At 38.7% G+C, this 72,089-nt stretch overlaps 1 non-coding gene and 1 pseudogene across 1 annotated transcript; one reads left to right on the top strand and one right to left on the bottom strand.

Moving 5' to 3' along the window:
• Positions 1–50,167: 50,167 nt before the first annotated feature.
• LOC112061983 (U6 spliceosomal RNA) lies at positions 50,168–50,270 on the top strand. Its single transcript, XR_002890478.1, has one exon. It is a non-coding gene; the product is annotated as a U6 spliceosomal RNA (small nuclear RNA).
• Positions 50,271–69,498: 19,228 nt separating this feature from the next.
• On the bottom strand, positions 69,499–70,239 carry LOC112061972 (nucleoside diphosphate kinase, mitochondrial-like; annotated as a pseudogene).
• Positions 70,240–72,089: the final 1,850 nt, after the last annotated feature.

The raw sequence follows: 72,089 nt of genomic DNA, 5'->3' as shown, positions 1-72,089 counted from the left end.
AGATGACAGCACTAAGACACTAGAGACAAGAGAGGGGCAATTTCATGGTGGTCAGCATGGCCAGTATGACCCAGAGGGCTTGACCTGCTGCAATATGTGACAATGGCATATAGAATATGGTGTACAGAGGGGTGAGAGAGCTGGGTAGCCAGTGAGAGCATTGTTTGTCTAATACAACCACAAAAGATTAAAAGTGAGTGAGCAAGAAGACTGATCAGAACCATAAGGGGAGACTGGGATTGACACATGTACACTATTGATACTATGTATAAAATAGACAACGAATAAGAACATACTGTATAGCACAGGGAACTCAGTGCACTGTGGTGACTTAAATGGGAAGGAAATCCAAAAAGGAGGGGATATATGCATATGTATAGCTGATTCATTTTTCTGTACAGTAGAACCTAACACAACATTGTAAAACAACTATACTCTGATAAAAATTAATTAAAATAAAAAGAACCATAAAAATGGAAAATCACAATTCTTCACCTAGCTTCCAGACATGAGCCAGTACTCCGACAAAGGCATGAGACAGTTCTTCTCTTTAATGGAAGGACATTTCAAGTGTCTCTGAAAAATAATCTTGAAATGACACAGCAAGGGTAGTTAGCAGCAGTTTCCTCAATTCTTTTCTGAAGGACTTTACAGTTATTTGTCACAGTAACTTTGGAAATAAGAACACTGAGATCTTTCAGTGGCTGTTAGATATAGAATCTTGGATGACATTGAAACCAGAGGGCTCAAAAATGGCAACATACTCCCTTTGATAGAGGAGGAGCTTGCAAAGGCCAGGTGATAAAGACTCCTGGTACAATTAAGATCTTGGATAAATTGCAACAATAAGGACAGTAGCTTGTTCCACTAAACCTACTATGTAAGTACCCCCCGCTGCCCCGCCCTGGTTGCAACTAGATACCACCTTGAAGAAGCATTAACTTAACAGAGTGAACTTAGATTGTGGCACAAATATGGAGCTGAATGGGGCAAGGGATTAAGTGTATAGCTATTGATGGTGCCCTGTCCATATCCCCTGAGCTTTTACTATTCATGAGCACAGTGACCCCAAAGCTTCCGGTTACAAATTCCTACAACTCTTTGCCTGGAGCAGCTCAGCCCACAAGCTAGAGGCGGCAGGGAGTAACCACCTCTCCCCAACAGCCCTTGAACAATAGTTAACAGGAATTGGTAGATAAATACTTCAGCTACCTTGCTGGGGCTTGTATCTGGGCATGTTGGGATAACTCTGAGGCATGTTACTCCAATTCCCTGAGCCTCGGTTGCCCACTGTTGGTTACCTGGACAATGACCCACCCTTCCTTTGCTTTCTTCCTTTTCCTGTCTCACTTCCTCACATCTCTACGGGTGTTTTCTAGAATCACTTCCCAAATAAACTACTTGTACCATATTTTTGTCCCAAGGTCTGGTCTGCCTTGGAGAAACCCAAACTAAGATACATCTACCCCCAATTCAGTATCTCTAATTTTTCTGTTTACCCTTTAGGAAATAAGAAAGAAACATTGAGGGAAAGAGGGTTGAAAAAACAAAAAAGAATAACTGAAATAAGGGAAGGGTAAGTGGGGAAAACAAAGGGTGATCTCCAGTGGTATTGTGGGTCCACCTGTTCAGAAGGGAGGAATCAGAAAGAAGAACATGCTCCTGATCATTTTACTCCATAAAGCACTTACCCAACCTCCAAAGCAACCCACAAAGAACACATATGGTTACCTGAAATTATTACTGCAGTGTAAGGTATGTGTGACGGTTAATTTTATATGTTAATTTGACTGGGTCACATGTTGCCCAGATATTTTGTTAAACGTTTCTGGGTATGTCTATGAAGGTGTTTATGGATGAGATTAATATTTGAATTGGTAGACTGACTAAAGCAGATTGCCCTCCCAAATGTAGGTAGGCATCATTTGATCCATCGAGGGACTGATTCAAAGAAAAAAAAGCAGAGGAAGGAAGAATTTACCCTCTGTCTTACTGCTTGACTTGGAACATTGGTCTTCTCCTGCCCTTGGGCTAGGACCTACACCATCGGCTTCTCTGGTTCTCAGGACCTTGGACTCAGACTAGAACTACACCAACAGCTCTCAGGGTCTCCATATTGCAGATGGTAGATTGCGGGACTTCTCAGCCTCCCCAGTCATACGAATCAATTACTTATAATATATCTCTATTTGTTCTGTTTCTCTGGAGAACACTGACTAATACTGTATGTTAACTGCAGAAAGAGTCAGCTACAAATAATAGCAAAATGACTACTGTCACTTAAGCACATAAGGTTAATTTGACCAAATAATAAAAAAATGCAGAGGTAGTGAGTCCAAGTCTCTTCTAACTGATTAACAATAACTCAAGAACCTAGACATTTTCTTTTTTCATGCTCCAATATTCTTCTATAATCATGCTGGCCACCTCTTGGTTACAATATAGCTGCCACACCTTCATCTCACTTCCATTGCAAGAAGAAAGAAGGTCAAACAGGAAGGAATGGTACCTATCAAGAAATCTAAGCTTTTCCAGTTATCCCAGCCATTTTTATTGGCTAGAATTGTGTCCCAAGGCCATCTCTACCTACCATTGACTATTTTTAGCTGGGTACATTGCCATCCTGAACAAGGAAGAGATTGAAGAACCAATATTAGGTTGACAATTATCACCATCTTCTACATAAAGTGTGCACAAGTAAAACTGAAATTATTTCACAGCAGGGTATGTCCCTCTATGGTCATTTTATAAAATCAATTTCTGAAGAATGGACCCTAGAGATAGGTCTGTACTATTCTACTGGTCTCATGCAATTAGAGGCCCACCTATGCTGTGGTGTGTGGTGGGCATTTGGGGAAGATACTATCTAACATCTAAAAATAAGATGGATTAAAAATCTAGGGTAGCATTATAAAGAAGAGAAGGGACCAGAAACAGAGACAGAAGAAGTGGTAGCACTTACTCAACAATCCAAGTGATGGAACAGGAAATACTTTTCACCCAACTGCATAGCTGGCTAAACTTAACAGCAAATGGAACAACTTTCAGGGGGACCTCCTGAACATAATTTTCTGTCTGGGGTCTAAGTGTAAGGTTGAATGACTTCATAAACTGGAAAATGAATTTCCCAATTTAAGAACTTGACTGCAGGAAGATTATCTTAGCTACTGCATTTGATTGGTGCATATATTCTCTGTGTGTGTGTGTGTGTGTGTGTGTGTGTGTGTGTATGTATGTGTGTGTGTATGTGTATGTGCATGTCAGGGTGACCATACACCCTCACATAAATGACATTTTCCAGGGCAGCCATTTCAGAGTCAGTTTTTGATTTCTCAGGGGTTTCTTGGAGGAGTGCTGGGAAACCTTTCTCTTGTGCTCACCGGCACAATTCACTTGTTTTCAGTAATGAAATTCCCAGGAAGCTATAACATCATTATGCTTCTGTTCTTTTCTTACTTCCTGAAAATTGTGCAGTGACACTTTTGATCTCTCTGGAGACACCAAAAAATGTCTACGGATGGAGAGGTGATTCTTCCAAGAGTCATAATTTGTATTTTCTCTGTATGTCTCTGTATCTCTTACTATCTGTACAGCACACACATGACAAAGCTGAAAATATAAACACAACTTTTTTCATTTAGAATTAAAAGTATTCTGGAAATTCATTGGAATGGCAGTAAGAAATTCATGGTCATGCATTATTAATCTCTGCTATAAAAAATGGAATTTACAGTAACAGGATATTTATTGCTTGTACTCCCGAGATGCAGAGACATGCTCCTTTTTTGCCAGGCACTTTAAAGGCAGAGCTGTTCCACTTCATGCTGATGGCCCTGCAGTATCAAACAAGCACCAATGACATTGCTCAGGGTCTTCCAAATGCATTTCCAGATTTCATTATCAAGACAAATTTTCTGCGCATTTGTACTACCCGTCTTAGTCCAAACCAACAGCATGAGCCGGAGCAACTCTGAATCTGTTTTACAGGGATATCTCAGATTATGATGGGAGTCATAGAAGTGCATTACAGAGTTCCATTACATTACCACACTGTCGTTCCAAAAAAAAAAAAAATCCTAGGAAGAAGATTTGTTGTTGTTGTTTCATTTTGTTTGTTTTTCAAGAGGTCTGGCAGATTTGTGTTTAAAATTTCCTGCTAAAAAGGATGAGCATCGTTACGCCAAGCTTTCTGAAGTCCTGGGCGTGGAGACAAAAATTCTAGGTTTCCAGGTGTATCACCTGTGCTCTGATCTCGAGAATGACTCAGATTTCCACAGATGAGTACAGTTTGCATATTCACCTCTCCAGCATGTATTCAAGGTTGCTGTAGGTTTGATGTAGGTTAGTTTGTTTGGGCTAGATATTTCAGACTAGACTTGTTACAAACTTACCTTCTAATCAAACATGCTTTTTCCTAGGAATCCCATAAAGTAGGGCTTTATATTAGACTGATCTTATGAAATTGTCATTTTTCTAATTCAAAAGTGGTTGAATATAGACAAGTTCATTTGGCTCAAGCTGATATTTCACCCCAACTAGAAAAATATCTCTGAATAAAATAAGACTGCCTCCTTTCCTTAAGAATTTAATCCAGAGTCCTGTCCTCTGAATGGTCGCAGAGAGAGTGCTCTGAGTCCTTTCCTAATTCTAGCTGCAGGAGAAACAGTACTGCACAGAGAGTTGATGCTCAAAGTGGTTCTTCCATTTCCATAGCTTTAAGTTACTTATTACTAGTAGCCGCCATGTTATTCATAGTGATAGTCATGGGTTTCCATGATGCTTTAAAATATGTCTTCAAATACTCTGGGGAAAGAGGAGCATATGTTTATCCTACAGACAGGGAAACTGAGGCCAGACATGAGTAGAATGCTTTTCCTATAATTATCATTTAGGCAGTGATAATGTCAGTCTCCTCCTGTTAACCTCACGTCCTTTTTTGTTCTCACCAGCTCCCTCCTCACTCCAGTAGGACGATCAGTTCTGTAACTGCTCACCGTCAACCACAAAGCTTCAGTCCCCATAGTTAGAGTTATTTAACTTCACCTCTCATCTCTAAAACGGGAATAACAATAGTATCTATTTCATAGGATTGTTATGAGGATGAAGATGGTCACTACATGTGAAATATTTAGAAGAGTGCTTGTATTGGAAAAGTGCTCTGTGTGTTACCTCTTATCACTAGACTTTCTATTCAAAACCTCTGCTCTGGGAAGCTGAAATTTGAAGGAAAAACCTGCACTTGAATTTTATAATAACGAGTTTTCATATTCGTGAAATGAACAACGTGAAAAACACAACCAAAGATTGCTGATGAGAGGTTATATTGCATTCTGCTCTAAGAGGGGTCTTATGTTTCACTATTCAGGGAGCTCATCCATATTCCTGTTTGTTTAAAGTCTTATGTTGGGCTGAGGAATAATTTTAGAGAGTCGTAAAAAAGGTAAGGTGTTTGTCATAGCACCTGGAAGCAAGCACACTGTGGGCAGGTGCTGAGAAACCATTCTCCATCCGTCGTGCCAAAACACCTCAGCCCTTTCCCTGCCACGGCCCTGGGCTTGGACACACTGAGGCAGACCTTGCCAACCCAGCAGGCTGTTTGATGGCTCTGTGTTCTAGGAAACGAGATCATGAGATGAATGCTCTGGCTGCATCTCACAACTGGCAATTTCCCCAAGGCCTGTGGGATGGGAACCATTGATCTCTGGGCTCATTGCATAATGGTCAGGTATGAAATGCTCAAAAAACCTCCATGGGAGCAAACTGGAAGCTTTTGGGTTATTACCAGTAGACTACTTCTTCCAAAGACCAAAAACAGTACATGAGTAAGACTGTATTATCGGTCTGCTAACAGATAAGTCATTGTCTTGTAGAACAAGTTATCTGTACTTTACCATCCACGGGACAGTTGTTGCTGTTGCTCTGCATATGTATTACCAACAATGCTGGACTCTCTAGTTACCAACAATTTGCTTCTGGGATATTAAAAATGTCTGGATCAAACTTTTGAAGTTGGGATAGATCAGGCGGGGCTGATAGATCTGTTGGGGCTCTAGGAAGCGGGGGAGTCAAGCGGATGCTGGATGGACCATGAAATGTCCAGCCAGGAAGGGATGTGGCTTGGTTCATACGTTCTGTTCAGATGCTTATAGAAATGCTGTTTATAGACAGGTGTTCATGGGGATGGGGAGCCTCTCTGGGGAAGAGGTACATTTTGAGGACAAAACAGATGAAAGTGTGGATTATGCTTATACTGTGACGAGGAAGTGATGGCCTAGGAGGAGAGAGCAGGGAGGGCAGAAGCTGATGGAATTTGAGAGGATGTGCTGAGGAAGAAGCCTCAATGGGTGCGGACAATCCAGGATCGATATTCACAGAAGCTGGGAACGTAGCATGTTTGTTTCATGAGGCAAAGGATCAGTGCATTTTCTTGGTTGTAGATATAACAGCTCCTTCAAGAAATGGATCCAGTCAGACAACAAACTTTTAAACTTAAAAGTTGCACAAGAAAAGTTGCTCAGTAAGAAAATGAATTGGTACATTTAAAATTTTTAAAAACTTTTTTATTGATGTATAGTTGATTTATAATGTGTTAATTTCTGCTGTACAGAAAGTGATTCTGTTATACATAAATATACATTCTTTTTTATATTCTTTTCCATTATGGTTTATCGCAGGATACTGAATATATTTTCCTGTGCTATACAGTAGGACCTTGCTGTTTATCCATCCTATATATAATAGTTTGCATCTGCTAACTGCAAACTCCCATTCCATCCCTCCCCCACTCTGCCTCCCCCTTGGCAACCATATGTCTGTTCTCTATGTCTGTGAGTCTGTTTCTGTTTTGTGGATAAGTTCATTTGTGTCATATTTTAGATCCCACATATAAGTGATATCATAATGGTATTTGTCTGACTTACTTCACTTTGTATGATAATCTCTAGGTCCATCCATGTTGCTGCAAATGGCATTATTTCATTCTTTTTTATGGCTGAGTAGTATTCCATTGTATGTATGTAATTTGGTACATTTTTAATAAGTGACACTTCCTCCAAATTCCTTTTCATGAATTAAAACTGGATGTTAAAAAGAAATCAGCGAAAAAGTAAGGTAACAATGTTAAGATCAACATAAGTGGGAAATACATCCTCCACTAAACAAATATCAATGAATTTGCTTTCCTTTTTGATGCAAGAAGAAAGATTTGCCTGAGGCTGGAATTCCTGTTGATGCCCCATAAAAGGTTACCAGATTCTTAAGCTTGGAAAACTCAGTGTTGAACAAAGCTAAACAGATTTCTTAGTTGCAAAGATTCTCAGAGTCTTTAAAAAAATGAGTGTTTTACCAATTTCTAATAGGTTCCTATAGAATGCATTCTCCAAACTTATTTGATAATAGAATCCCTTTATAAGACCCATCTGTAAGAACTCATGTGTTCCCAACACATTTTGGGCAATGTTATCTAAGAAATCTTAGCAATTCTTCTTTATGAGCTTCAGGACCTCTTAATAGACCTCATTAAATGGTAGGTATTATTATGTGTCAAGGACTTTACAAGTATTATTTTTAATTCTTACAACTGTCATGTATGTGAGACATTATTATTGCATATCACTATTAAGGAAAGAGACTCAGAGAGATTAATGGATCCACCTAAAATCACAAAGCTAGTAAATGATATAGCTGGGTTTTAAACATAAATCTGCCTCATTCTACAGCCTTTTTTTTCCAGAATAAATACATTTCTTTCTGTATAAATATGATTGAATGTCAGTGTTCCTCACTCTGTGTTTGCTAAAGAAGGTATTCTTCTATCTCTTAGAATTAATTATAATAAAGAATGCCCTTTTGATCAATTTAATGCTGACTTAAAAGTTTATTGTAGAAGGTGGGCTGATTAGGAAAACAAAGGAATGAAATCATTCCATATGAAGTGGGATATAACCAAATTTTGTTGTTGAGTAAGACTTGAAAATTATTTTCAGGGCTGCATTAATGCATCATCTACTGGCTTTCCCCTAGCTCGTGCTGTTACTTTGCCAGATTCAGATTTGATTTAATAAGCAACAGCTTAAGAAAAGCCATTTATAAAATATCCTTACAATGCCCAGAAAAAGGTTCAACTGGAAAGCATCTTGGAGCCTTTCTTGAACCAGAAGGACCATATCCTATGCCGTTCTTATTTTACCTCAAAATAAAAGCCTCTACTTTTCTTGTCCTTTCACTCTTCTTTGTAAAGCCTGGCCTATAAGTTTCAATCTGTTTTCCTATAGGAACAATCCTCTACTTTACCTTTGCTTCACCTACATTAAATGTTTGACAAAGCACAACTGCCAAATTCAATGACCTTTGCCTCTCTAGTCACACCTCTCTTTATAACAGGGGTCTTCATAGTCCAAATAGATGATTTCTAAAGAGAACCTGTTCAAGGAGCAAACCTACTTTCCTAACTCTATCAAGTGCTGTCAAGTTGCAAAAAACCCAAACTCTCATTTCAAGGGCACTGTGAAAGAGTTTTCACTGTATTTCCTGACTTCAGAATGCCTGATTCTCAGAAGCTGTTTAAATTTTCTTTCTTATGTGACACAAATAGTCTCTTAACCTAAACTTTAATTCCTTATCTTGACTCTTTATTTCTACCATAAATGTGGAATCCTGAAGCTGTTCGATTGTACCTCTTGAGGCCATTTTCCTGTTTTTCAGGCAGCTCCCAGCCTGGGAGCACAGGTTGAGAAATCCATCAGAGATTTGGAGGTATTCAACCAAAGTGCCTTTCTCTGAAGATTCTTTCACATTTACTGCAATGGCTCTTTCAATGGAGCAATTTTCTTGTGAGGGGAGATTGGAGAGTTTGGTAAAAAAAGAAGAAGGTAGTGACCTGGGGATAGGAGTAGGGTTGCCAGATAAAATGCAGACAACTCTGTTAACTTTGAAATTCAGATAAACAACAAAGACATAGTATAATTTTGTCCAAAATATTGCATGGGGCATACTTATACTAAAGAAGTCGGCATTGTTATCAGAAATTTGGAGTTCACTGGGTGTTCTGTACTTTTATCTGCTAAGTCTACCACTCTAGATAGGGGAGCAGTCTAGACACAGAGGGCAAGGTGTGGTCATAAGTGAGAGAGACTGCATATGGACCTGAGTCCATCTTGAAGGCCTTGGAATAGAAGGACCAAGAGGGGAGGATGACAGTGTGGGTGGGCGTTAAAAGGGAGGAAAGAAAATGTGCTTTCTCATTTCAGGAGTTATGCTTCAAAACCATATTTAAGAAACCATGAAAATAACAATCATTTCTATCAACAAATGCACTTAGATAAAACATCCAATGTTAATGTTTTACCATGTCGTCATCTAGAATATCAAATCTGAGCCTTTGTACATTCTGAATTCAAACTAGTTAATTTAATTTTTATAAACTGTTTCTGCCTTTTGACGTGAAGTCTTGACAGTAGAACTCTGTTTTGTAAAGTTTGTGTTCCAAGATCATAAGGCTTGCCCTGTCTATTCCTCTCACCTGTATTCTTAGCACATAGTCGATGCTTTTGCAAATAGAGCTCTGAGCTGTTTTAACCTGGCAGAATCTTCAGTTCCCTGGAACTAGTCTTCCCCACTAGGAAAAGCCTGAAAAGATAGTGCTAAGAGCACTTCTGAGGGCAACGAGAGAAGGGGGGGCGGTGGGTGATACATGGCCATTAAAGCAATAGACGCGAAGGAGGGAAATATTTCCTAGAGAAGAAAAAAAAAAAGGAAATGGAAGCAGAGAATAGGAGAGTGGGAGTGGGCTTATTTCCTGGTGGTGCTGTTCCATCTGTAGATGGATGAGGGAATGCGTTTCCAAAGGGTGGCTGGTGAGGTGCATCTTTGGAGTGGACACAAGAGATGCCCAGCCTTCCAAAACAGGGCAAATGGCTGGAGCACAGACACAGCAAAGTCAGACACGAATGGACCCCCAGAGCCAGGCCCACGGTGCCTCAGTGGTAAGGGTGATGCACTGGTGACTGATGGACCAGGGCTTTCCTCATTTCTAGAAGTTACCAAAGACCCTGGAACTTTTGTGTGACACCAGGCAGGGGTGGGGGAGGGACACGTCACATCATAACTGGGATTAAATTTCCCAGCAGCACAGCAAGATGAGTCAGAACTAAGTTGATTCGAGGGAAAAAAAGTAAAATTTCCTGCACACCCGTGGCCCGAGATTCATACCCACGCCACATATTTGCTTCATCTGAATTCCATGTTTATGCATTACTAGGAGGAAACCTTTTTAATTGTTTCCTCATAATTATGCCTAAGGTATCATGGTGTGGCATACCAATTTCATAAATTTGTTTCTAAGATATTGTGGGTTCCAGAGAAAGTCCCAAATTGCTTGATTTCGCTTCAATGAAGGCAGACTTTAATTGTGTCACCTCTAAGATTTGGAAATAATTGAATCTCTGTTTCTGTCTTTTGATCCAAGTCCTAGAGAGTAGTTCTCAATATAATAATATTTTCCTAGCATCACTTCAGTAGTCAAACAAGAATGTAATCCAAAAAGCCCCCTGTATTCACAGAGACAATGCTCTTATGATGAAACCACAGAAAGAAGTTGTAATTAATGCAAGAAATAAGGCGAACAATCTATTAACATAATCTGAATGAAATCCTTGCCCTGTTAAATGCAGACACTAAGTGCTCGTATAATGCTTTATTAATTAACAAAGTATTTATCCACAGGGAAATGAGGATAAGAGACCATACACTTTGTCAGACTACAGGAAAATGTATTAGTGCTTCATAAGAAATGCATACAATTCAAACAATAGTGTGATTATCTTTTTAAAGCAATTACATTTAATCTCAGAAGAAAGAATAAATACATTAATTCTTCTACATTCCCTGATAAGCCACCAAGATACATAAATGATCATTTTTTTCCCCACAGCTCTGGAGGCTGGTGGCAATCCAGTGAGTGCCACTCAGGCACCTTCTACAGTGAAATACCACTTAGCACAGGAAAACACATTAAGAGATTAACTGACTTTGGGCTGAATAGAATCCTCTTCCTTGGGAAGCCATGGTTTGTACTTGACTTTGCACATTCCTTTCATCTTTCGAAAGTTGAATGATGGGATGTTGCATCGCCCATACATAATAATGGGGGGAGGGATAAATTGGGAGTTTGGGATTGACATATGGACACTACTATATTTAAGATAGATAACCGACTACACCTACTGTATAGCACAGGGAACTCTATACACTATTCTCTAATAACCTAAATGGTATGTATAGATAGATAGATGTATATGTGTAACTGACTTACTTTGCTGTACACCTGAAGCTAACACAACATTATAAATCAACTATACATCAATAGAAAATAAAAATAAAAAAAAATGGTGTTCGGAACTGGATTTCCAGTCTTTTTCCTAGCTTCCTAAGCTGGGCTGAACCAAGTATGATCAATAAGTATGCCTTTTACCTTTAAAAATCCAAATGCAATGAAAACAAAGGAGATAGTGCCATGATTTATTTCTCTGGGATGCATTCAGGATCTTCTTGGCTTTCCAGAACTGGAAGCATATCCCTCATCTACTTTAGCTGTTTGTGACAACTATGCAAGGTCATGCAAGCCACCAGCTAATAAGAGAGAACTATGGTCACTGTGGTTCTCATTCATCACCTCCTAAACAATGACCAGACCTCCATAGCTCCAGCTTCCAGCCCATTTCACTCCCTTGTCCATCAACCTCAAAAGGCTGCTCCATCTTCACTAGCAATTGCTCCATGGACGCTGCCTCTCTTGGCTGCCGGCTCTTCAGGAAGCGCTCTTCCCAGTTTATGCCTGGACCCAAGCCCCAGGGTACTATGTTCCTTCAGGTCTTGTCACCCCTCACTGGGGTGGCAGCAAATAGGAATAAAATACTGTTTGAGGCAGCCCTTTGTAATGTTTTTCTTAAACCATATCTGCCATATGCCCTGTGAGGGAAAATGCTGTAAATGTTATGTGGTCAAGTATCAATACATTTGGCAAAAAATGGCCTATAGTATCTCCTTCTAGGGGATGGACAGTGCTTGTTGACCATTAGAAACTCTGAAAAGTTTCATCAGAAAGATGCTTGTTAATTTTGGTTTACTAATGATTACCTTGCTTCTTTGATCATTGAATTTTTTTAAGTGTTTTCAAATATGATATTAGGCATTAAAACTCCATGGGTGAGGGTGGGGTAGGTATAAAGATACAAACAAACCGAAACAAATATTCCATGGAGCTAGTTTTCAATAGAACATAATTTAGGAAGCCAGGTCTGAACCATTTAAAATGTGACACTGAAACAAAATGTAAAGGCATTGTAGCTTTCAAAAGAGAAGTTGCTTATTTTTGTACACGTGTTTCTAGGATAAGTTTGGGATGATTTTAATATGAAATAGAAGTGTACCCCGTCTCTTTCACCTAGTTTATGCAGGACTTTCATCAACTCTTTGAATGTCATGGACATTATACTTATACCGAGGATTCTGGAGAAAAGGCAATGAGACAGCTGGTCCCCCTTACATTTCTTGCTGCTGCTATGGCCTTCCTTCCTTCCTGACCACCTCTGACGAAAAGCACCAGTGCCGGAGAAAAAGGAGTGGAGGAGAAGAGCAACCAAATCATTTTAACAGATCACGTGCCTTTAGGGGCTAAATAATTTGTCTTAGGCTGCTGGGGCCGCTATAACAGAACACCGTTGGGTGAGTGGCTTGTAAACAACCAACATTTATCTCTCTCGGTTCTGGAGCCTTGAAGTCCAAGATAAAGGTGCTGGCAGATTTAGTGTCTGGCGAGGGTTCCCTTCCTCCTTCATTGGTGGCCGTCGCTTTGCTCTAAACAAAACATGTCCTCACATGGCAGAAGTCGGGAGGGAGCTCTCTGGGGTCCCTTTTATTGGGGGACTAATCTCATTCATGAGGACTCCAGCCTCATGACCTAATCACCTCCCAGGGAACCCACCACCTGATACTGTTACATTGGGGGGGGTTAGGTTTTCAGCATATGGGTTTCTGGGGGACACAAACAATTAGGCATCCTTCTAGTTCTTCTCTGCTACTACATCCTCTTATCTAAGTGCACATGACAAGATCACTATCATTCTCAAGATCAAGCAACTAGACTGCAGTGAGGGGCCAGGTGTTGAGTTTGCCTTCTGTATATCTTCCCACTTTCTCTCCATTTTCTTTAGCGATTTTTCTCATTGTATTTCTTCCTTTGTTTTCCCTTAATTACTGTCTTTTGTTGATTTTTAGATACTATTAATTGTAAGATATACCATGGATTTAATAAAAGCTTGGGGGATGGGAAGAAGTTACAAAGACTTGACACATCAATTCTAGGAGGCATACTGATTTTATAAAGTTATTTATATAACAATTACAAAGGCTTGTTATGCACCAAACACAATTCTAAGCACTTTTCACCTATTGACTCATTTAATCCTCATAATAACTCTGTCATGTAGATACTGTTATTGTTCCTATTTTAGAGGTGAGGAAACAAGCACAGAGAAATAAGGAACTTCCCCAACATCACACAGCTAGTAAGTGACAGGGACTAGGTTCAAACACAGCAATTCTTACCACCACCTATTCTGCCTCAAAAAGATTCTGAACCCCAAGAAATTTTTATCTTTGTTTCCCAAGTCATACAGTGCAATAAAGATCAGAAACAGATAATCATTAAACCACTACCAACATTTTAGTCCTTTATCTCACAGGTATTTATTGAGCTCCTATTTACATTCTGGTGTGGAGGGCTCACCTTAGAAGCGAAGAGAGGTTCTACCTTTCTACCTTGAGGTAGTCACGGCTGCGTTGGGGAAAAAGATGCACACATGTAAATCGAAGTGCATGAAAGAAGACAGCCCTTTGGACTGTGGCCACAGATTGTTTTTTATGTTACTCTGTATGTTTCACCCTCCTTCCTGAGATCACACAGCAGTGATCAGTGGAGCTAGGACTCAAACTCTGATCACCTGACCTCAGAGTGAATGCTTCACATACTACTGTGTCCTGTCTGCTGCTTTTTAGGGATCTCTGAAAACTGCTGTGCAGAAGGGTCATCCTGATCCTGTGGCATGAGTTCCATTTAGCTGGACTGGTGGATATAACCTTTATTTTTGATAGTTTTGTTTTGAAATAATATTCAGAATGTCACTGCTTGATGAGAAGTAATGCTGAAGTGAAAGTTCGAGAAACTAGAGATGGTGTCCAAGAATCATCAAAAATTAGAGCCAGGAAATTGAGAACAGGTCAGGTTTTCTGCCCATGGACTGCTTCTGTTGTTCTATTGCTGTTGTGTAAGCCCACCAGTCACCTGAAGCACGCCCAGCTCTGTTTATTCAGTTTCTTTATTTCTCATTTGAGACTTGGCAATTTAGAATTATTTTTTAAATATAATGTTTAAAATCTAGGTTAGATTTATTCGGTTCAGAACACATGAGAAGTTTTAAGGAAGAACAAGTGTCTGCCTTATAGAGTCTTCATTGCAACCTGTTTTTTCAACTCCCTGATTCTTAAAATGAATTTCAAAGATGGCTTTGGGGCACTCTGCTCTGGTAGAGAACCTCTATTAGTGATCTTTTGACTTTGTAAGCAGCAATGATATAATTTCTAAGCAGAAATAGTAGGGACATGATCACAATCCATTACTGGGAACATGAGGCCAGTAATAATGAACTTTATTGAAAAGCTGGAGAAAGGTTTATTCTCTAGCATGGAAAAAGCTTCATGGTGTATTTTCCTGAATGGACAGCTGGCAGTCAAGTGACAGAGTTCAGTGGGGCTTTAAGGAACATTCTGCCTGTCGTTATAAGTAATTTTGTTCTTGTTTATCCTGGAAACTAGCTTTGCTCAGGAAAGACCTTGAGATTCATGGAGTCAAAACTGTGTGTCCTTACACTACATCTGAAGTGCTCCAGAGTCATCGCCATGCCTTTGCGTTGGATAGCTGTGTCAGGGAGAATCAATTCTCCAACTAGATAACACCTTATGCAGAATTGATTTATGGGAACAATTTATCCCCAGGGTAGAAAAGAAGCATTCAAGCATTCAAGCCTGGCACGTTTTGAGGATAGACTAGTTTCATAGGAGGAGGAAAAGCCTGTAAAAGACTGCTTGAAGTAGCTAAAATCAGAATTATAATGATTCTAACACTAGTTTCAAAGTTTTTTTTAGAGTTACTGAAAATCACTATAAATGTACTCTTTAGGAGTCACTACTTTATGTCAGTGATGTTTTGGATCTAATCAGCCCAGAAGATCTCAGATCCAACATGACCGGGACTCATGTCCTCAAGAAGATCTCTAGGGACACATTTAGATGGACTGCCCTGTTATATGCTCTCAGGGAGCCCTGTGTTTCTTAGCAGCACTTACAACAATTATAATCGGCACCATCAGGATCTCTGTTTCCCAATCTTCAGCAGTTACCCTTTTCTCTACCATTCAGATAGTACATATGACTTCCCTCTCTTGGGGGAAAGATAACAACTTGTGCTGCATCACTCAGGATGCCCAGCAAAGTACTTTAATTCTCTTGATATCTGTTACCTCCTGGTTGCAAAACTGCTCCCAGCTCAATTTTGATCAGCTTTCACCATCTAATTACCACTCTCGCACACAGATCCTGCCCTCTGGCCTTCATTCTCTGAGGTGGGTGACCTACCACCCTGGTTTGCCTGCATCCTGGATGTGGGACTTTCTGAGCTAAAACTGGGGAAGTCTTGAGCAAATCTGAATGAGTTGTTCACCTTATTCTCTAGGACAGCAGTATACAACTCTGTTATGTACAATAAATGTCCTGAAGGATTGTGGACAACAAAGATGAAATAAAAGCACAAAAGAAAACAACAACCACTTAGAGATCAGAAAACAATGTAGCTAACGGCCTGGTCTTCGCTCCTCTTATCCTTGGTCTGTAAAATGCAACAAACTCTAGCAGTTCTAAAACTATAATTCATCTTCCAGGGATTGAAAGTATGATGGACTAAGGGTTTACACTCTCCCCCAAAATTCTTATGTTGAAATCTTAACCCCCACTGTGAATTAAGAGGTGGAGCCTTTGGGAGGTGGTGAGGTCATGAGGGTGGAGCTGTCGTGAATGAGATTAGTGACCTTATAAGAGGGACCTCAGAGAGATCTCTCCTCCTCTCTGTGCCACGTGAAGATACAATGAGAAAATGGCCATCTGCAACCTGGAAGAGGCCTCTCACCAGACACTGAATCTACCGGCATTTTGCTCTTGAACTTCTCAGCCTCTAGAACTGTGAGAAATACATTTCTGTTGTTTATAACCCACCCAGTTTATGGCATTCTGATAGAACAGCCCAAACTGACTGATAGAAAGTTTCCAGGTAAAATATTCAGGCAGGTTTCAGCATGAGAGAGCACGTATTTGCATTTTAGAAATAGGGCTCTGGCATCATTCTAGGTAAAAAGGGGAGCCAATCTCGGGGTACATGGAAAGTGCCTTTCTGTGGCTAACACTATACCTTGTGCCAATCAAACCATAAATACCCTAAAAATATGTAAAGAGTAAACTGAAAAAGATTTTATTAAGAAAAAATTATATTATCTCATACAAGAAGAGCTCCAATGTTAGTACATTCTGGAGTTCATTCATTGGCTCCTTGCTATTATCAAGAACAATGTTCTTTCCATCTTTTGGCTCTACCATCATCTGGACCTTTGCTATGTCTCCTCTCATTGCCATTAGATGGGCAGTACTAATTCCAGGAGTCATAGACCATATGACCACATCAAGAGAGAAAATGGCGGAACTTAATCCTGTTCTCTTTTAATTGGGGGCTGAGTTGTGCAGGGAGAATCTACAGGAGCTCACCCCAGATTTCTCTTTCAGACTCCCAAGTTTAATAAAGGGTGGTAAGGAAAATTAATATCTAGGAGAGGGGTGCACAGTCTCCCAACCAGAAGTGGGAAGGCTATTAGTTGGACAGCAAACAGAGACTTCTGCTCATAGGAAAAGTGGGCTGTTGTCGGTAATTTGGGGTTGTGAGATTTCCCATAAAATTAACGTAGATGTAGAATCTCTAATAATTTTTTAGCCACACTGTGGTAGAGACTGACTAGAGGTTCATCTGAATAATTTCTTCTTACATGACCTAGAAAGACAACCTCTCCCATCTTCCCTTGCAATTAAGATTGGGCTGTGTGACCAAGTTCTGGCCAGTGGAAAGTGGGTAGAAGTACCTTATGGGAGACCAACCAAGAGAGCCACATCTTCCATGCAAGACTGAAATTCAAATGAAAAATTAACCTGTACTGATTTCTATCACTACAAGTTCTAGGCCTACTTGTTACTGTGGCATAATCTTTCTTGCCTTGCTTCATATTCTCTAAGTAGAAAAATCTTAAACTCCTAGTAGCTCTTTCATTGATGGCATGCAAGGTCAAAACTGAAAACTTCATTCATTCTTTATGATATATACCTGTGGTTCCAGAAGTCAACTTATATTTAAGAGCTGACTAGATTCAAACCTTGAACACCCCTATCCTTGCAGAATTTATTTGTGCAAAAAAACCCAAAAAAACAAAAAAACAAAAAAGGACTGAGCCCATCGATTTATTTTCATCAGGTCCACAGAAATAACTGCAAATTCAAGATGATGTTGGATTCAACTTCATTCTGTAAGACACTATGAAAAGGAAGCATTATAGAGTCAGTTATACAAGTCCTTACTTTTCATGTAAGGACTTGTGGGACTTCACTGGCGGTCCAGTGGTTAGGACTCTGTACTTCCGATGCAGGGGGTGCGGGTTCTTTCCCTGGTCAGGGAACTAAGATCCCACATGACCCTGGCATGGCCAAAAGAAAAACGAAAGCTTTGTATCATATGAGCTATAATAGAAGTGTGGGCATGGTGCAATTAGCACATAAGAGAATGTTACTAAATCTGCCTGGAGGATTATTCTACTCTATGTATCATACTGTCTCAGTCTGTTCAGACTGCTGTACCAAATTACCATAGACTGGGTGGCTTATAAACAACAGAAATGTATTTCTGAAACTTCTAGAGGCTGAGAAGTCCAAGATCAAGGTGCCAGTAGATCCAGTATCTGGTGAGGGCCCACTTCCTGGTTCATAGGTGGCCATCTGTTTGCTGAATCATCATATGGTAAAGGGGTAAGGGAGCTCTCAGGGCTCTCTTTTATAAGGGCATTGATCCTACTCATGAGGGTTCTACTCCCGTGACCTAGTTATCTCCCAAAGGCCCCATTAGGATACCATCACACTGGGCATTAGCTTTCAACATATGAATTTTGGGGGGACATAAACATTCAATCTATAGTACATACATAAAGTCCAATTTAGTGATAAGGATGATGTCAATATTCATTAATGTAACCCTTTATCCTTACTGAAAAACTCTGTTCTCGCCTATAGGAAGGCACTTTTGTTTGTGCTAGAATCTTGGGAAAAATTACTGAGTATTTAATAATTGCCTCTTATGAGTCTGTACAAGTCAGCTCCAGAATACCACTGGCATAATCTGATAAGATTCTCTTCATCAATATATCTCAAGATAAGAATACTTTAAAAAGACCTTTTACATTTAGAATTTTGTGAAGATTTATTCATTCATTCCTTCAACAAATATTATTTTTGCACCTACTCTGTGCTCAGCCCTATTATAGATGCCGGGGATATAATCGTGGAGTTTCTGTTCTAGTGGCAAGTGATGAGTGTAATGAAGAAAAATAAAGTGGGGTAAGGGGGAATCCTGAGATCTTATGGGAAATACTACTTTGTATATGATGGTCAGGAACTCTTTCACTGATCAGATCCCATTTGAACAAGGTTTGAAGGAAGTGATGGAGAAAGCTATGCAGGTAAAGAAGAGGACACTCAGGATGCAAAGACCCTGAGGGGGAGTGTGCTTGGTATGTTTGAGGGAAAGCAAGAAAGCTGCTGTGTCCTGATTGGAATGATTAGGGGTTAAAGTGATAGGGAGTCAGGAAATAGAGGTATGGAGGCAAGGGGGGGTACTACGGATAATTATAATATATTGAATGCCTACTCTGCGGTAATAGCAGTGGTAAGAATTATATAGATATTGTCTAATTTAATATTTACAAAGCGATGAGGGAATTAATATCCTCCCCCCACTAGCAATGATTGATTTGAGGCTTAGAGTAGTGTTTTAGTTTGGGTTACTTTAAAGGTAAATCCTGAAACAAGGATCTGAGTGCAAGTAGTTTATTTGAGAGGTGATTCCTGAAGATGCCAACAGGAAATTTGGGAAGTAAGTCAGAGAAGGGAAGTCATCTACCAGTATGGGCAACTGAAGCTCAATCCCATGGGGTGGGGGGTGGACTCTAAAAGCCAGTGTAGAACATATGCCCCTCAGAGTTGTCATACCCGAAGGGCAATATTTATAACCCAAACTGGAGTATTTATACCCCATCCAGCATAGGTTGGGGCTGTTCCCCAAAGGGCACTAATTCTCTGAGCTATTGCCCTGTCATACTTTTGGAACATGCTTTGGGCCACTGGAGAAATCCTTTAGACAAAGATTTTCAGGGGTTAGCAGTTGGAAGTTGGCCCAAGGTGCACAAAGCACATAGGGGTGCAGGCATGAGTAGGACACTGACAGTATCTGCTCCAGACTGTTAAGTAACTAGTGTTTTGCAGAATCTGGATTTGCTCATGAGCCCATGAGGTGCTGGAAGAAGAACTTAAAATATCAGTAGGACCTCAGCAAGGCTTATCTCTGTGTCACATGGAAGGTAAACATGCTTTAGTTAATAGGGGTCAATATCTTCCCTGGTTTTGAACACTAGTAAAGGTTCATAGTGACTATTCCAATTTGTTTTCTTTTTTTCTTACCTTCTTTTATCAACCTTTTTATTGAAGTATGGTTGATTTACAATGTTGTGTTAATTTCTGCTGTACAGCAAAGTGATTCAGTTATACATATATATACATTCTTTTTTTTAATAGTCTTTTGCATTATGGTTTATCACAGGATATTGAATAGAGTTCCCTGTACCATGCAGTAGGATTTTGTTGTTTATCCATTCCATATAAAATAGCTTACATCTGCTAACCCCAACTTTCCACTCCATCCCTCCCCCAACACCCTCCTCCTTGGCCACCACCAGTCTGTTCTCTGTATCTGTGATTCTGTTTCTGTTTCATAGATAGGTTCATTTGTGTCATATTTTAGATTCCACATATAAGTGATAGCATATGGTATTGGTCTTTCTCTTTCTGATTTACTTCACTTGGTATGATAATCTCTTGTTTCATCCGTGTTGCTGCAAATGGAATTATTTCATTCTTTTTGATGGCTGAGTAGTATTCCATTGTATATATGTACCTCATCTTTATTCATTCCTCTGTCGATGGACATTTAGGTTGTTACCATGTCTTGGCTATTGGGAATAGTGCTGCTATAAACATAGGGGTGTATATATTTTTTTGAATTATAGTCTTGCCTGGATATTTGCCCAGGAATGGGATTGATGGATCATATGGTAATTCTATTTTTAGTTTTCTGAGGAACCTCCATACTGTTTTTCACACTGGCTGCACCAACTTACATTCCCACCAACACTGTAGGAGGGTTCCCTTTTCTCCACACCTTCTCCAGCGTTCATTATTTGTAATTATTTCATTCTTTTTGATGGCTGAGTAGTTTTCCATTGTATATATGTACCTCATCTTTATTCATTCCTCTGTCAATGGACATTTAGGTTGTTACCATGTCTTGGCTATTGGGAATAGTGCTGCTATAAACATAGGGGTGTATATATTTTTTTGAATTATAGTCTTGCCTGGATATTTGCCCAGGAATGGGATTGATGGATCATATGGTAATTCTATTTTTAGTTTTCTGAGGAACCTCCATACTGTTTTTCACACTGGCTGCACCAACTTACATTCCCACCAACACTGTAGGAGGGTTCCCTTTTCTCCACACCTTCTCCAGCGTTCATTATTTGTAGACTTTTGAATTATCACCAGTCTGACCCTTGTGAGGTGGTACCCCATTGTAGTTTTGATTTGCATTTATCTAATAATTCCAATTTATTTTCTTCAACAACCCCAAAATGTGACCAAGAAGAATCATGAATTTAATTTCAACATGATTGCTGCTCTAAAGACCATTTAAGAAGCACCAGCTAGGAGATTTTCATGACGTCTAAAGCCATGGTAGTCTAAATCTAGGGTCAGAGATTTGTCACCAGGCATGGTGCGAAAGAGAACATGAGTTATTTGGCATCATAGAAGATTAAATTTGGTTCTTCCTTCTCTGAACTGTGATGGCCAAGAAGCTGAAGGATGGTACAATGTAAGACTACTCAATATGGTGAGAAAAAGGAGGCTTGGAATATGGTGTTAAAAGAGAAGGCTGTGGCATTCTCAATGAAGCTCCAGACCTAGAGATCTCACCATGTACACATATAAATACGTACAAAGCTGTTCTGGCTTGCAGGGAGCAGTCTGTGTGTGCCTGTGGTCTCCTTGCTGACCCATACATGACACTTAGCAAAAAGAGATGGGAAGTGGAAGTGACTGGAGAGAGCCCTTTGGGTGATGCCCATCCGTGTGCTCCAGGAAACCCTACTATCCTGAAAGGTAGTGATCATGCTTCCAGAGGAAATTCTACTGGGAGTGTGCTACAGAAGTCTCTGTGTAAATTAAGTGAAACTCAACCATTCCTAGACCTGAGAGAGCACATTGTTTTCTTCTCCAATCTCCAGTTAGATTATTTATTTGAAATGGTATCAAACATGCCTGTCTCTAGGCTAGGAGTAAAACAGCAATTTTGAGGCTGAACATAAGGGGAAGAGAACAAAAAGATTAGAGCAATCAAAATAAAATGAGGCATGTGTTGGAAAAAAAAATGGTTAAAACATGGCAAAGATAATCCCATTCTTTGCTGATACATAAAGAGCCAACGTTCAATAAATAAATGTTAAGGGCATGTTTAAGAGGAGCACTGTTCTTGGGTGTAGAAAAATGGATATAATGGCAGAGGAAGACATGATCAAAACCAATGGTTTTCAACCATTTTTAAGCAGCAGAATGCTTTTATTCAAATGTAATTGTACATGGAGTTCAATTGATAAAGCAGATAAAAATTCAGCTGCTCCAACAGAGTAAGGGGAGTCCAAGGGCACTGTACCTCTGCCTCTTTTTTCTCCTGCAGCTGCTCCTGTAGCCCTGCCAGAGAATCCTTGCACTCTGCAAAATGGAATTTGAAAAGCAAACATTGGAATGTTGCAGCTTCTATCCATTTTGTACTTTCATATATTTTAAATACAATACAGTATATTGAATACTATTAACTCCTTTTAAACTGCTAGACGTACACTAATAAGTTTGCCAATCTTTCTCTGTTCTTGTGTTCAAGATTTTGCAGACTGCAAATAGAGTTGAAAGACTAGCCAGGAAAAGTACAGGATTTGAACCAGCCCATCACACACTTCCTGGTGTTCCTGCTGGGACTGGCAGGAGACACCTGTGTGTGAATGATGCGTAATATTCACACCAGTAATAAAATTCTTGCCTGACCTTATGAGCTGGTTTATTTGACCTTCCTATCACTTCTCAGATCCTTGACCCTGGGACAGTTGGTAATTTGCATTGCTTCTACTGAATAAGTCAGATACATTTAATATTTATCTTGAGGAGGTCAGAGACCTTAGGTGAATTCTGTATCTAGTTATCTGGAATGATTAATTCATACATCCCAAAGCTAAAGGGTGCTTTCTGTGAGCTGTCTGCATCATTCTTGGAAATGCAGCAGGATGGTTTAATGGCTTAAATGCACTAGTGATGAAGGGATGAGGAGGGCTCAATGCTTCTGGTCCCGTGAGGAAGTGTAGACACAGAATCAAAAAGGGCTATTTAAACCCTGCTTAAGCCATAACCAGAAAGGAAAGGTCCATGGCCCTGTAATTTAAATCATCATCAGTCTCCAGTGAGAAAAAGGTAGGTCTATGTCACTTCTGCGTGGATGATCTGAGAGAGGGGAAAGCAGCCTATAATATACTTGGTGCTTAAAAAGAAACAGCTGTGGGAGTAGGGGGTTGGGAGAAATACAGAAACTCAAAGTCCTAAGCTTTTCCTGCCTGCAGTCTACTTTCTTATATGTAAAATGGTAACAAGAATAAGTATAAAGCTGGTTAGGTTATTATTCAAGAATAGTCACACTTTTCCACCACCTTCATGGGAGGAATAAATTTTCCCACCCCACTGATGGGTTTAGCTATGCAATTGGACAGGCCTCATCCTGGGCACAGTGTACTTCACCATAATTTGGCTTTGTGCTTGGCCATGTAACTTGCATAGGCTCACAGGATATTGGTAGATGGGATGTAGTAGCAGTTTAATGTATGCTTGCCATGAGAAACACATGCTCTGGCTACTGGCTAAGGAGGAGAGGCTCGTGGAACAGACCTGGATCCAACTTGCAGCCTGTTCAACCAACCCCCAGCTGACCCACAGATATGTGAGCAAGATTAAATGTATTTTGAAGTCCCTGAGGTTTTGGGTGCTTTGTTACCCAGCAATGGCTAACTGATACACTTAGGTTATTTTAAGGATTAAGGGAGGCAACATATACAAAATACCTAACATAAGGCCCATTAACCAATAAGCACTCAATAAAATATTCCTGTTCTTATAAACAATGCTCACACTAGTATTTGGGTCAATATTTTTTTCCTTCGAATGTTTGCTGATGAATAAGTGGGTAGCACAGTCTTCTGGCTGGAGTCTTATCCTGGTGGGGAGATTGATGATAATAAGTTCTTTTCACATTGTAAGGCAAGCTCCCCTCTGTCCTGCCCTACCCTTGGAATTCTTTCATATTCCGTGTGGAATACTGAAAATGTGACAGAAGTAGACTCTCTTGGGAAGTTTGTTTCTTTTGAAAAGAGACCTTTTCATTGCAGCCTACATAAATGGTAGGCTTTCCATGAGCATTTTCGTGTATTCAATGCTAAGGATATGAAAGATTGTGGCTCTGCCACTGGTTTTCCCATTGCCTGGGGAGCTTAACCTCCTGTATTACACTTCCTTGATTTACATAATGGGGCCGATTATAATTGCCAACTTCACAGGACTGTTGTGTGAATTAACTAATGTTTGTGAAGTGCTTAGAGGTCCATAGATGAAAGGTGCTCTATAAGCCTATTATTATGTCATCAAAAATGAAATTCCAATAAGATTACACTTTCATTTAAATTTCCATTAATTTTGTCATCATTCTAGATGAATTCTCACTGGTTTTCTAGAGCAAAAATAAATAAATAAGTAGGAGAAAAGGATGATATGTTAAAATACGAAGCATTCATATGGAAAGCAAATTAGCTAGAAAAAGCTAACACTTAAAAGTGATTTTAAAATTATTATCCTTTAATGAGCCCTGATCATGTAATCAATATTATGTAAAACCTAGATATGGTCTCTGAGTTTACAAACTAAATTATGAACCTGACTAATTAAATAGCTAACATTTCCTATTTCAAGTGTGTGGGAATGAATGCTATATAAAGACCTCTAACTCAATGCATTTTTAAATTGGACTTCTTGTTATAAGAATACCCTCAAAAGATTAAGCAAGATTATAAGTGTATATAGGGAGTACATTTATGAGGTTATCATGTGGTCTGCTTAATTCTATCTTGGGTCTGGTGTGAAATGGCACTGATACTCAGACTTCGTATAGTGACCTGTAGGTGATTAGTACCATAAAGTTTGAGTATAAACCCTCTCATCAGACCTGGAAACATTAGATCTCGAACTCTGGTTTAATGTCCTCATTTTACAGATACGAAAACAGAGCCGTTGAGTGTTTGAAGAATGCACACAAAGTCACATAGCTAAAGGTTGGCAGATATGAACCTCCAAAGACTCTGTCCAGTGCTGTTTTCAGTACAGCTATTTATACCTATGAACAAGAGGATTAGTTCCTTATCCACGTTTTAATGTGAATTATTTCTTCCAGGCTTTTGGCATCAAGGGTACATTAGATGGATATTTCCAAGCCTCATTGTTCATTAAATAAGTTTCTTGTATTAATACTAGTTAGATGTCTCCATTCATTGGCCAAATGCTGATTTAAGAAAACTAGGCATTATTGGGCATCCTAAATATACACAAATGAGTCCTTTTTCCAGGATTCTTGATAAGAGATGGCAGACAGGGCATTGGAATCTGTTTTCTTCTTTGGAAATCTAGGGAGTAGACTAAATACCATCCAGTCCCCCAACTCTAAATGTCTACGCATCTGAGATCCAGGTTCATTAGAAGTGGTGAATCCTATGCTTGTAACAAGGAGAGTTCATTGGATTCCATTGAATTCTAATGGCAGTCGAAAGAGATGGATATTGTTGCTTCATTTTCCATTAGACAGAGGCTATATACAGATAATAAAGGAAAAGTCTATTTAGAGACCTAATGCACACTTCTTAGGTTGTATCATGCTGCTGATGTCTGAAGATGCAAATTTGCTTTTTAAAATTGGGAGTGAGAGTAGTGGCACCAAGTCCAAGTAAACTTCACTAGGTTATGGATGGGGGAGATTACGTTTCATAGGATGACTGCAGAGCTGCCAAAAGAAACCTGAAAGACAAATGCCTGCCTTAAATGTTGAGACAGAGATGGATGGACTAGAGGAAGCACGTGAGGAAAATGGCAGCAAAGCCTTCTCGCTGGGAATCTCATTCCTTCTCTAGATTTGATTCATCTTTCTGCTCTGCTGCCAGTTTTATCCACGGATTCATTTTCTGTCTCTAAGAAATTGAGAATGTTGGTTGCCTAACATTAAGAAGGATCATGGTGGGAACTTACTCATTCACCCGTTTATGCCTTTGGTCCATTTCGGGCACCTTCTCCTTTGTGGGAGGTGTTGTGAGAGGTGGTGTAGTGACAAATATTATTACTCATTTTTACATCATGTTTCCTATATGTCACATACTGTTATATACACACATATATATATACATACACTCACTATAACCTTTTGATGTTGTAATTATTATCCCCATTTTACAAATGAGGAAAGTGGGACAAAGAAATTGAGTCACTGTATTAATCATGTTTTTTATTTTCTATATCTTATGACTTTTTGACATCTTAAAAATCTTGCTGCCCCTCCCTGGGCTAACAGTTTCTCAGAGAGCTAAAAGGCCTCAGCCAGGAGCAGGTTTTTCATATGCAAACCAACAAATCCAAGCCTCTCCTCCCAGGTCTCTGTTTATCTAATTCTCACACATCAAGCCCATATTTCCCCTGCCCTAAATCAACCCAGGGCCAGGTGTCAGGCAACTAGAGGCCATCCCCATAGCCTGAAAGCTAGTGGAATTATTCAAATTAGTCAATTCTAAAATGTTTATGCTGCCCTGCCTAGCCTTTCCCACAGAAACCCATATGAAAGCTCTGATCAGGATTTACCCCTTGTTCCCCTTCTGCCTCCTGACTGAATCTGGTGTTTCCTCCTGTGGCCCTGAGGGGTGTGCCATGCTTCTCGTTTCTGTCAATGGCATTAACCTCTCCATGTCGGCACTCAGTCACCTTTATAAATTAAGACCCAGGTACAATTCAATCATAAAGCTAATAAGGGGAAGCGGGGGGTGAGCTTGGGACTCATTGGGCTGTTGGCTCCAGAGTCTGTGCTCTTAACGCGTGTGCTACATTGATATAAATAAGATACTCCCTGTAAAGGGTTCACGGCCTTGTAGGGAAACAGAGTCAGAAGCAAACAATGATAAGGTGATATGTATACACCATCATGAAGATACATGGTTACGGCTAGCTCACTCAATAATATTGTCAGTGTGAAAAGAAGGTATATCTTAGCTTTATTAGTATTTGGCTAGAGTTTGTGTGAACTTGCTGCTTGGTCCAATTCAAGACGTATTTAAGCACCCACGGTGTGCAGGCACTTTCTCAGTTACTGAAGATACAGAAAAGGGGAAGGCCTGGAACACACCTTTGAGTAGCAGAGTGGAGGATATAGGCACCTAAACAATGCTTGGTCCAATTCAAGACGTATTTAAGCACCCACGGTGTGCAGGCACTTTCTCAGTTACTGAAGATACAGAAAGGGGCAGGGCTGGAACACACCTTTGAGTAGCAGAGTGGAGGATATAGGCACCTAAACAAATAACCATAACGCAGTGCAGTAGGTGCAAAACCAGTGCGAGTCAAGGGAGGGGTCATCAACTCTGTTCCTAAGAGGAAGTTGGGGCATGTGAGCTGCAAAATTACTGTGAAAAATTAGAAATTGGGGAAGTTTTGTGGGAGATGACACAAGACAAGTTGTAGGGATACAGAATGTGGCATCTCATCTAGTTGGAAGGAACAGAGTCCATGAGAATTTTGAGACAAGTCGTTAGGCAAGGCTGATGTACTGGTTTGTGTCTTTGAAGCTCTGGTTGTGTTGACCATCAGAAATGAGACCAGACTATATTCAGAATTTCAAGCCAGACCTTACTGTATGGCAGTGGGGAGCAGTCAGAGTAGTAAAGAGAGTGCCAGTTTTGGGGACTCAATAGATCCAAGTTCAAATCCTGGCTTTCTAACTCACTAACGCTGCGATTTTGGGGTAAGTTACTTAACCTCTATGGACTTCAATGGGGGCAATTTCACCAACCTTAGATGTGCAAAATGCCTAGTACACAGTTAAGGAGAAAAAAGTTTTCTTTTATGTTCTGGACCCCTCTGGACCCCTAATCAAAAGATATGTAGATATGTTGAACCCCCCCAAAAGACTATATGAATTCTAAGAATATTGCAAAGGCTATGGTAGCAAAAACCTTGGTTTTTGTCAACACCCATGCAATGTGAGAGTGACAAAAATAAGCTGAACCAATCTTCTGCCTTCCTCATTCCCTTGACTAACCTCTTAGCATCATTCCTTTCTTGGATGAGCCTTTGTGAATTCTTGGATTACAGGGGGCTAGGGTACATTGGTGAAGCACCACTTCTAAGAAGCAAGGATAATACATGAAAAGCAGAATTATGTGTCAAATAGTCAGTGACTTGCTTTCATTTTCCAGTTCATGTTTTCCATTTGTTCTTTGTCGGCAAAAGATCAGATCCCAACATGTCTTCTATGTCTTCCTTCTTGGTCGCTGTATCAGATTTTCCTAGAAAATGCAAATTCACCATTTTGTGAATGTATACCATGTGACACGCTGTTTGGGACACTCAATATTTACATATAGGTCTCAATGGCCTTGGTTCTCGGCTTGCTAACCACTGACTAATACATTTGAACTCAGCTCTTCTGGGCTTCCATCTTGTCGACATTATGAACTAGATTGATCACTGGATAATCTTTACCAGTGATCAATATTATAAATGATCATAATATGACACCTCCCTACATCATTCACTCATTTGTCATTTGATCTCATGTTGTAGATCTACAGAAGTTGATTCATTGTGGATAAGCAGAGTGAATTCAACAGCATGTTTCCTGATGCCTCCTAAGGCAGAGTTTAATAGAGAAAGATCTGAAGTCATACTCTAAATTATATCCTGGGGCTTCCCTAGTGGCACAGTGGTTAAGAATCCGCCTGCCAATGCAGGATACACGGGTTCGAGCTCTGGCCCGGGAAGATCCCACATTCCGCGGAGCAACTAAGCCCGTGCGCCACAACTACTGAGCCTGCGCTCTAGAGCCCATGAGGCACAACTACTGAAGCCCATGCGCCTAGAGCCCGTGCTCCGCAACAAGAGAGGCCACCGCAATGAGAAGCCCGCGCGCTGCAACGAAGAGCAGCCCTTCCTTGACGCAACTAGAGAAAGCCCGCACGCAGCAGCGAAGACCCAACACAGCCAAAAATAACTAAAATAAATTTATTAAAAATAAATAAATAAATAAATAAATAAATAATATCCTGACTCCCTCACATGCTAATCTGGTGACTTCAAGATAAGTAACTTTATTTCTGTGAACCTCAGCCTCCTCAACCATAATAGTGGTGACCTCATGGAATTGTCATGGTAATTAAATAAGATAATGTTTAGCTCAGTGCCTGTCATATAGTAAGTACGCAAAAGACCTTAGTTATTATTTTATTGAATAGGACAACTCAACGAAATTAAGTTGTCCTGTGATGTAGCAGGTTAGCAGCCACTAACCACATGTGGTTATTTAAATTTAAATTAATTAAAATTACATTTAAAAAATCAGTCCCTTAGTTGCACCAGTCATATTTTAAGTGCTCCATAGTCACCTGTGGCTAGCAGCTATTGGTACTGGATTGTGCAGATATGGAACATTTCCACCATCACAAAATTCTGTTGGACTGCACTGACAGTGACATTGCTATCAAACTCTAAAAATATCATAAAAGAAAAATGTACAATGCACCACATACATAAAAAAAAAACCCCAAAACACCCACCTCATTTGTGTGTTCTGTAGGGGCTTTCAACTCAAAGAAATATTCCAAATACCCACCTACAGCATGTGTAAAGCTTTGGAAACAATTAGAGCATACACTGTTCCTTTTCACATTGTCTGGTGGTTGTTTCTCTCCGCCCCCTCCTCCATTTTCAATATCTGTCTGATGGAGTTACGTTCCATATGTAATATTGTTACAGGTGCAAAATTGTTTCTTTCAATCCTGAATGCAGTGGCACATGTGCAGCAATAGCTCTGAAGGCCAGCACACTATTACCGCCGATCCAGGCCTCTCTCACAGTGTGTGGGTCAACAGCGTTCTTCTTTGCTTGTTAATGCTTTATTGTCTCTTAGTATACATTGGAATAATAATGGTAATTTATGCAGATATTTTGTATGCATAGCAAATAATGAGAAACACCTGCAGAAATTTCCCTCCTTCTCTGAGTTCAGCAACTAATTATATTTTTAAATAATGGCTACCATTGAACACAATTATCCAAATCACTTTAAGTAATGGAATCTTTTTAAGGTGTTTTTGAAAATTTTAGCACAGTTTTTAAACACTCATTTTTATCTAGAAGATGGGAGGGGGGAAAAAAGTTAGTGGGTGGCTTACTCACCCAAAAAAACAGTTTCTGCCAAGAATGGATCCATCCTGGATTCTCGTCTGGATCCAGGTCTGGCTCCCAAGGCTATGACTGGTGATGAAAACCAGATTTTCTGTAGGGTTCACCTTGCTGATTTTGGAGGCTTGCTCTGCCTTCCCTTCCCCCTTTCTTAATGCAATATAAAAATATTAGATTACCTCTAAAAATTCTCTTTTAAAAAGCACAAATTGCCACATGATTTTCCCCTCTGTCAATCCAATAGTTTGAGGGAAAAAGCACTGGCTACGGGGTCAGAAGAGTGGTTTGCTCTGCTCTTTGAATCTCAATTTCCTCTTTTGGAAGATTGAAGCAGATAACTTCCAAAAGGTTTTCTAACCCTAAAGAACCACAAACCCATGAGAGCCAAGGGCCTCTGAACTCTAGCCCTCAGCAATCAAGTTCACCAAAGACAATCTGAAAAATAGAAGTGGTCGGCCAAGAGTAAGACCAGTAAGAAATACATATTTCCTCCCCATTTTTAAACCACAGGTTGTCATCCTAATTAGAGCAAGTTTCCAGAATTTTTTTGATCTCTCTCTCTCTCTATAGATATATAGATACATACATATCTGTATCTGTATATAGATATCTATATAGATCTTATAAATAGCTGGCCATTTTCAGTTACTATACTAGAACCTCTTAACTATACTAGACCTATCAGTACATTTGTAACTGGATTTATTTCTTAATATATTGGAAGGTTTTGTTTCCTTAGACTAGTAAATTATCATACAGAGTTTTATTTTGAGTTTTTCTTTTTGTGCACTGTCCTCATGGCTATACTCTCCAGGGAACTTGTTCCTCTGGGAATCTTATTTAATGAAGATATTTCCATATTGAAGTGAGGTAGGTGGGAATTAAAGTGAAAGGGAGGGAGATGATGCATTTATTCTGGATTATGTTTGAAGTGTTAGATGGCTAAGTATTAAAAGCATCCAAATTAAATCCTTAGCAATCAGAACACTTGCTTTACTAGATTTTGCCAACTGCCAATCATGTTGGACTGAGCTAATCTGCTCCTCTTTCTGAAACTATTAAGGTAAATAATTAACAATAAAACTTCCTCTTATAAAGGCAAAAAAATATAGATATCTATACAGATATCTATATATCCCACCATATATATGTACATATGGTGATGTCGTGATCAGGTGGTTGAACACAGAAAGAACAACTTGGGAAATTTACATCTTCTTGGGTACTTGCCCTCATTGCTAGCATGTGTGAATATGATCAGTTCTAACTCCTAACATTTCTAACCCTTTTTTAAGTGCTTGTAAGAAATTATTAGTCTTTAAGAGGAAAAATTGACTCTTGCATAAATCATATTTTCTTTTCCATTTAGGTTCACTTGACCAATTGAAATTTATGGAGTGCTTCTTAAAAAATATTTAAGTTATAGGAATTTCTGACTTCAAATACCAATCAAATTCGAAAGAAAATGAAGAAAATAAAACAAAGCATGGTGAGAGCTTAGATGCAGAGTTGTTCATTGTGATATGGGGAATTAAGGGGATCTCTTGGAAGAGGTGGCATTGGACCAGAGCTATGAGGGAAGAGGTAGGCGAGTCAGTGAATCCCTGATTCTGGTCTGTGGACTAGCTCTACTCTAGATTGAAGTTTAATTGATCTAATTGTTGAAAGCATAAAGGAGGAAAACAAGGAAAAGTAAAGTGATTGTTTTCTAAAGCTAAATATATCCAGCGTAAGAGGATGTCCTTTTCATTTTTGGAGACTATGTTCTACCTATTCTTTTGTTGTTAAGGTATCTTTTTTTTTTTTTTTTTTTTAAATAAGTGATGGTTAGACTAGATGGTTATTTTTAGTTTTTTAACAAAATTCTTTGGCAAAATAATTAACAAAATTCTTTGGCAAAATAAAAAGCCGGGAAATATATTTTTGCCCCAAATGTTGAATATTTTGTTTGACATTTTCCTGGGCCTTTAAATCTAAAATCTGGGTGCCTCTGGGTTATAGTTCCCTCTATTTCCTTATTTGTTCTGTGAACTTTCAAGGGCCTCTGTGTTCTCCTAAGACGAGGAAGGTGAAGAGGCAAATGAATTTTTATTTTGTATTTATCCTGTGCTAATGAATTACACTGCTCATCTCAGAAACAGAGACAGAGAGTGAGCAAGTACAGGGAGAGATTAAGAGTCTGAGGGAACATATCCTATAAAAACCAGTTGATGGGGCTTCCCTGGTGGCTCAGTGGTTGAGAGTCCGCCTGCCGATGCAGGGGACACGGGTTCGTGCTCCGGTCCGGGAAGATCCCTCATGCAACGGAGCGGCTGGGCCCGTGAGCCATGGCCGCTGAGCCTGCGCGTCCGGAGCCTGTGCTCCGCAACGGGAGAGGCCACAGCAGTGAGAGGCCCGCGTACCGCAAAAAAAAACAACAACAAAAAAACAGTTGATGGTGATTTAAATATCAATCTGTCTATCTATCTACAAGATGCAATAATTTTGCATTTGTAGGGGGAGATTGTCCCGGTATTTCATTTAATTTTGTATTGTTATAGTGAACACAAAGGCAGAAAGAAAAGTCTAGGGCAAGCAGTGCTGGGCAACTGTTTGGGCGCAAACTCCCTGGGGGACTCACATTGAACCTGGGGAGGGTGACAAAGGGTGTGTAAAAGGGGCACCTCCCAACCCCACTGAAAAGAGGAAGGAGGAGCAAAGAACCACCACGGGAAACAGAAGTTTTCTTTTTGAAAGTTCACTATTGGAAGTCTTTTTTTTTTCAATTTTGGAATTTGGGCTAAACATTAAGTCGATGCTCCTCTTATTTCCTGAATGTATAACTCTCCTCTGTTAGGTGAATTCTTATTTGACTCACATCGCAGGTGGATAGTGAAAACTTCACTGCCTGAGCACGTCTACATTAGACGGGGGCGGGTGGTAAAACACGTGAGGTGGCCACTGGTCCTGGCTGCCTTGGACCAGGGAAGGGAAGAGACTTGTGAGCTGGTGGCTGAGACTGGCGGGGCTGGGGGAGGGGAGGGAGGAGTTCACTGAGAATCATGTTCATGTTGTTAGTTATTATATGATCTCTAAGCCTTTGCTTCTAGGAAACTAGCTCTCTTTCTACCAGAAACAGTATCCATTTTCATCCTGAGCCTCAGTTCCCATGTTAAAACTTCTAAATAAATAAACTCTGTGGTGAATCAGAAGGACTGCGACTTGGAAATGGCTTGACAGATACGAATGCTTTCATCCTTTAAATAGGATCCTTGGACTAGAATGGAAAGATGGCATTTTTATTACTGAGGATTTTGAAGTGTACTAAAAACGTCGCATAAACCTTGCGTAGACGGCTGCCATTCTTCCCAGATACTTAGGCTCACGTGACCACAAGAGCAACTCCTTGTCTCTTGTTACCAGCAGCACTTTACTTTTACATTAAACGTGATCTGAAGGAAACAATCTACTTAAGGGACATCTCTTGGCTGTTGCCGTTCTGAGCATAGCCCAACACCGAAAGAAAGCATTCATGGGCTGTTACAGTTGCTGTATCCGAAGAATGCTCTCTATCACAGTAATTTGGAGAGTGTAAGATGGTGGCCCCTGGGGAAATTTGACTCAAAATAAATCTTTGAGAGCATATATCAAAGGTGCTTGGAAAGATCATCTTTGAGTAACTGGTTGTCAGGTTTGTTTGTTTTTTTTTCTCTGCCTTTAGATGAACTTTGAGAATAAAACGCCTGAAAGAACAAGCAGAGTCTAGATTTAATTCTACACTTGTAATAATGTTCCCTCAGGAGATAATGAATAGAAATAAATAATAATAAAAATAATACATAAATAAATTTCCAGAGCCTTCAGTGAAAGTCCTAAACTGTCGTTTTCCCCCAATATCCACATTATCATCTTGAAAATTTTCCTAAAATGTGGCTACTACACCCCAAAGAAGGGTTGTTGTGTTTTCTTGTTTTTTGTTTTTCCTCATACTGCCAGTAATAATCATCAAGCTGCTTGCCTGCTCTTCTCTCAGTAAATTCCAAAACTTGCACCTGGCTGAAAATAGGTAAGAAAGGCCTGGGAAACCTGGGAAGGCCTCCAAATACAACCTGCAAGTAGATTAATACTGTATGTTTCATCGTAATCCGTTTTAACATCGCAAGAGATTTTTAGCCCCCCGCCCAACCCCGCCTTTCTCCAACCGCAGTACTCAAGGATCGCCACAAGAGGGAACCATTGCTTAAATGTTGGAAGGATTGGGTCTTGAGGAATTCATCCAGCTCAAATCTCGCTTTAGTGTTAAGAACTTGGTCAAAAGGGTTGAACAAAAAAGTAAAGGGACGGAGGCAATCATCGATGCAGTTCTATTTTTGATTGCTGAAGTGTTTCAGTTTTTAAACATTCAAATCATCAAAGGTGTTCCTAGGACTGTGACCTGGTTAACAGAAACCAACACTGGAGTCAAGCTTCTAATAGAAATTCATGTGATAAAGGAAGCACTGGCGTGTCTTCATTTTTTCCATTGGTCTCAGTTTGTCTAAGACCAAGGAAAACTTCTTCGGATGTAAACAGAAAATATTGAAATATAAGGACACAAAGACAAATCCAAACCCTTAGCTCAAAGTGTTGTCCATCAGTTAGCAAATAACAGCAGTGACCAGTAAGTGGAGAAGGGGACATGTGTCATAAAGAATTCTTCCTCCCAGCCTTTTGAACCAGCACAGTTGTGGAATCCAGTTTCCTGTGATAAAAGACATATAGAATGGCCTCTTGGAGGTTGCATGGCACCAGGCAGGCACAAGTCCAGTTTCTGCACTGAGAAACTACAGAACAAACTGGAAAATACTTGATGCCAGTAGGGCGTTTATAGGCAAACAGATGACAGCTGAGATTATTAATCTTGACAGTTTCCTGATTTATTAGGATGTTGTCATCCTCTTCTTTTGTATCATTTGGCAAATGATCACAGTATTAGACTTCATGGAGGCAGAACTAAGGCTTTCCCCTTCCGCAGCAGGGGGTAGGCAGCAGGTAGGAAGCAGTGAGGCTTGGGTTTAGTCAAGAGGTGGATGAAATGAATTTTCAGTTACATACTGTCGTTTCAGGAAGACTAAGTCAGTGTTTTTTTATGACTGTCAACCTAGATACAGCTGTGTAACCAAAATGCATTCTCTCAGAGAAATAAACCTGTTTGTTTGATAAATCCAAAGCAAGTGTGACTAAATTTAAAACCAAGGTCTCTAGCAGTCAAGATTTTTTACTGTTTACCATGCAGGCAAGGTAAAACAAAGAAAACAATTAGAAAATAATAGTAATCTTTAAAAGCTAGTCCTCTGAATTGTTATACTCTGCAAAACAAAAATGTGTAAAATTTTTCCCTCTGAACGGTTCATGCAAAATCACTAAAACAATCTTGGGTGACTTCATAGTAGACTCAAAATTAGAAAGCATTTGACATATTTTATTAGTGCTCTCCTTCACCATGATATTTTTATGTTCTATTTTTCATCATCCCTTGCATTTAAAATAGCTGCAACAGAAATTAAGCCTCAATAAAAATGTATAACAATTAAAAATATTTCCAACTAAATGGTATTATCCTCAAGACAGTTTTATCAAAATATAAAATCCCAAACTTAAAGTGCTATAATTGAACACTTTTTTTATTAAGAAAAGCCATGTCTTTACCTATGTTTCAAGACTGACATATTGTGCAATAAACAGCAATCAGCCTAAAGATGCTATATTAAACAAACCAAGTTTTGTTTTGCTAAACTAAGCAAAATTAGTTGAATGCCCTAAGTAATAGTTGCTGGTATTTTTTTTTTCTAAATTATTTCTCCACTTGTTTTTGTGTCTATGCATAAATTAAAAATCTGCTGAAATTTATTATTCATCTGAGATGTAATTAATATGCAAAATTATGCAAATTAAGATGCAATTAGGCTTCAATTCTCTAGTGGAATTTTCCATTATAATTTAATACAAAGTAATAGAGTAATTGGTGTCACGTGTAATTACGGTTACTCACGTGTACTTGCAGACGTGCAAATGATGTGGTATATGTTAGTTATCCTATGCAAATGGTTCCTGCAATCTCTTAATACTTGGGAATGAAGTAAACAAAGATGGTCTTCAGAAAAAGGGTGAGAGGGACCCTTTCTCTCCTCATGTGCTGCCATTTTGAAGAACTGTGTGAATAAGTGTAACTAATTTCTCTGCATTTATTTCTAAGAATTTTTAACTTGGTGTTATACAGTGCACTGTTTGTTACTTTAGAGAAATTATTGCTGATAAAAAGGAATCTTTAAATAGAGAACTAACAGTAATTTAGATGCCACATGGGTGTACCCAGGATGAGAGCAAGCGAAGCAAAGCGCTAACAGGGCAGAGGTGTTGTTGCGTCAGGCTCGAAAGGGCTCGTCTTTAAAAGAAATAAATAACATAGCCAGCTTTGCCAAATAAATCATTGTAACCGTATTGTGTTAAGTTCCCGATTGCAAAGTTGACCAATTTGCTTTGCAGTCTCTTTAGAAGCCAGACAGTTTGATTTTCCAACCCAAAATTCCTTCCCTCCTATTTTTCAGAATTCTGGAAGAATTCTGTGTCATTTCTTTCTGAATGGCTAAAGCACCGAGCGAATTAAACTATATAATTCTGTCCATCGCTAACTCTGCCATTTGTTTCAAGGAACTCAGCCACTAACTACGGTGTGTGTCTCGTTGTGTCTCCCTGGAGAAAGGGAGCGGGAGTCTCCCAGGCGCTTGTCCTGAGCCCGGAGCTGCAGCTTATAATTTCTCCATGAGAAATGATTACCGCTTGTTTTAAAACACCCATGCTGTGTTGAATGCTGTACAGAAAACATTATGATCTCGACACTTTCCTTCTCATAACTGAAGCACACACTTTAAGACGAGTATTTTATATTCTCAGCTCCAATTAACCTGAAGTGTTTCTCTTCCCTGTCTCCCCCTCAGCCCATCCCCTTCACCTGAATCTATCCTCCTACCCTTTTGTAACAGATTATTTTTCAGGGAGGGGATGTGTCATCCACTGCATGGCGATTAATAAGCGTGGGCACGGAAGGAGCAGAAAGGGCGTGCTATAGAGTGGTGGATAATCGGCTTCACTCTTCCCCCACTACATTCCCACTTGGTACCTCTCCTCCTCCACCTCCTCTGGCTGGTTGTTTGAGAGAACAGATGTAGACAAGAGAAAATAAACGCTGCATGTGCCCTGTCACAGCCCCACCCATCCATCCATATGTGGCTTTCCCATTCACTCCAGTAATAATACCAATTACTATGCAGCCAGGGCCATTCTTATTCACATTTGCAGCTCACTGTGGACGTTTATGCTACACTCTGAGCAACGTTCGGATCTTCAGCGACGTCTATTATACAGCTGTTGTACAATCATTGTAAATGAAATATACAAAACTCTGTTCAGCTTGCAGAATCATTTGTAATCATGGAAGGTGGGATAGGAGAGGGTTGGCCTGATTTCTCCCTGGACACTGGCCTCATTCTCTAGGTCCTGACAGGTCCAGGGCTTAGGGTGGGGGGAGGCTGAACCAAAATGATGAAGAACCAAAAAGCTGAGGCAGTGTGGGTTTTCTCTCAGAGGACGGACTTTGGGATCCAGGTTCAATGGACACATGGGGCCCCAGGACCTCAATATCACAATGACTCTTCCTGGATTCTCAGTGTCCAGACCATCCTCGGTCAGACTTTGACTCAAACTTCCTGAGAACCCCCCCCACCACCCGAACTGCCAACTTATGGATATGTTGTCTTCGTTATCTTCTCTCTTCTCAGATCAAGATTTCTTATTTGTTCTCAACTTCAACAGGTTACATCTGTGGCCAGAACAATAGTAAGGGTCTTTTTTTTTTTTTTTTTTTTTTTGCGGTACGCGGACCTCTCACCGCTGTGGCCTCTCCCGCCGCAGAACACAGGCTCCGGACGCGCAGGCCCAGCGGCCACGGCTCACGGGCCCAGCCGCTCCGCGGGCATGAGGGACCCTCCCGGACCGGGGCACGAACCCGCGTCCCCTGCATCGGCAGGCGGACCCCCAACCACTGCGCCACCAGGGAAGCCCAGTAAGGGTCTTTGTTTTTACTTTTCTGAGGAGCTTTGCTGGTTTGACTTGCCCTTCCCCAAGAGACCCCGACCTTGAACCCTCCGTGCTGTGCCCCTTTCTTTCTGCAGGTTTGACTCTTCAACCCTCAGACTCTGATCGGCTGAACTGACATAAACACGACATTCTACAGGTGACTGTCCATTCAGCCAGGTGCTGTCACGTGCAGTCAATACAACCCAGGTTGTACCTATTTCATAGACAAAAAGATTAATGTCTTAAGGAAGAACATACAGGTAATTCATGATAGAACTGAGACTTTAGACATGCTAACTTTTCCCCTCTATATAGATTTTATTTACCTTTATTTATCAAACCCTTTGATATTGCATGCCTTCTAAGAGTTTTGCAAAGACTCTATTGGATGAAATTGAATGCACTATTTTATTTTTTTATATTTTAATATGTAGGAAAATATCATACAATTGATGACATTTGGACAGCCACCCTCAGCCAAACAACAGTTACTATGTAGCTGCCAATGTTTGTATAGGCACAAACATTTTTTGTTGTTTTTCCTGGTGAGTAACTGAAGACTGAAATCCTTTGACTGTTTAGCCAACAATCTTTAAATTAAGGACCATTTGGAAAAAGAATAGAAGTCTTTCTGTTGCCTGAAAATTTTCCTTTTGACATCTTCTGGTAAAATCAAGAAAGTTTTGGCATGAAAACTCTCACTAGGGGTGTCAGCAACTTGGGAGAAATTCCTGGAGACAATGGGGGAGCTCTTTTTAAAGAAATGCTACATCACCAATGTTTTTAATAGCACCGGGAATAATATTGTGTGGAAAACAGAGCTGAAAACTAATTCAGAGTTGTCAGATTCATAACGTAGAGAGGTTTTCAGAATACCAAACCACATTATTTCACTTATATTTTCTTTATATGTGTGCTCAGAGCAATAAATGATAAAAAAAAATCTATGCTAAAATAACTCTGAAAGAGCTCTTTCAGAAATTATAAGACAATAATGCTAAGTGATAGGAAAGCATTGTGCTGCGAGGTTAATTAGCCATCAACTTTTCTTTCTCTAATGGTCCATCTAACATTCAATAGTGTCTTAGAAACAAGGAAAGGTATCAGTAACTCATTTGAGCCTCAGACATCCTATGAAATGGGTGTTACTAGTCTCATTTTTCAGATGAAGGACGGAGGTATGGAAGTAACTTGCCTGAGGTTCCAAGTCTAGTAAGTGATAGAGCTTGGATTTGAAACAAGGTAATTTGACTCTGGGGTACATGTCTAACCTGGGTTAAATCTGTCCTCTAGACAGGATTTGTTAGGCTTAAACATTGATTTAAAAATAAAATACAAATTTAGATTTTGGTTTTGTTGTTGCTATAGACATTTAAAACTGGGAAATTTTGTACAGGAATGTGAATTTCCAGCTTTTCAGGAGAATTGAATCTAGCGATGTTGGGTGTCCTTATTCTCACCTGGTAACAATGGTGTGAGGGATTGACTGGCGGCCCCCCTCGCTGAGGCGTGCACTCTCCAGCTGCTACCATCCGCTCCATTCATTTTTCTCACTTCCTTCCCCTCTGCAGGGATTTGGTGTTGAGATGTCAGCTGTGCTGCTGTGTTAACACTGAGATACCCCACCCCCGACAACTTTCTCATAAGCCGTCACTCCCACACTAGTCTCCCCCTTTCCCCACCCATATTCCACACAGCACAAGTGAAATCAGGCCAAGACAGGTTACAACACCTCTGGCCCAAAGTTGTGAAACAGAAATCTTTGTTTTTGGCCATGGTATCAGGCAGCATTTGATCAAAGAAGCAAGTTCACTAGGAGTTACAGCGAATAATCGGCTTATCATAGGGCTTTGACCATTTAAAAATTCTGGTTGCTGGTGAAAGACTTTATGCAGGGCCACTGCTCTGGCATCTAGTTCTGGGCATGACATCGGCAGGGATGACAGTGGCAAAGGAAGATGGCTGTGAAATGGGGGAGGCAGGGGCACGTCGAGATCCTTGAGGACAAGGTAGAACCCACAGAGGTGTCATACATCCTCTACATGATCACAGAAGAAGACAGAATCCTGGCCCCGGCGTCAGAGAAGACAAAGGGGAGACCTGGGGGGTGTGTGGGCGGCATCGGCTAGGCTGCTGCCACCCTGCAACAAGGTGACCAGTGCACCTGTGATGGCGCTCGGGAGCTGCAGCTACCCCTGACCTCACACCAACCTTCCAGCAGACACACAACTGCTGTTTCTTCACTTCTGCTTTCCCAGCCCCTGCAGAATTTTCTGGTGGCCAGCCTTAGCCTAGAGCCAGGAACGGGATTCTGGGTAATGTAGCTCCAGCTCAGCTAAATGAACACAGTCCAAAACCACAATATCCCGAAGTCAAGACATTTCAAATCTCACAAAGCTCTTGCCTGAATAGCTTCGGTTTCCAATCTTTGAGTGACCAGGGCAATCAGAAACATGCCAGGAATCAGGTCCCTTGGGTCATGAGCTATTTAATAAGGTGCCTCTTTGTAGTCTGCTAGTCTTACATGAAGTCTAGAAGACTCACCTGGCAAATCCAGCTTCCATCTTGACTGTCACAAGCCAGTCCCTCTTCTTCCTGGACCAGTCTCACCTTAATCTAGTTCCTGCTCTGCTGCACTGACTCATGGGAATTCCAGGCCCATCCCTTGGGGTAAGGATGCTCCCATCTGCACAGCAGCCCCTCTGATCATACTGTTGCCTCAGCCCATTCTGTTCTCAAGCCCAGCTCTAGTTTCAAGAATTTTGGGCAGAGAGGAACTGAAGAATCTTGTGCTGCACACAGCACAGGCCTCTGCCACTGACTGATGACATTGCTGCTCAGCCCAGTGCCTCCCAGGGCAGGCAGGCAGCAGATCCCCTCCCCTCATGGACCACTCCACCACAAGACCGGGCTCCCATTTGTACAGTCACCTAAGTCACACTCACGTGCTCCCAACGTCCAGGTTAGATGACAGTTCTAACTTTGCTTAACCCTGGTCTAGGTCAACAGCCGAGACCCACCTCAAGCCTCATGATAAAATTCACTCTAGGGACCCTGAGTGTCTTCTACTTGCTGCCCAGCCTTACTTGGGATCATCTTGATGCATGAATCATTCTAATAATCTTGAACCCCTAAGGGAAGGACATTTCAATCTTTTGTCTCCTAAGGTCTTATTGACCCCTTATACAAACTTGCCCATTAAAAGGGTTCTGGTACCAATTCCAATTTGGGGGAGTGGGTTGCCCCAAACCACCAAGCAATTCTCTGACACCACTGGGTGTCTTACAGTTTAACTCAATTCTGACACTACCTGGGGATATAATCTACAAATTAAGATGTCAGTCCTACAAGACTTTTCCCTACCCCCTAATTCAGACTCCAGTTGCAAGTCTAGGTTGTTACCTCTGCTTCTGATCAACCAGCTATAAACTGGACGTTTTGATGACCCCCTCCAACTCAGGATGTCGGTTGCAGGTCCAGGTTGTTACTTGAACCTCTGACCAAGTGTCTATAAATCAGAGGTTCCAAAGACCCCCTCCTTGGGTTTGATTAATTTGCTAGAATGGCTCACAGAACTCAGAGAAACACTTTACTTACTAGATTACCCATTTATTATAAAAAGATATAACTCAGAAACAGCCAGATGGAAGAGATGTCTAGGGCAAGGTAGGGGGAAGGGGTATGCAACTTCCATACCCTCTCTGAGCACTCTGCCCTCCCCAAATCTCCAGCTGTTAACCAACCAGGAAGCCCTCGAACTCCACCCTTTTGGGTTTTTATGGACGCTACATTACATAGGCATAATTGATTAAATCATTGGCCTCTGGCCAATTGATTCAACCTCCAGCCCCTCTCCCCTCTCTGAGGTAGGGGGCAGGGCTAAAAGTTCCAATCCTCTAATCCCAAGGTTTGTTCTCTGGGTAACCAGCCCCCATCCTTAGGTGCTCTCCAAAAATCACCTCATTAGCATAACAAAAGACATCTTCAACACTCAACACTTAGGAAATTCCAAAGGTTGTAGGAGTGCTGTGCCACACAGTGGTCGAAGACCAAATGTATATTCCTTATTAGGATATCACACCCACCAGTCTACCATATTAAAAGTTTTGGAGTGCGAAGGAGTTTCAAGCTTTAAAAATTGTCCTGCTCTACTTAGACTTAGCCCAAGTTCCCCCCAGTGTAATATGAGGAAGCAGAAGTAAGGGACAGGCAGAGTGAAACAGGAAAGGTGGAAAAGCTAAGACAGGGATGAGTGAGCAAGCTGGCCACTGATCTGTGACTGCTGCTCGTCCGGTGGGACTTTCTGAGAAGCCTTGTGAAATGCATCTCGGCCTATCTGCTTGGGGGATGGAAGAGGGAATAATTCATCTATTAATCCATTCACTCATTCACACTTTTGGTTCTGAGTGGGATCCTGTAGGTGTGCCATGCTGCAGCATCAGAGAATCCCAGGGCATGAAGTGAGCGGTCATGACAAAGCCCCAAAGCGAGACTGCATCTGCATGGAGCTGATCAAACCCTTGTGGGACTGGTTATTGCAACAGGGACTAGAGAAAGAAGTGAGGCTGAAGAGAATTAGGAGGGGCACAGCGGGGTCCAGTACAATCCTCAGATTCCCTCATGCCTTCCATTAAAGTCATGTCCACAGATCTGGTTATGGGAGACTACTGTCTTCCTAAAATTCAAGGAGACTTATTCATTTTTACTGGGAAGTAGGCGGTACCAAGACCCCAAATTTCCACGGAGGAAACATAAGGCTTTCCATTGTTATCTTCCCACTGGATGAGAAGCATTAATAAGGCATTAATATCTGGTCATTCTTTTTTTTCTTTTCTGGCATATGAGAGTCAGTGTTTCCCAATCCTCTTGCAGTAAGGTACGGTCATGTGACTAATTATGGCCAATGAAACATACGCGGAACTGACCTGTTCTTCCCACAATTGTCCAGTCTTTCTCATCTCAGCTTGAGTGGAAAACATGGCGGCTGTTTGTTGAGAGGACAGAACAACAGCAGCCTGGATTGCTGAGTCATCACATGGAGGAGAGCCTCCTGGAAGAGTCACCTGGCACATAGCAGACTTTGCAGGAGCAAATGATAAACTTTATGTGTGTAGCTGCTGAGATTTGGGGACTCTGTGTTATAATTTCATAACATATTCTGTCTAAAATACCCTTGCATATTTGCAAATTCCTTGTGCATTGTAATCAAAAGTCAGGTGAATGGGTTATACACCAATGTTATAAATTACTTATAATATGCTATAAGTGTAATCAATGCCTGCGAGCAATTAAAGTCCTAAGTGAGGGAATGTACTAGCTGTACAAACATTTAGAGCGGATAGAAAACTTTGGAACAACTCCTGTCAAGTCAGAACTCATTAAAATTGGGATGTTTTGGTTGAGATTGCCGCAGTGTGGTGTCTTCAGTTGAATTTTCTGAAGACCGTCATGTGTTCGTAGGCATGGGATGCCCAAATCTCGCTTCACTTTGTGTTCCATACCAAATACATCTGTATCATTGCCCATTACAACCTCATTCCTTACCTAAGCAAGTTATACATATTTTCCTAGACATAAACTTTTGACTTCTCAGAATCCCACGTTTGCAATGATGCTATCATAATTCATTGTGAAGTCCCAGCATTGTAGTTGATAAATAGTTGATGTTTGCTGAATTAAGTCAAATTGAACGGACATGAATTAAAGGAGTAGGAGGAAAATGATATGATCCATGTGCTAGGGACATTGTATCTATTATGAGGTGCCTAATATTAACCCCTTTTTGCAGATGAGGAAATTAGAGAGATTAGGTAAATTGCCAAATGTCAGACAAATAGCGGTTGGAGCTGAAGCCCCTGACTTCTAAGATTGGAGATAAAACCTGCATTCTTCCCACAGTATCATGATGCTACCTTGAATGAAAACAAATATAAATTGAATCAAAGTGAATTGAATTGAATGGTATTGAGCCAAAGTGGAAAATCCATCTCAATGCACAGATGTGGACTCGAGACTCTGTAGTGTTAATTATGAGATATCGTTACAGCCAGCACCAATCACCATATGCCTATTTCCTAAGGGTGAATCTTTAAAATATTGAACTCTTAATATGTTTTTAATCTACTTTTATTAATAAAAGTTTTAGCTAATAAAAAAAGTTTTGAACCAAACTCTTGGGTGATATATATCGCTGTAATAACGCCTAACTCTTTCTTCGTGAGAATAACTCCTTTGATCCAGAGTCGGGGTGGGGAGAGGCCTGATTAGCATTGGCTCATAATACTTCTGGTCTTATCTGACCTGTCCAGAGGGTGAAAAGCTGTCTGGACAGATAATCACAGCAGGGCTATTCACTGGTGCAATAGCTGCCCAGAGAAGCTTTGTAAGAGGCAGGTGCCTGCTTAAGTCAACACACGCTTCGAGCCAGCGCACTTTAGGAAAAAGCAACGACTTGCAATCTTCTAGTTGTGGAATGCTACTTGCAGACTGTTTTTGAAATAGATCAGGTTCAACCATCTCATTTCTCAGAAAAGGGAACAATGCTAATACCTCCAACTGATCTTACAGTTTATACAATGTATTCACACACCCATTATCTCATCTATTACATCATTTGAGACCTCAGCCCTAGGAGGTTAAGTAAATTGTCTAAGGTCACATGGTTAATTAGTGACAGAATGAAAATGAAGTGTCAAAAACCTGAGATTTATTAAATGTATGCTTGTCACTGAGTTATTTGCTTGGTAAATATATATTGTACAGTATCTCATAGACATTGGACTTAGAATGTTGGATTGGCATGGCAAAAAGAGAATGTGAAATAGCCAATAAACGCTGAATTGCCCTCAACCCACAGACAATCTAATAGCAAAGAAAAAGAGTTGCCAGTACCAAGTGGGAAGTGACAAGTGCCTGATGAGTGGTTCTAATCATTTTCTAGGGGAGGTCAAGTAGCCCAGTGAAGAGAAAGATGCTCGAGGATTTCTAAGGGAGGGGACTATTTGAATAGATTTTTAGGTAGGTAGGATTTCAATGTGTAGACCTGGAGCATATAAAGCAGAGGGAATTGTTCTAGCCAGGGACAAGAGGCCGGACACATGAGCCGTGTGGAAAACAATGAGGACTCTTTCCTTAATTCTCAGTCACATTATCTTTTCATATTTTAATGTCTAGAATACCATGAGTTGTCTTAGAATCAATTTCAGAAGAAACTTACCATCCATTAAGCTGTAGAGTAAGATGTGTACAAAATGAATGACGGACTCTTCAATCAATGGTGTTTCCTAGTCGAGGACTTGCAAGTCATCTTGACAAAATCAAGGGTGAATGAAGAAAAGGAGCAGAAGCTTAAAGTCAACATTTAAGTTGTGGAGAAATCATGAAAGACCCTTGCATAACAGATTAAGCTTGTTGAGATTTTATTAGAAGGGCAGTCAGGAGCCATTGAAGGTTTTTGAAGTAAGAAGCAATAGGATAAGAATCGTGTTTAGGAAATTAAATTGACAGCAATATATAAGTAGGATGAGAGTAGAAAGATAGTAGGGAGGTAGAATGCCAAGAGGTGATTAACATAGTTCAGGAAAGAAACCATCTAAACTATTGATTTGGTTACTGACCAGCACACCACCCCCAAATTTAGCAGCTTAAAACATCAACCAGAATTTATTCTTTAATTCTATATTTGGCAATTTGGACTGGATCTATCTGGACAGCGCTTCTGGTCTCAGCTGGTTTCGGTGAATTATCAGAGCTGGTTGGTCTAGGATGGCTTCAGCTGGGAAGACACATCACTGCTGCCATGTTCTTTCATCATCCAGCATGCTAGCATGGGCTCGAGGACCTGGGGCTGGGAAGAGGTCCTGCAGAGAGAGACGTGCCTCGGCTTCCAACAGGCATGGTGTCACTTCCACCGAATTCTGTTAGGCAAAGCAAATTGCAAAGTTAGATCAGATACAAAGGGAGGGAAAGCAGAGTTCACCTTTGATTCATTAGCTGCAAAGTCACATTGCAGAGGGGTGTGAATAAAAGAGAGGGTGGGAAAAAAATGGCCATTTTCCCCCAGCAATCTGCCACACACCCCAATTTATTTCATTTGTTGTTATTTTGTTGTTGTTTTTGCTGTTGTAATTTTTTTGTCACTCTATGTAAGATACAGAGGAAAAAGCCATTTTCTGGAACACATCTTATTAGTAATTTTTATCTAACTGTCACTGTCCTTGCTCAAAAGAAACAGAGCAACGTTGTTTTGTCTCTATTTTAAAAATCACCCATTCTATTCTGATGAGTCAGTTCTATTCTAATAAGCCTGAAACATTTGAAATGTATTACACTATATTTAATACTATTAATGAATGTGGTTTTATGACTAAATTTGCCTTCTTTTTTTCCTCCTATGTTCAAATAACATTACGATAAACACATCATACTAGGCTTAGGAAGTAAAATGTATAAATCAGTGGAGCCATATAAAAGATATTCTAACATGTTAGAAAAATATTTGGTGTTTAAAATATTGAAATTGCTTTTGAATTTCACTGACCCACTCATTTGAGGATTATTTTTGTTTCATCTTTCTCACACCATTGGTAGGTCTGTATTTAAAGATCTTGATAAATCAAGGGAAACCTTTCTGATACATTTCATGGGCTAAGAAGGGCAGGATAAAACATAATCAGGTGTCTTAGGAAAATTTCCCTTCAATGTGAACCCAAAAGAAATATGTTTTCCTTCCACATCTATTTTATAAATATCTATTTCATGGAGATATGCCTCTGGTTTTCATCTAGTTGCCTTCTTGAAATTTAAAAATGTATAAAGCATATTGTTAGAAGTATCTAGGATCCCATTTCATTAGAGTGAATATTCTCACCAGATTATGTAACTTTGTTTTCTACCTACCTATTGAATATGTTCCTCAACTTCCTGGCTACCGACATTTCTCCAGTTCAGATCTTTATCACCTCTCTCTGGACAAATGAAGTAACCACTTAACTGGCACCGCTGCTCTCAGTTTTACCTGTTTTGCAATGTGCCTTTTGCTCCTTTGATCCTCAGAGTATTTCCAGCGGAGTGGTAGTCTAGCCAGATGTCCTTTTTTTTTTTTTTTTAAACTGAAGTATAGTTGATTTACAGTGTTGCATTAGTTTCAGTTGTACAGCAAAGTGATTCAGTTATATATATAGTTTTTTTTTCAGATTCTTTTCCATTATAGGTTATTACAAGATATTGAGTATAGTTCCCTGTGCTATGCAGTAGAAACTTGTTTATCTATTTTATATAATAGTACTGTGTATCTGCTAATTCCAAACTCCTAATTTATCCCCTCCTTCCCCTTTGGTAACCATAAGTTTGTTTTCTGTCTTTGTGAGTCTGTTTCTGTTTTGTAAATAAGTTCATCTGTATCATTTTTCTTAGATTCCACATATAAGTGATATCATATGTTATTTGTCTTTCTCTTTGTGACTTACTTCACTTAGTATGATAATCTCTAGGTCCATCCATATTGCTGCAAATGGCATTATTTCATTCTTTTTTATGGCTGAGTAGTATTCCATTGTATATGTATACCTCATCTTCTTTATCCATTCATCTGTCGATGGACATTCAGGTTGCTTCCAAGCCTTGGCTATTGTAAAGTGTAAAGTTCATAGCTATAGTGCTGCTATGAACTTTGGGGTGCATGTATCTTTTTGAATTATCATTTTCTTCAGTTATATGCCCAGTAGTGGGATTGCAGGAGCATATGGTAGCTCTATTTTTAGAAGTGTTCTTTTTTTTTTTTTTTTTTTTGCCCCTAGAAGTGTTCTTTAAAGGAAATGATCTGTGTTCAAATAAGTTGTAAAATGCTATAGACCATACCTTCCATGCTTGCAGTCATAAAAGTGTTCTTTAAAGGAAATGATCTTTGTTCAAATAAGTTGTAAAATGCTATAGACCATACCTTCCATGCTTGCAGTCATAAAACCTGTTAGCACATTAAAACTTTCAGGAGTCCTGAGTAACATGAAGATAGTGATGTGCTTTTGTCTTCTTCCATTATCCATGATCACCACCCTGCTCACTCTGAAGCACCCAGTGCCTTAGGGAAAATTAGGATAATTATAGCAGGGATTTGAAGAGAAAGAGTCAATATTCAACACCCAACTTCCAAAAGGGGACTATGAAGATCATGGCCAGAAAGTCTTAAAATCCTAGGTTTATTGAGAGAGAATGGATTTATAAATTCCAAAAGATATTTACATATTAAGATCCAGGCTTAGTGGAATCATAGATAACTCAACTATTTTCTTTTTAAATTTAATTTTTTAATTGAAGTATAGTTGATTTACAGTGTTTCAGGTGTACAGCAAAGTGATTCAGTTATATATATATATATATCTATATATATATACATATATATAGATATATATACATATATTCTTTTTCAGATTCTTTTCCATTGTAGGTTATTGCAAGATACTGAGTACAGTTCCCTGTGCTATATAGTAAGTCCTTATTGCTTACCTATTTTATATATAGTAGTGTGTGTATGTTAATCCCCAATTCCCAATTTTTCCCTCTCCCCATTTCCCCTTTGGTAACCAGAAATTTGTTCTCTATGTCTGTGGGTCTATTTCGTTTTTGTAAATAAGTTCATTTGTATTTTTTTATTAGATCCCACATGTAAGCGATATCATATTTTTCTTTCTCTGTCTGACTTACTTCATTTAGTATGATAATCTCCAAAAATATTGACAGTTTATTCAGAAAGCTGTGGTGTATGAGGAATGCCTACCAGACAGAGAAAGGAACATGATACTTTTCATCATGGGAAGAGGAGGTATTTGGAAGGGATAGGTAGAGGAAAAAGATGCAGCCTGGATCCTTCAGGGACCCAGTGCCTTCACCTCCATGGACCTTGATCCAAGGGGCACCAAAACTGTGAGGTGAAAACTCCAGGCAGGTTGAAAGGAAAGTTGAAACCCAAGGCGTGTGCATTCTCTTTACTGACGGCAACTCTGAAAGGTCACTGACTTGCAAGGTCACCTCTTGTGCCAATATAAGATGGCCACAGTGGAAGAGAAAAGATGATACACATACTTAGGCAGAAAAACAGCAGGGAATTTTATCAAGGGAATCTCCCTTGACAGATGTCTGGTGTGGAGGGAATTCAAAATTCTTCCATGATGCCACTGGGCAACTGAAAATAGTTGATATGGATCTGCTACGGTTCACCACAGTAAATGACGAGGTGATCCTATCTGAAAAACAGTAAAGCAGAAAGACATTTTCGCTGAAAAGCAGGGGATTCAGAGTGGTGATGGGATGCTTTCAAGGCTTTGATTTTGCTGGGAGAACAGGCAATGAGTTACACCTTGAGAAGCAGATGCAGTTAGAAAAAAGGCCACTTCCCAGATTTAGGTGATCAGAGTTCAACAAGAGAACACCCAGAAATCATTTAATTCCAATTCCAGACACCATTTTGGAAAGGAAATTATGGGAGACAATCTGGAGGAGAAAAATGGTTTGAAAGAGTTTAATCTTTAAATTGAGTGAGAAGATTTTAAACTGGAAAAGATTGAGTTACCTGTAACTGGAAAGTTTACATTATTTTCTACCCATCATTAGAAATGGAGGTTATAAAGGAATTTAGTTATATAGACATATCATAGAATTTTCTACAAGTGAGTTGTAGGTCTAAACCATCTACTCTATTACAGAAATAAATCTGATTTCTCTTTTAATCCAGAGTCTCCCAAGTTTATTTGTCCAAAAACATATTTTTAAAAAGTAAATACATCGCATTTTCTCTCAGAACAAGTATTGGATGGGATATCCTTTGGGAAATAAGGTCCTATGCTTATTAGAGTTATCTCTTAAAAATAATCTCCTTTCTTTTAAAATCAATCTTGCTATTTATTTGTTTTAAAAATGCTTTTTGGACTTCTTACATGTTTGAGGCATTCTTCTAGGTGCCTGAACTTGAAAGATGACGCAATCCTAAATTCTGACCTCAGGAAAACCACAGATTTGCAGAGGAAGTATGTGCTTGTTTTGACAACATATATGCTAATATTAGAACAGTACAGAGAAAACTAGCAGGAACCTTGTACCCGGACTGCATGAAAATTTATGAGGGGTTTCACATTTTTCTCTTTAAGGGTTTATATTTTCCGTTTAAGAGAATGATCAAGGCAAGGGTATTCTCTCTCATCATTTCTGTTCTACATTGTAGTAGAAGTTTAAGAAAGTGAAATAAGGCAAGTAAAAAGTATAATGATTAGAAGGAATAATTAAAACTCTTAATATATGCAGATGACATGATTATGTGGTAAATCCTGAAGAACATACAAAACATCTACTAGATGTAATAGTGAATTTAGCAAGGTCACAGTATACAAAGTTAATATACTTGAAGCAAAGATTTAGGAAATAAAAGTTTAAAAGTTCCGTTTAAAATAGCACTGAAAACATAAACTACGTAAGGATAAATGTAGCAATAGATTAAAAATCTCTACACTGAATCCGCAAAAGATTAATGAGAAGAAAGAAATCATGAATAAAGTGTGAGATGTACCATGCTAATGGATTGGAAGAGTCAATCTTGTCAAGACGTCAATTCTCCCCAAGTTGTTGTACAGATTCAGTATAAGCCAAATCATAATCTCAGCAAGTTATTTTTTTATTTTGGAAATTGACAAGCTATTCTAAAATTCATATGGAAGTGCAAATAACCTAGAATAGTGAAAATAATTTTGAAAAAGGAAAATAATATAGGAGGGCTTACATTTCTAACTTCAAGACTTACTTGCTATGAAGCTACATTAATCAGGACAGTGTGGTATTTATGAAAGGATAGTTAAAAAATGGAATAGAGGATTCATGAATACATCCACACTCACATAGTCAATTGATTTTTGACAGTACTACTGGGGAATTTCAATAAATGATGTTTGGATAACTGAAAATACACATGGAAAAAAATAAACTTTGGCTTCTACATCATGCCATAGGTTAATTTGAGATGGATCATAGACCTAATCTTACAATCTAAATGTATAGAGATTATAAAAGAAAAACCTAAGAAAATATCAAGAAAAATCAGGAAAATATCTTCATGACTGAAGATTTTGGGAGAAATTATTTTCAAAACATATTTGCTGAAAAACGAATAATTTGTATCCTACAATTCAATAATAAAAAGACAAACAATTCCATGAAGAAAACCCTGAACAGAGACTTCACAAAGGAAGAAATATATATGGCCAATGAGTAAATGAATAAAAGGTTCAACATCATTAGTCAGCAGGGAAATGCAATTAAATCACAAAGCGTTATCACTCCACACTTAGTAGGATGGTTAAATTTAAAAAGACCAATGATGCTAAATGTTGTCAAGGATGTGGGCAGCAAGCAGACTTCTCATACACTGATGATGGAGTGTAACACAGTGCAACCAGTTTGGAAAACTGTTACATTTTTTTCTTCTTCAAGTTGAGCATATATCCTCCCATGACCTAACAATTTCACTCCTAGGAATTTACCCAAGAAAAATGAGAATATATTTCCATGCAAGACTTTATGGGAAATGTTCATAGTAGATTTATTCATACTAGTCCTAAATAGAAAGAACCCAAATGCCTACAACGAAAGAATAAAGAATTTTGATATATTCATATACTGGAATGATATTAAGCAACAAAAATGAAAAGCTCTTCACTCATACAACAACATGAATCTTTCAGACAATATACTAAGAAAATGGGGCCAGAAAGAAAACAATGTACACTGTAAGATTTCATACGTATGAATTTCTAGAAGACGGAACACTAACTTACTGGAGCAGGTTATTTACAAGGAAAAGGGAAGAGGAAACTTTCTACAATGATAAAACCTTCTTTCTATGTCTTCACAGCAGTGTGAATTACATGGATGCAGGCATTTATCAGAATTCATTGAATTGTACACTGAAAATTTATATATTTTACTGTACACAAATTTGACAATAAAAAACCCCAATATTAAACTGTACTTAGTAGGAATGAATTTCACAATGGTATGGACAAACAATTCTGAAACAACTCTCTGTGTGTCCTGTGACTGAGCAAATAAGAAAAGATACTAATGAAACTGCATGCCAGATTTTCCTCTGTTGGAGTTGTAAATATGGAAGGGAGGCAGCTAGAATAAATAAAGAGATGTGTGCACTGGAATTGGAATTATCAGGTAAATTCATCGTTTTTAATACATAAATACATAGATACAGAAATGCGTGTGTGTGAATCTGCTGTTGTCCCCTATCTCTGAACACTGAAAGAGGCTGCGAGCGATGAAATATGAATAGCAATGAGCACAGCTAATACTCAGATACTGGCTCCTAAATACCATTCTCCACTGAAAGGTACCAGGGCTCTTTGGAGGAAAGATTAACGCCAGACCTAAAGCTTAAAAAAATACAAAATGAGTTGCTCAGGGAAGTAAGAATGTACTCAAAGAATATTGGAGACATATCAAAACGACAGAAAAGCCTGATGTCCAAAATCAGGAACAATTTGAATATCATATACATAATGCTAGAAGTGGATTATAATCCATGGAAGAAAATAAAAATATACAAGTCCAAAAAAATAAAAATATGCAAGTCCAAAGTGATATAAAAATAAAGGAATGAATAAATACATCAGGTGGTGGGGTGGGGGAGGGAAGGACAGTGAGGGGAAGGCAGGTGTCTCCGTCGGGGGGCACGTCTGCTTTTCCACAGCACTCCCTGATGCTCTTGCTTCCCCTCTGCTTGGAACAGCCTTCCTTGTCCTCACCAGCTGGGTGTCCGCTTCCCTCACACCTCTTCAAGGCACAGCTATATGTTGTCTCCTTTGGGAAGGTTTCTTGAATTCTTAGAAGCATCTCAGTGAAGGAATTATGACCATTTGTTGTTCAGCTTGCTTTTTATTCTCTCTTACTCTCTCAGTGTAGGTAGCAGCAGTTCTTTTTATATTTTGTAGAGCTCTCTTTTCTCTTAGGTTTATGCTGTGTTCCATAGTCCTGTTTCCATTTTGCCCACCCCCACTGGTGGGCACTTAGGTTTTAACTCATTTTTTTTTTGATGCTTTTCTATGAAGAATGCTATAACACGAATTGCATTATATTAAATTGTATCCCATCAACTGGTGGTGAGCTATGAAAATGAAAGTAATAGGGGTCAATTAAGTAAAAAAATTAGTTTATCTTGATGCCGGCTGTGAAAAATGCATAAGACTGGCTGGGAGCCAATCACAGAGGCCCTGTAAGGTACATCCTTCCACCTGCTTGCAGAGAAAACCTTATTCAAAGGAAAAAAATATCAGCAGATGACTGCAGTTCTTCTTCTGTCCTGTGATTCAGAGATGGCTTTTGTTTTGTTCTCTGACTGGACAGCTCTGAATTGGGTTCCCTGACAACAGATGGCTCTGTCACTCGTTGGGCCAAGCGAATAACAGTGATCCCCACAATGATGGGTGTAAAGCAGCCATGGAGGTATCAGGATTCCTGCTCACCCAGGACCAGAAGGAAACCTTGGGCTGGACTCCAGGACTCCCTTCCCCTTTCCTTGGCTCTTGTTGAAAATAAACTTACAGAAGCCACACAATCCCTTCCCCAATCCATCATTCTTTCTGAAGATTAGATACAAAAATAAGAGCCAGATCAAAAAGTAGAGCCCTTCTGAGGAGGGTAGGAATTCCCCAATGTGGGTTAGACTTTAGGGCTCAGGCCAGTTAAAACACCAAATAGAACATGTTACAGGGGATAACCTCTCTGTTGCTCACAGAGCTACAAGTCATTAGACAGTTTTGCCTTGATGGACAGGCATTGTAGCCCTAACTAACTCAGCTGGTTGAGCCTGGTCACATTACTCTAATGACAACTGACTTGCACACAGGCTAGAGGAACACCTGTCTGAGAAAAGACCCCAGGAATATACAGTTCCTGAAGGTATGTACAGCCCCAGGGAAAGAAGACCCTGAGGGGCTTTGGGAAACTACCATTCCCAGTGTTTTCCTTTGTATTTTTAGAGGCTTCTTCAGATCTGTTTGCTAATATTTCATAATCATAGGAATTACTATATATTATAAACATTTAATTATAATTGATATCTATATGGTCATTTCTAATTGACACAATGGGATCAGATCTTCAATCTCAGCATATTCTCATTATAGGGTCATAAGTATATAATATTTATTATATTTTAATATAATAATTTCCATTTTATAGATGAAGAAACAGAGACTTGGAGAGGTGGAAACATTTTCTATTATAAAAGGAAGAGAATTATGTAATAATGGGTTGAAAAATAAGGTGTTATTAACAGAACACTGGGCAGCCAGTAAACTGTATCTTGAGTATTTAAAGAAAATGTAATAAAATAGAGGGGAGAGGCATAAATGGGTATTATTTGGCCAAAGGTGGCAAAAGTGGGGATAGGTTAACTCCACACCCTATTACCTATAGGATTTGGAGTTGAGAAGTTCCAGGATGTTGCTGTGCTCTGTCCAGGGAACGGAGATGTTACCGGTGGAATGGCAATTTCCTCGGGCCTTGTCCTCTCAAGGGAAAGAATTCAGATGAGAGACATAGAGCAGTTCCAAGCAGCAGGAGTTTTATTAAGCAAAGCAAGAGTACACTCTGGAGAAAGGATGTGACAGGGTTGTCTGGAAATCAGAAGCAGCAGCAGTGAACGTAGGGTTGGGGTTTTTAGAGTGGTGGTCCCTCCCCGCATCCTACCTCATTTGACTGACAAGTTGGCAGACCATTTTATGTTATATATCCTTTCCCTTAGTGTGCGGGCGCTTACCCATAAACACCCAAGAAAAGCCCACAGCGCAGGGCGGGGCCGGGGGGGGCGGTAAAAACTACAATGCTAATGTATTATAAATATGGCATAATGAACCCCGGGTTACTTTGAGTCACCTTTTAAGTCTTGGTGCGCCTGAGCCAGCCCGTGCTGGCCGTTTTATCTTGCTTGGTCCTGATAAGGCTGGGAACTTAGCCGTGGTCCTTGACTAAAGGAGGGAGGATCTCTGGGCATGCTCTGATTCCTAGCGTCCCAGAAAAGATGACTCCACCCAGGATGGGGCGGGACCCGCTCACGTCTGACTAGCTACCTGACAAGAGATACTCCTCCCCAAACTCATCCAGATATGTTGCAGGTTCTTTGGACCTGGGAGAATGGGAGACTTGATGAGACTGTAGGTGACTCAAGACACTTCTGTCATGTTAACAGAACCATTTCCCAGCTCATATCCACGTAGGATACTATTCTGTTCTTTCCTCTGTAATTCCTTACTCCACGTTCAGGCATCGATGACTTCTCATTTAGTACTGATTACTTCAAGGGAGGAAAATGCACTAAACCTGGAGAAAAAGAAAAGTTTGGACGTTCTGAAGCCCTGTTTTAGGCTCAAGATAAAAAGAATTAGAATAAGAGATCAGTTTTCAGTTTTTCCTAACATTGAGGGTAAAGACTTCATGAAATGGGAGAATGGTGAAGAAAAAGGGGAGAGTACAAAAGAAAATTGATAATGATGGATCCCAGCAAAGGGACCTTAAGTCTTTCACTCTGCTTTCTCCATGCTTCATCTCCCACTATTTTTAATCCCAGAGGGCATAATAGAATACCCAGAGAATTTGAGGATTTGAATATAAATTAAAACTATGTAAATTTTCATAAGATCACCCAGGATGGATGTAAGACTTAAGTTTCCCTGTGCCCAGATGGTGCAGGAGCTGAAGAAATCTCTATGATCAGACAACAAATCAGAGAATATTTTACTCTGAGGTCAGCCTATTGTCCTGCGGCCCTTAAAGAAGGGGGTTGTTTGCTGGCTTAGGCAGAGAGTGAGTCAAAGTTCAGATATTTGGGGGGAAGGAGAGAAATTAACCAAAGTTTAGTTAACAAGCATTTTGTTCTCATTGATCAGTGGGACAAAACAGTTCAGCTAATCATTTATGAGGCAAATAATGGGAATTTGGAAGGTCCGTGTCTCCCTTGTCACAGGTAATCCGTGAGTTTTATCTAAGTCATACACGGAAGGGTAGTTCTTTGTAATAAGCAGTTTCCCAGAACAGAAAAGGGTAGGGGTATTTTTTTAATCTTTGCTATTTTCCAGGATCACAAGGCTCCAATAAATTTCAACAGTTTCAAAGGACACTGAGTAAATCATGAAAATGGTCCAGTATGGTTAACTTTAAGACTTACACTTGAACTTTAAAAAGGAAGCAAAAGGAGGAAGAAGAGGAGGGAGAGGAGGAGTCACCACTGCAGCAGCATTTAGAGAAAAAATTAAAAATTCCTAGTAGAACAAAATACTGGCCTTGTATTTCTTCTTATCAACATTCAATACAAAAGGCTGCAGAGCAACAAGATACCCTAGTAAAGAGTATGAGACAAAGATTGTTTAACTACCAAATTTTTATTTTATCAATATATATATAAAGTCTATGAACAGTTTTGGCCCTGCAAGAACTCAGAGAATATTGTCCTATTGAACCTTTCTGCAGGGTTCAATGAATTTTGGCCAACTAAAAAGTAACTAGGTAAACAGTGGCAAAAGGGCTGGAAATAAATATGGAACATATTCACCTGTAGATCCTAAGCAAAAAAAAAGTAAGGGGGTTGAGATGTCAGAATAAATATAATGTACCTTGACTATGTAGAAATTATATAATAAAAATTTGATATGCAAGGGAGAAAGGGGATCAGAAGTTCAATAAACTCATTGTCTCATTTATTAAAAGTAATCACAATTAGTAACTAAAGTCAGGAGAGAGAGAAGAAGGAATAGAGGGGAAAGGAAGAGGAAATATCTTAGTTTTTAATCATTATTCATAGCAGGGAACTTGGGAGATGTAGTTAAAAGAAGTACATGACTAAGGGTCTTATATAAATATTTATTTATAAAGATAACAACTAAAGAAAAAACTCATAATTTGAATAGCAGAAAAACAACACACAAAAAGCAAAGGATATAGACTTGATAATGAAAGCCTTTAAAATCACAAAGAAAAGGTAGTACAAATAACATCATGGAATAAAGACAAAACTTAATTTTTATATCAATAACTCACCTATTAAAAGGCTTAACTTTTAGAAGAAGAGAATTTCCAGGATGGATTACACAACCCAATTCTATGCTCCATGGCATAGACTCATTTAAAAATTACTCCAGAAAGACTGAAAATAAAATAATTAAAAAGGATAGACCAGAAACTACAAACAAAAATAAAGCAGGGATTCCAGCCAAACTGCATCAAAAAAGAAAACTTAATAGTGCAGAAGTGTGTAACTCACAGTGGGCATAACACAGTTATGAATATCTACGCACCAAACATTCATAAAGTATAAATTACACATGATAGAAGCAGAAATAGACAAAAAGCACTAGTGGGAAAAATTAATTCACCTCTTTTGGTCCATGTCAGGTCAAGTGAATGGAAATAAGTATATAGAATATTGAAATAACATAAACAATAAGGTAGAGCTAATTGATAAGATAATTATGTACCTTATTAATTTTGAATTAGCGTGGGAATATTTAGGAAAATTGGCCACGTATTAGACCACCAGAAAATCCTTAATCTATTCTGAGTTAAAAATAAACAGGAATCTCAGATACAACCCTCTTTAATCCCTGTGCGATAAACCTAGACAACAAATAGGCCCTTTTATCTGAAATTAGTAAGAACATTTTCTTAAAGTCTAGGTTGAAGGATAAATAAAAAATGAAATTGCATCATATATAGAAAAAACATAATAAAAACAGAATCTATGGGAGGTAGTTAAAACAGGGTTTAGAAGATTCACAGTCTTAAAATACTTAAAGTCAGTAAAAAATGGAGTCATGAATAGATATCCAACTTAAAAAAGTTAGAAAAGGGAAAATGAAATAAACTGAAGGAAAGCAGAGGAAGTTTGGCAGATTGAATGTTGGTCCCACTTGTTCAGCTCTCCCTGTATATGTCCTCTACCTCTTGACTGACTGCTTGGACGTGTGGCTTTCTTTGGCAAATGGGAGACCAGCAGATGGGATCCAAGTAGAGGCTTGCAGTATGCTTGTGCAGAGAGCGAGCCCTCTGTGCTTCTGCCATTGCCATGAAAAACAGGTCTCAACTGGCCCGCTGGCTTGGGCAGAGAGTGAGAGATACACAGATGAGAGCAGCACAGGCCGACTTGTAGTATGGAACAGAGCTGCTTCAGCCACAAAAGCCTGGAGAGGAACTGCCCTGGCCACCACTGAAGTTCAAGAGTGAGGGACTGCCATGAAGATCTTGTGGTTTGCTATGTGGTATTACTATGACAACATGGATTAATTAATTAGAAAACAGGATAGCGGTAAATTTTATTTGTGTTTTTATTTTGGAAATTAATGGGAAAGTAAACATAAATGGCTTTAAAACACATGAGAAGACTCTCAATTTCACTTATAATATGAAAAAATACTCATTAAAACTACACTAGAACATCTTTTGTTAACCACTAGATTGGAAAAATTGAACAGTTTGATAGCACCTTTCATTTGCAAAGGTAGTGGACTAGATATGGTGAGAACAGATATTGACTCAAACAGATATGATTTCTAAGGCTAATTTAGCAATATTTGTCAAAATTATAAATACTTTCACCTTTGACCCAGCCATCATATTTCTACTATTTATTTATTTTGCATGCTTGTACGTGTGCAAAATAATGCATGCAGATTGCTATTCATGCAAGATGATGCATGCAGCAGCTTTTCTAATAGAAAATGTTTGGAAATCACTTGACTATCTACCAGTATTGAGCTAGTTAAATAAATTATAATATATAACTTTACAAAGGGATATAATGCAACTGTATAAAAGAATGGGGAAACACTTTGTATAGGTATATATAAAGGTGACTAGGGTAGATATATGCTAAAGGTGTGTGTGTATTAATATATTTTTATATATTCATATGCTTATTTTTAAGTAAAAAGTGGTTTTCTAACAATAGGCTTTAAAAAGAAAAATATGTATTTATCATACAATATTTTGACTATAATAGGGAACATAAGAATCTGTGTGTATGGATTTATTGGCTTGCTTACAAATATAGTAACATTGGTGGAAGCACCAAAACCAGTAATAAAAGTTATCTGTCAGAGTATGGAACTCAGGATGGGGACTGGACACATAAAGTCAAAGGTAGAAGAAAGAAAGGTTCTCACTGTATATCACTTTATATTTTCTTTTCTTTTTGAACCACAAAAATGTATTATCTATTTAGAAAACAAGAAACCTCAGTGAAGAATAAACATAATAACCAGAAAAAAACATTGCTGGAGAGGGGGTAATACATCAAACGACAACAAGCAGACTAACAGATGAGTGTGAAAAAGGGAAGGACAAAATCAGTCTCATAAGCTTTGACATATTATGTAGTTTGGGGATCAAAATCTGGTGCCCCACTGGCTGAATTTAGCACACAGATGTGTTTTTCCTGGCCAGTACACTATTGTTTTAAAATGCAAATCTTAGTGTCTATGTGAGCCCGTACTTTTCAGTTAGCTGTGGTCACTAGCCATTTATTATTTTGTACCAGACACTGAAAATCATTTGAGTTATAATCTCTGATTTAGTCACTTGTGACCAGATATTCTCATCATTGGCTGTAGGCACCATTACCTTCTCCAGATCAATCTCTAAGAGATTTTTCACCGTAGGAGAGATGTTAGCTCCTAAAACTCAAACTTTTAAGTGATCCTCTAACCAAGGCGAGAGATAATCCTTTCAAACCTACTTCCTCAGGAGTTAGGGGACCCAGGCAGGTTGGGAAGGAAAATCTATGTTTCTACCACCTGTAACATATTTGGCCTGTTTGTGAAAAGCTTTTCATAAGAGAACCAAATATTCCCCTTAACATTTACTTAAAAAATTAGAAAATGCATTAGTAACATCCTTATCTCCCAGATTTGCACAGGAAAGGACAACATGACCTTTTAAATATTCTTTTTAAGTTAACTCTTAGGATCAAGATTGAAAAAAGAAATTGAGAATAAATATTGGAAAAATATGACTGTTAAACAGCCAAACCTGGAAGAGTGGGTCCCACAAAAGGGAAAGTAATTGATAGATGAATAATACAATGTGTAAAGATGTATTAGCGTTTTCATTATTTTGTACTATTTCTATTCAGTTGGAGCTGATTTCCATAGTAATATAGTTAGCTAAAAATCTGCCTTTGTATATAAGGTCTCCACAGAAAAAGCAAATATGAAAATGGCAATTTTTAAAACAATATCCTTTTTTTGTTTAATAAAACTAATGTTTTCAAATCTGCTTTTATTAAAACACAATAAATACCATCAATTTTTGACATGAAATCTTATTATATACTGTAAATATTTATCACTTTCTAGGGGGAAGATTATGCAGTAGATGACTTCTCACTGATTCACTCATAAAGCTGAGTTAGAAGTGAAGCTTCTTTTTATTTTCATAAAAATAAAAGGGACTCAGAATTTGACATCCATTCCATTTGGACCAGATAATCAGACAAAGCACAGATGGTGCACTTTTCAAGAGCATTTTTTTTTAGCATTAGAAAAATTATAAAAATAAGGCTAATATAAAAACCTTCAAGGTAAAATAAATGGAAAACAGACAATAATGCTACTGCAGAGATCACATCCTCTACTGTTCTGGGATTTATTTTCTTACTAAAGTATAATATATCCTTTTCTATGTTTATAGATCTGACAAGAAAATCTTTAGAATCAAATAATGGCTTAAGGTAGAACACAAGACACATGTATGGTCTTGATGTCAACCACCCCAGGGCTCCCTGGAGACCAACATAGCTCAGTTGTTGGTCAGATTTCTACAAACTTATAGATTCTTGGTCATTGATCATTGATGTCAACAAAGTTATAGATCTTTGGGGTCTGACATAGATTTTGAGAGCCTGATGACAGCTAGAAATGCACGTACATCTAGAAAGTTTTGGATTTAAATTCAAGTGAGTCACTGACCTTCAGAAGTGCTCCCACTAAGGATCCACGGATCACTGGTTAAGGGTTCCTGAAATAAATGATCTCTAACATACTCCAAACATTTTTATCCATTTATTATTTGGTCACTTACATTTCCATTCTCTTCTCTAGAAATGTGTAAATCATTGTCTACTCTGATACTCAAGATTTAAACTTGATTCCATCATTACTTGTCTTTTACATACAATACTACCTCTTAGTTCTAGTCATAAATCTAGTTTCAATCCCACTCCTGGAGACAAAAAAGAGATAGAATTTATTAATTTTATCTTTTCTTCTTTCTGAGCTAATAATGATGGGAGAGGGGAGAAAGGTGAGATTTTATCATATTTACTGAGTAAATAAAACTCAACTTGTTCCAGACTTCAGCGTGGCATGTTAACTTTTGGATATTTATCCTTTTACCTCAGTGCACAAGTTATCCTCTCAGACAGTACCACATAATAGTTTGGTGTTTCTTTATTGTACCTGGAAAACATTTTTTAAAATTAAATAATCTATGATCAAAACATTGACAGACAAAACCAATTAGGCTTAGAATACTATTCTTTATTTTCATTATTAGATGCTTACTTCATTTTTTTAAAGTATTATTATTGGGTAAAGAAATGTTAACATCTCAGAATTCTCAAAATTATTCTGATTCTTTTATGATCCCCTTTGAAGCTCAGTTTTTTTGTGTGTGTGGATGCAACTTGCAGATGAAATTACTCATGTGCAATTAAACAATTTTTCCTTTAAATATAGTGGCTTTTCAATACTCAAATGATGTATTTTTAAAAGGGACTAAATATCCACATTATGAAAGCAATTATTTAATTATTCTGGACAAAATAACCCATAAAAAAAATAACATCAAGTATAACATCCCAGACTCAGCCAAAGTCCATTTCAAATGCTGGCCTTTTCTGTTCTTGGCCATCATGCCTATAGCATTCTGGTCAGACTCCAGGACTTTAAAAATAATGAACTGTATTGGGCTTGAACTTGGTATCTAGAGTATCATTCTCAAAAAAACAGTATCCTTGAATGTGTTATGGGGAAACTGGGTTAAGGCAGCAAACTGAGAGCACATATCTAACTTCCTCCTGCTTAACATTTGATTTCTTAAAAGAATTAAATAATTACTATGTTTAAAAAACTGTCAGTGAAGCAGAAATTTCAAGAAATTCTGAAACAAATATAAAGGAGATAGAATTGGATACATGGCAATAATTGAAGGTCAAGACATATCCAGAAGCCTGGACAGTTGTTCTATAGACATTCAAAGCTAAGAGTCAAAGATTCAGTAGGAGGAGGGTGCACAAGGACAATGGTGAATGTGATAAATTGGGGGAAATATGTCCTGCATGTCTGGGTAACTTACCTTTTCCCTTCTGACCTGGTTCCGTGGGGCAAGTTAAAATAGCAAGTGCCTGGGAGAAGCTGATAATATTCAGGTATATGACAACTTTCAGGAGGACCTTAAAATCTTTCACAATCAGAATTATAGGAATCAGGGTAGTTAAACAGGGTAATTCTCCTAAAATTTTTTTCAAAATAATAAGAGATAATATAATACTTCTGAAAAGTCATATTAGTCATAGAAAAGAAATCTAAAAATTTCAAGAGAAATTCCATCTAAATTTTGAAATTGTAATAGAGGAGAAAAAAATGGAGGAGAGGAAATTATTAAGAACAAAAGGATATAAAATAATTTCAAAGCTAATAAAATAAAAGATTTTTTAGCTTTTGAGGTAAACTTAGTATGAAGCAGAATGTATACAATAATTTCACTTCATGGGAGAAATTTTAAAAAACACTGAGGATAATGAGAAAATTTAGTTTCCAGAAAGATAAAAATAGGCTTTCTTCAAAGCAATGAAAATCAAATTGACATCATGCTTCTCATCAAAAACCATGTATATTAGAAAACACTGGAGCAAAATGTTGACTATTCTGAAGGAAATGATTTTGAACCTAAAATTCTATACTTCATGAAAGTGGCATGAAACTTGAAAGGCCTACCAAAGACGTTTAGAATTAAAATGTCTAAAAAAATTTGCCACACATAAACTCTAAAAAAATCCTTAGAAAAAGACCTTAAAGATAAATACACATATGTACAGACATACGTATACACAATAAAATCATGAGCTACAAAGGGCAAACAAACTAGGAAATAAGCAAGCAAAATTTCAGTCCAAAGAAATACATAAAACATTTAGTTAATTCTTTTTTTTTTTTTTTTTTTTTTTTTTGCGGTACGTGGGCCTCTCACTGTTGTGCCCTCTCCCGTTGCAGAGCACAGGCTCCGGACGCGCAGGCTCAGCTGCCATGGCTCACAGGCCTAGCCGCTCCGCAGCATGTGGGATCTTCCTGGACCGGGGCACAAACCCATGTCCCCTGCATCGGCAGGCAGACTCTCAACCACTGCGCCACCAGGGAAGCCCTAGTTAATTCTAAAAATTATTTATGCACAATCTAAAAAAATAATAACCTAAGCATCTGGATCTCAAATCCCAGATGATCTCAACATGTAATGTGGCAGGGGCTGGGAGACTAGAAGGATGTGATAGGTACAAATGTTTAAAAAAGGTGGGAGAAAAAGACAAAATGAAAAATGTGAGAGGAAACATAAGACACATAAAGACCTATTCTAGAGATTCAACATGAAAATGATAGAAATCTCAGGATAAGAGAGCTGAGAAGATGTAAGAAAAAAATTATTAAAGGAATAATAGAGGAGAAATTTCCAGTACCGAAGAATGACATGAGAAAAAGACTCATGGCTATTCCAGAAATCTTTCATTAAAATCAGCAAGTAAACCAAGAGAGAAGAAGACATGGATCTGGAGAACAGTAGATAGTGAGTTGTCTAAAAGTACCAATGATGATGAAAATGATAATTAATACCTATTGAGCTATTTAATACCTGCCTAAGAAATCTACATTACTTATATTATACTATTCTTCCAAAAAATCTAAGTAGTATTATGTAAAGTAATTAAGGGAATATTTAAATTAGAAATTTCTAAGCCTTATATTTATGTATATTTGATGGATCAAGGAACAGAGGTAAAAATAACTATCGGAGATATGATATTACTATTAGAAAAAACTAAAACTGGAATTATAAGAAATGTCATCTGGAGAATGGAGAGTATAAAGTTAGGAGATGGTTTTTTCTCAAAAACCCTTCTGTACTACTTGATTTGTTACTAATGTATGTATTAATTTGATAAAAACACACACACACAAAAACAGAAGCAAAAAAAAGAATAAAAATTAAACCATTCAACACAAAAAAAAGGGAAAAGAAGAAAGTGTTATAAATAGAAAATATTAAGTATGGTTACAGGAATAATCCCAACATCACAATAAATGTGAATGTGATAAATTTCTCTATTAAGGTACATGCTCTCTTCTTAAAAAGAATCCGGCTATTATCATTTGAAAGTGACACACAAAAGTAGGCACCTGTCTTTTTGTGGAACATTCATCTTTTTTGGACAGCTTTCCTCTTTGGAGACTCTCCCCATTATAAGTCTTTCATCCACAGGATAGATATTCCCAGTATCCCTTGAGATTATGGCAGATATATGTGACTAACTGGGAAGTGAGAAAATAACCCTCAATCTTTGGGCACTGGGTTTTCACAAAGATTGGCTTTGGCTTTTCACAAAGATTAATTGCAGTCTGGCATCCAGGTTCTAGTGGGATTTATGAGATGTGGGTGTCTGTGCCAAAAAGAAGCAGCACTTCTATTCTTCAGTAGTATAGCCATTGCATTGTGTTTTCGTTTTTCCTGTAAAGTAATCCTTGAGCCTGAGTATCTGGTTGTTCTCTGTGAACATTCTTTGTGAGCTATTTAATATCCTTAAATAAATTTCTATTCTGCTTAACTAATTTCCAACTAGTGTTATTTTCATCTAAAAACCCTGAGATACACACACCTAAAAGTAAGTGATAAAGAAAGATCGTGTAACAAGATGCTAAAATGGTTTTAGGTAAATCACTGAGACCATGCATATTACATTCCAGGGTGAGGTGCTGGGTCAGGATGAGATTTTCAAAGGAGGTGACCAAAGTCTAATTATATGACCCTTCCATTGTTCGCCCAAAAGAAAGGTATAAAAGGGTTGGATTTACAGATGAGATATGTAGAGAATTTTTGGAGAACCCTACCCCACAAATGAAAAAGCCTTCAACAAGACCACTCAAAGAACTTACTATGTGAACCCCAAGAATTTAGGGGACCCAGTGTATCTGAATCCATCCTGGGAAATCTAAATGGCAAGAGATGAATTTGTTAGGTGCTTTAAGGATGGAGTAAAGGAACAGGCTTTGTAGTATGGCCTATACTTTTGGAACTTATCAGAGAAAAGGATAACGAAGTGTATTCTGAGGTTTCAACTGTGGGCCATGGAAAAGGAAGAGCTGACATGGAGTCATTTTAGGTCAATCCAAAAGGACTCTGAGGAATGGCAGACCATATACAGGGAAACAACAGATATTACTGAATGCCTGTAGATCCAAGAAAGGGGAAGTAACCATAAAATAGAGACAGATTTGCCCACATCAAAGAAAACGTACCTGAGAGAGTCTCCCAAGATGGGCCCACAACCATGCTCCAGGAAGGAAAGAATCAGATTTAAAGATCTTCTGAGTCAACAGAGTTCTGTTGGTAGATCACTACAATAGTATTAGTAAGTCAGAAATTTCCTGCTCCCTTGCCTCTGTCCTTTCCCTTTACTTCAAGTCAGAGACCATCAATAATATGACAGAGGAGCATGTGTAGAAGGGCTAGAAGGAGAAAAAAGTAAAGAAAGCCCCACTTTCTGATGGCAGGCTTCCTACCAACTCAAAGCCTGAACAGGATGAGAAGTAACAACTATAAGGAGATTGAAAGTTGTCTCCTACACACAGAAATGGACATTTAAATGACTAAAATCAGACTGTGTTTGAAACCTGCAGGATCAAAGATTTCACTACTGAAGAAAATTTTAAAAATATATGGTGTGCCTGAGTTTTCATCCCGGAGCAGGGGATACCTTAACATATATTTAAAGGAATATATGGAGAAAAGAGTTGTTTTGTGATTATATCTCAAGAGCCATATTTATTTTTGATATTTCTATTACAGTTTTAAATGGGGATAAGAAAAAGGTCTATCTGACAGCTATTAAAAAAAATCTATCTGACAACTATTAAAAAGCAAAATTCATCAGGAAAATATGAGTTACAAACCTCAAGGCACCCAACAGCATAACTTTAATATATATTAAACTAAAACTAATATAAATTCAAGAAGTAATTGAAATAGATGTGTAAGATTTTATATATGCTTTCTATTCCACTCAAAATTTAATGAAATATGCCCCAGAATTGACCCTCTATTAGGTTTTGAAGAATACTTCAACAAATTTCCCAAATCAGAAATCATGCATGCCGGATTTTCTGGAAACAAAAAATTATGCTATTCTAAATATCTGTGGTCATAGAGGACATCCAAATATAAATTACAAATATTTAGAAATAAATAATGACAACAGTGTGTGTGTGTCTGTGTATTCATATCCTATAAAGTGGTACATGGGTGAAAATTTCTAATATTAAGTATATTTGTTAGGAAACCATAAAGAAATGGATTATGCATTCATTTTAAGAAGGTAGAAAAAAGACAACAAAATATAAAAAAAAGTAAAGGTAACAAATTAAGAGAGAAAAAGGATTAACTTTATAAAAAACAAAAGTATAAACCAGATCATTAAAACAAAAGTTGATTTTTGGGAAAGTCCAATAAATACAGTCTTTGGTAAGCCTGATCAAAGAAATAAGAGTAAATGTCACAACTTTTGACAAATGCATAATCTCATGCATCCATCATTACAATGCCATACAGAATAGACTCACCAACCTAAAAATCTTCTGTATTCCACTTATACATATCTCTATCCCCCTGAACTCCTGGCAACCACTCACCACCTTTATAATATCACATAGAGTGTTTTTAATACCCTAAAATTCTTCTGTGCTCTACTTATTCATTTCTCCCCACCCTGTTGAGCAATGACCTATTCATTGTACCCATAGTTTTGCCTTTTCCAGAATGTCATATGATTAGACTCACACAGTCTATAGGTTTTTGGCAAGACTGTCTTCTTTCACTTGGCAATATACATTTAAGTTTCTTCCATATTTTTTCGTGGCTTGAGAGCTCATTTCTTTTATGCTAAATACTATTCCATTGTATCTATTAAAGAACTTGGTGCTTCCATGTTTTGCAATTATGAATAAAGCTGTTATAAATATTTCTGTGCAAATTTTTGTGTGAACATAGTTTCAACGCATTTACAAAAATGATTGGAATTGCTGGATTGTATGGTAAGCCTGAGTTTAGCTTTGCAAGAAAGTCCTGTGTCATTTTGTATTCCTGTGAGAGTTTCTGTTGCTCCACATTCTTGCTACCATTTAGTGTTGTCAGTTTTTGGATATTAACCATTCTAATAGTTGTGTAATGGTATCTTATTGTTCTTTAAATTTGCAATTTCCTGATGACATATGATGTTGAACATCTTTTTATAGGCTTATTTGACATCTGTATATATATATAAATGTATGTATATATTTTGGTGAAGTGTCTATTCAGATCTTTTGCCCATGTTTTAACTGGGTTGTTTGCTATCTTATTGTTGAGTTTAAGAGATCTTTGTACATTTTATATACAAGGTTTTTTTTTTTTAATCAGATGTGGGTTTTAAAAATATTTTTTTTCCTATTTTGTGGTTTGTATTTTTATTATTTTAAAAGTATCTTTCAAAGAGCAGAATTTTTAAAAAAGTTTATTTTTATTTATTTATTTTTGGCTGCATTGGGTTGTTGCTCACAGGCTTTCTCTAGCTGTGGAGAGCGGGGGCTACTCTTCATTGTGGTGCACGGGCTTCTCTTTGTGGTGGCTTCTCTTTGTTGTGGAGCATGGGCTCAAGGTACGTGGGCTTCAGTAGTTGTGGTATACAGGCTTAGTTGCTCCATAGCATGTGGGATCTTCCTGGACCAGGGCTCGAACCCATGTCCCCTGCACTGGCAGGCAGAGTCTTAACCACTGTGCCATGAGGTAAGTCCCCAGAACTTTTTCTCCTTTAAAAGAAGTCTGACATCAACTTTATTTCTTTCATGGATTGTGATTTTGGTATCGTTTCTAAAAAGTCATCTTTAAACTCAAGGTAGATTTTCTCCTGTGTTATCCTCTAGAAGTTTTATAGTTTTGCATTTTACATTTAGGTCTATGATTCATTTTGAGCTCAGTTTTAGAAAGGTGTAAGGTCTGTGTCATATTTTTTCCCTGTAGATGTCTCATTTTTCCAGTACCATTTGTTAAAAAGATCATCCTTTTCTCCATTGAACTGACTTTATTCCTTGTCAAAGACCAGTTAGCTATATTTGTGTGGGCCTATTTCTGTGCTTTCTATTCTGTTCCACTGATCTATTTGTCTATTATTTTACCAGTGTCACACTGTTTTAATTACTGTAGCTTTATAGTAAGTCTTGAAGTCCCATAGTGTCAGTCTATAGACTTCTTCAATATTATTTTGGCAATTCTGTCTTTTTCTTTTTGATATACTATAAACTGCAGAATCAGTTTGTCAACATGTATAAAATAACTTGCTGGGATTTTGTTTGAGATTCCATTGAATCTTTAGATCATATTGGGAAGAACTGATATCTTAACGATACTGAGTTTTCCTTTGTCTCCTGGATCTGTCAGTTACTGATAGAGGAATGTTGAAATCTCCAACTATAATAGTGAATTTGTCTATTTCTCCTTGACATTCTGTCAGTTTTTGCCTCATATATTTTGATGCTCTGTTGTTAGGCACATACACATTAAGTACTATTATGTTTTCTTGGCAAATTGACTCCTTTAACATTATATAATGACTCTCTTTATCCCTGAAAGTTATCCTTGCTTCTGAAGTCTGCTCATCTGCCATTAATATATCTGCTTCCTTTGATTCATATTAGGATTGTATACCTTTCATCCCTAAACTTTAAAAATTTTTAACAGCACAGTGAATTTTAAGTTCCCCCCTTTGGGGAATGAGAAGTGGCAAAGCTCACATTTGGAAACACTCAAAAAGTTGTCTGGCATTTTGGTACAGAAAGGATTTGGTCCAATTTCTTTCTAGTTTAGGATACGGAAAGGCAAATAAAGTTGGTAGCTCTAACCACTCTGTTCTGGGGTGAGGTTGAAGGTGGACAGGGAAATGGTCTGAGACAGATGGGCAGAGCATTGGTGTGAGCTCAAGTTCTTTCCAACAGAGGTAGTTGGTCCTGGGTGGATGCTAGGGAGTCACAGCAGCCTGAGGGTTTGGGCTGAGTAGATGTTGCTGTGGTTGCCTTCCTTTGCCCAGTCCACCAGCTCCCTGCTCCTGAACCACAGATAGATCTCCCTCTGGGCCCCTACACAAGGCACTGGCCTGGATGATGTTCCCACAAACTCATGGATCAGCCCAGATCATTTCTGGGAGCCTCATTTTCCCACCAGTCCTTCTGTGTTAACCCCTCTTGGTGTCTTCTGATTTGGAGGCTGAAGTCTCCCTGGAGAATTTCCTGATGGTGCCAGGGGCAGCCTCAGCAGAATTGCTGTTTCCTATCATGGCAATTGTGGTATAGACTACATGGGGGTCTTGCCAGACCATAGGGACCAGGGGCCAGAGCTCATGTAGCTGATGAGGGCTGGGTAAAAGGGCTTCCTCCTGGTAGTGGTAGGCCTCCGCCAAGACACATTCTGGTGCCTGCAGTGTCTTCGTCCCCACCAGCCTGAGGACTCTGCTCTCAAAGCCCTGGATCACAATCCCAAGGAGCCACTGCTGCAGCCCATCTGGCTTCACTTTGACCAGAATCACTCCCAGGCCCAGGCGGGTCCTTCAGAGCAGGGACACACAAGCAGGTGTGGCCAAGGACTGGCAGGCTGCACACCAGCCTCCACAGCCTGGTGCATCCCATGAGAGGCTGCCCATGTGGCCTGGGTGCTGGCTGCTGGATGAGTGCTGCAGGGAACTCGTCCCAGCCACTGGAGTCCCCCCTTCATCCCTTTACTTTTAATCTATCTATTTTTTTTTAATAATTAAAGTGAGTTTCTTACTGAGCAGTCATTTACTTTTTGATCTACTCTGACAGTTTCTGTCTTCTACCATTTAGACCATTCACATTTAAAGTGATTATTCATACAGTTGGATTGATGTCTACCATATTTTTAACCCTGTTTTACTTGTCACACTTATCCTTTGTTACTTTGTTATCTTCATATTGTTTCTACTTTTTCTGATTGTAAATCAGCATATAATTCCATTTTCTCTCCTCTCTTAGCATATCAATTGTACTTGTTTTTAAATTATTTTAGTGGTTGCTCTAGATTCTGCAATACTCATTTACAATTAACCTAAGCCTACTTTTGAATACACTATGTCACTTAACAAGTACTTCAGGGACCTTCTAACAGAGTGTGTCCAATTTCTCTCTCTCATCCCTTCTAACTCTGCTGTCCTTCATTTCATTTATTCATAAGTGATAATTATCAAATACATTGTTGCTACTATTACTTTGAACAGCTCTCTTTTAGAGCAACTAAGAGTAAGAAAATATAATACTTTATTTTACCTTCATTTATTCCTGCTCTAATGCTCTTCCTTCCTTTATGTAGACTTTCTTATCTGTATCATTTTCCATCTCTCTGAAGAACTTCTTTTAATATTTTCTGCAAGTCTACTGGCAAACAATTCCCTCAATTTTTGTCTGAGAAAGTCTTTATTTTTTCTTCATGTTTGAAGGATAATTTCACTGGATATAGAACTCTAGGTTGATGATTATTTTTTTCTTCCAATGTTTTAAATATTTCCCTCACTCTCACTTGCATGGTTCTGAAGAGAAGTCTGATGTAATCCTTATGCTTTATCTTCTGTGAGTAAAGATTTTTTTCCTTCTGACTTTTTTTTCAAAAGTTTCTCTTGTTAGTTTTCTGCAGTTTGAATATAATATGCGTAGGTGTAGTTTTATTACATTCTCTCCTTGGTGTTCTCTGACCCTTGATTTGAGGTTTGATGTCTGTCACTAATTTTGGAAAATTCTCAGTCATTGTTGCTTCAAATATTTCTTATGTTCTTTTCTTTCTTTACCTTCTGGTATTCCTGTTACATGTGTCTTACAACTCTTATAATTGTCCCACAATTCTTAGATACCTGTTCCTTTTCTTTGGTCTGTTTCCTCTCTGCTTTCAGCTTGGGATATTTCTATTCACATATCTTCATATCTTATATCACTGATACTTTCCTCAGCCATTTCTACTGATGAGCCATCAAAGGCATTCCTCATTTCTGTTACAGACTTTTTTATTTCTAGCATTTAGTTTTGATTCTTTCCATCTCTCTGCTTACATTATCCATCTGTTCTTGTATGTTTTTTACTTTTCCATTAGAGCTCTTAGTATACTAATTATAGTTATTTAAAATTCTAGTAATTTCTGAGTCTAGTTCTGGTGCTTGCTCTGTCTCTTGAGACTGTGGGTTTTTTTGTTGTGTTGTTTGTCTTTTTAACCTTTTATCATATCTCATAATTTTTATTGAAAGCTGGACATGATGTATTGAACAGAAACACTAGGGTGAACAGACCTTTACTGTCAGGTTTTATACTTATCTGGCTAGGAGTTAGGCTGCATTTACTGCTTGCTGTATCTGTAGGTGTCAGAAGTTAACATTTGCTTTACTGACCTTGTTTTTGTATCCTTTGCTGGCCCTTGGTCTTTCTTAGAGTCTCTTTCTTAAATAAAATCTGAGCATTACAATTCTTTCAGTTATAATCCCCTTTTATTATGAAGGAGTCCTATTGATGTGGCAGTAAGTGTGAAGGGGAAGTGTTCTATGACTCTGTTACCAGGTCTCTGTC

Source organism: Physeter macrocephalus, chromosome 1 (genome assembly GCF_002837175.3).
Source record: "Physeter macrocephalus isolate SW-GA chromosome 1, ASM283717v5, whole genome shotgun sequence".
NCBI lineage: Eukaryota > Metazoa > Chordata > Mammalia > Artiodactyla > Physeteridae > Physeter > Physeter macrocephalus.
This window is presented reverse-complemented; position numbering and strand designations above follow the sequence as displayed.